Source organism: Peromyscus maniculatus, chromosome 5 (genome assembly GCF_049852395.1).
Source record: "Peromyscus maniculatus bairdii isolate BWxNUB_F1_BW_parent chromosome 5, HU_Pman_BW_mat_3.1, whole genome shotgun sequence".
NCBI lineage: Eukaryota > Metazoa > Chordata > Mammalia > Rodentia > Cricetidae > Peromyscus > Peromyscus maniculatus.
Window position 1 is genome coordinate 21,100,419 of NC_134856.1, and position 69,307 is coordinate 21,169,725.

General features: G+C 49.8%; 2 protein-coding genes, 1 long non-coding RNA gene and 1 pseudogene across 10 annotated transcripts; 1 reads left to right on the plus strand and 3 right to left on the minus strand.

Annotated features, from left to right (window-relative positions):
• The first annotated feature begins 2,202 nt into the window (after positions 1-2,202).
• Ddx39a (DExD-box helicase 39A) lies at positions 2,203-11,701 on the plus strand. Of its 4 annotated transcripts, none has more exons than XM_076571840.1 (11): positions 2,261-2,332; positions 7,923-8,134; positions 8,301-8,428; positions 9,093-9,185; positions 9,504-9,687; positions 10,055-10,115; positions 10,336-10,454; positions 10,786-10,917; positions 10,998-11,107; positions 11,182-11,326; positions 11,435-11,701. In XM_076571840.1, exons 5-11 carry the CDS (start codon positions 9,658-9,660, stop codon positions 11,597-11,599), a joined length of 762 nt encoding a protein of 253 aa, XP_076427955.1. In that variant the 5' UTR covers positions 2,261-2,332; positions 7,923-8,134; positions 8,301-8,428; positions 9,093-9,185; positions 9,504-9,657; the 3' UTR covers positions 11,600-11,701. The 4 variants fall into 4 exon arrangements, with proteins under 4 accessions (XP_006993135.1, XP_076427955.1, XP_006993136.1 ...); XM_076571839.1 differs by lacking the exon at positions 2,261-2,332 and adding an exon at positions 2,506-2,953; XM_006993073.4 differs by lacking the exon at positions 10,055-10,115 and having other exon boundaries at positions 2,203-2,332.
• An 85-nt stretch (positions 11,702-11,786) lies between these two features.
• On the minus strand, positions 11,787-31,856 carry Adgre5 (adhesion G protein-coupled receptor E5). 4 transcript variants are annotated; one of them, XM_006993072.4, is made up of 20 exons: positions 31,204-31,856; positions 23,693-23,749; positions 23,364-23,483; positions 22,799-22,951; positions 20,880-21,053; positions 19,043-19,189; positions 18,252-18,398; positions 18,124-18,170; positions 17,563-17,640; positions 16,657-16,834; positions 16,460-16,576; positions 16,076-16,299; positions 14,395-14,562; positions 13,652-13,843; positions 13,245-13,471; positions 13,089-13,158; positions 12,907-12,998; positions 12,628-12,796; positions 12,412-12,516; positions 11,787-12,336 (listed from the first exon to the last, which is right to left on the minus strand). In XM_006993072.4, exons 1-20 carry the CDS (start codon positions 31,259-31,261, stop codon positions 12,307-12,309), a joined length of 2,553 nt encoding a protein of 850 aa, XP_006993134.3. In that variant the 5' UTR covers positions 31,262-31,856; the 3' UTR covers positions 11,787-12,306. The 4 variants fall into 4 exon arrangements, with proteins under 4 accessions (XP_006993134.3, XP_006993132.3, XP_076427953.1 ...); XM_006993070.4 differs by lacking the exon at positions 20,880-21,053; XM_076571838.1 differs by lacking the exon at positions 19,043-19,189.
• Positions 24,145-24,572, minus strand: LOC102904079 (large ribosomal subunit protein eL34 pseudogene; annotated as a pseudogene).
• Positions 31,857-53,166: 21,310 nt separating the features above from the next.
• Positions 53,167-65,381, minus strand: LOC143273271 (uncharacterized). Of its 2 annotated transcripts, none has more exons than XR_013051201.1 (3): positions 65,223-65,381; positions 64,484-64,579; positions 53,167-55,529 (listed from the first exon to the last, which is right to left on the minus strand). It is a non-coding gene; the product is annotated as an uncharacterized LOC143273271 (long non-coding RNA). The 2 variants fall into 2 exon arrangements; XR_013051200.1 differs by lacking the exon at positions 53,167-55,529 and adding an exon at positions 59,896-63,761.
• Positions 65,382-69,307: the final 3,926 nt, after the last annotated feature.

The window sequence follows — 69,307 nt, forward strand, 5'->3', positions numbered from 1 at the left end:
TTTTTTTTTTTTTTTTTTTTAAAGATTTGTTTATTATGTATATAGTGTTCTGTGTCCATGTATGGCTGCAGTCCAGAAGAGGGCACCAGATCTCATTATAGATGGTTATGAGCCATCATGTGGTTGCTGGGAATTGAACTCAGGACCTCTGGAAGAGCAAGCAGTGCTCTTAACCACTGAGCCATCTCTCCAGCCCGAGACTAGAACTTTTGCTAGACCTCACAGCCAGAGTTAGTCCACCTGAAGGTCACTCAAGACTGCTCTTCTACTGTGTCCTGAGCCTGTCTGTCTAAACTGCCTTTATGAGAAAAACAGAAGTCCAGCCTCAGTTGGCTTATATTTCCATGTCAATTCTTACAACCTAAGCTAATGCATAACTGAAATCTCAAATTATGTACTGGTCTATGTCCCTGACCCACAAACAATGCATGCATGTTTATACATTGGTTATGATAGTCATTGGCTGGAAAGAACAAATATAGGAATATGCACCATGAATGTTGAAATCAATATATGGATATTGCTTGACAAACAATGATATTTGTAATATTTTTGTTACCTGGGCCAGCTGGATTTACTGACTTAATCCCTTGTAAACCTCTGTTAAAGATTTCTGTCAAGTGTCCCTCATCCCTTTCCTATGGGATGCTCTCTGTACTGTTCAATAAAAGAGAGAAAGCTCTTTGTTATGGACACACATACAGGGACAGATTCCCAGGACAATCTTCAGGTAGGAACAACAGACAGACAGGGAGAGCAATGTAAAGAATTCAAAGCAGGGCTTGCTCTTGATTTACTGACAAGGGGAAGTGCTTTGATTTCTTTCCTTATGTGACACAGATGCATTATTGGTGACTCCGAGTTAATTATTAATTCGTTCAAACCAACTGCACTTTAGGAGCAAGGATCTCACTATATAGCCCAGGCTAATCTGAATTTAAACTCCTCTTGTCTCAGCTTGCCAAGTGCTGGTACCACAGGCATGAGCCACAACACTGATGGCTCTCATGAATGTGTCCTTGAGAACAAAACATGTTTCATTGATCAATTTCATGGTCATTTCATGGATTAATTGATTTGGGGGTGTCTGTGCACACCTGTGGAAGTCAGACCATGACTATCAGGGATCCAGTCTCTCCTTTTTCTACCTTTATGTACTTTAAGAGAATTAAAGGTTTTCAGGCCATCCTGGACTACATGAAACCCTATCTCAAAAAAATCAAAGCCAGAGCCAGACATTGGTGGTACATGCCTTTAATCCCAGTGCTGGGGAGGCAGAGGCAGGCAGATATCCGAGTTCGAGGCCAGCCTGATCTACAGAGTTGAGTTCCAAGACAGCCAGGGATACATAGAGAAACCCTGTCTCCAAAAACCAAAACCAACCAAACAAAAAACAAATAATAATAATAACAACAACAATAAAATAAAATAGAAAAAAAAAATCAAAACCAGGCCTGGAGAGCTGGCTCAGTGGTTAAGGGCCATTGTGGCTCTTGCAGTGGACAGGGGCTTGGTTCCTAGCACCCATATGACCGCTCATAATCGCCTGTTCCAGAGCGACCTCTGGTGGCACCAGGCACACATGTGTATTATACACATAGGCAAAAGGCTCATACACAAAATATTAAAAAATTAATCTAAAAAACAAACCCCAAGACCAAACCAAAACAATGAAACTGGTTCTAGCTCAGCAGCAGAGGCTCGCTTAGCATAGTAAGCCCTGATTCCACCCTCAGCCCAGCGAATAAGAAAAAGAGAAAACTGAGAACCCGCCGATTAGAAAGCACCTACTCGAGCAGGGCAAGTGAGTTCCAGGACAGCCAGGGCTACACAGAGAAACCCTATCTGGAAAAAAACAAACAAACAAACAAACAAAAAACAAAAACCGACCAACCAAACAAGAGTCAGAAATTTTACGATAGCAAGGAAACTACACTTTCAAAAGGGTGGGGCACAAGCATGGGCAACTAACAGGCGGTTGCCAGCACTAAACATGGCAGCATCCACGCAGGCCTAAGCTCACCTCACGTGACGGGGCGGGACCAACGCTTAGCTCGCCCCCACCCACTCGGACACGCCTACTCTTTGATTGCCCAATGAACCTCAGTCTCCAGGCACGCCCCCTTTCGCCCCTTCCACCAATAGCCGCCCGACAGCGTCCTTATAAGCCAATCACCACTTCCTCCTCCGTTGAGTGATTAGCCAACGGCCCAGTGAGCAAGATCCAGAGTCGGGGTCCAGGCAGGAAGCGTTGCAGCTCGCGTCCAGGGGCGCGACGTACAACCAGACGGGCGGCTTTCCTCGCAGCTCGCGGCGGCGAACCGGGCGGCGGGTAAGTGGTGGTCCCCGAGCTCGGGGCTGCGGTGCGGGGCTGTGAGCTGGCTGAGGGGACGCCGCGGTGCAGCGGCAGGAGCGGGCGCGAGGCGGCGGGGCGGTTAGGCACCCACCTCGAGCTGGCCGTTGGGCTCCCGTGCGCATGCGCCAGGGGCGGGCCAGCCGTTAGTGCGTCGGCTTCCGGGAGCGATGTCATGGCGGCGCTCCGAGGCCGGCCCGTATGTCGGCAGAGGGCTGCTTCACGCTGGGGTTGGGGGCGCGGCAGGATGACCCAGGCTTCCTCCGGGCAGACTCGCCGAGTCTGCAGGCACCTGCTTCCCGTCCTGCTCTGCCGATCTCCCAGGAGAGTCTCCGAAGGCCGGTCATTCACCTGGTGCCGCTTTCCGGGCGTGAGCCGGCCCAGCCCGGTTGCCTCTCGTTTTCCCGGGGCCTGATTGGAGTTTTAGGTTTGGGACAGCCACTCCCCGGGTTCACTTGTTTAATTTTCCGTAACCCGATGGAACCGAGGCCTGACGCATTTAGGGGTATCCGCTCCGAGTAGTTCGTTCTGGAACGTTTGGTGTAGCCCATCTCGTGGTCTGAGACAGGATCCCTGACTGGAATTCGCTGTGAAGATCAGGTCAGCCCCGAACTCACTGCAATGCGCTTGCATCTGTCTGCGAGCGTTTGCCGGCTTCACATTTATCCCCTAACTAGCACAAACCTTTTAGCCATATTGCCTAAAAACAGTACACGTGTGAGGGGCCATAAGATAGATTCTTGTGAAGTCGAGGCCGTCCTTGAACTTTTAATTTGCGAGTATGTGTGTGAATGAATTATCTGTGTGCAGGTGCTCATGGAGGCCAGAAGAGGGAGTCAAACCTCCAGTACCTGGAGTGGAAGGTGGTTGGGAACTGAGGAACCTAATTCAGGTCGTCTGAAAGCATCAAGCGTTTTAACTGCTTTGCCATCTCCCCTGGCCAGTCTTGAATGTCTGAGGGTTTTTTGGTTGTTGTTGAGCCAGGATCTCACTATGTGGCCCTGGCAGGCCTGGAACCCGTAGAGATCTGCCTGCCCCAGCCTCAGGCAATTTTAAAGTTCATTTTAATATACACTCAGCATTTGGGAGGTTGAGATAGGAGGATCACCAATTCCATAGCAAGCCTGAGGGGCTGGCTGCATGAGATCTTTTCTCAAATAAAAATAGGTACAGCCGGGCGGTGGTGGCACACAACTTTAATCCCAGCACTCAGGAGGCAGAGGCAGGCAGATCTCTTGAGTTCGAAGCCAGCCTGGTCTACAAAGCGAGTTCCAGGACAGGCTCCAAAGCTACACAGAGAAACCCTGTCTTGAAAACAACAACAACAACAAAATACAGATACACCATCTTGGCCATTCATGTGTTTGAGCCCAGAGATGTCTGGTCTTTCTACACCCAAGGTGTTTGGTGTCTCATCTTCTTTCTCTCCCCTACTCAGTATCCCACCCCAGATGGTTCTCTTTCCCTGACTGGTTTTCCCTCCTATTGGTCTTATCCTCCACTCCATCTTGAGCAAATTCTTTTTGGTTTTTCAAGACAGGGTTTCTCTGTGTTCTGGAACTTGGTTCTGTAGACCAGGCTGACCTCAAACTCACAGAGATGTGCCTGCTTCTGCCTCCCGAGTGCTGGGATTAAAGGGATCACCATTACCTAGCCTTGAGAGAATTCTTATTGAGTCACTCAACCCCAAGCCTAGTTAGTAATTTTCCATTGTTTAGCATGTTATACATGCCCTGGGCATGCCTCGCTCTTCTCTCCTAGATGTCTCTGCTTTAGCCCCATGTAGACCTTTGCCAGGGTCTGCTGCTTTAGTAACGGATAACTTTTTTTTTTTTTTGTAACTGATAACTTTTTAAAAGCATTCTTATTTTGTGTATATTATGGGTTTGTGTATGTGTCAGAGGACAACCCATCAGTTCTCTCCACTATGTGGATTCTGGGTAGTAATCTTCCTTGAGGGGCAGATGAACCTGTCCCTTTGCTGCAGTGGAAACTGTCAGGCCTGGTGTCAGTGTGCAGCCGTAAGACCCCAGTTGTAGGTCCATTCATTACCACTGCTGCTGACCCAGGTCCTCTTCTAGACATAAGCAGGCTGGCAAGAAGAGTGCTTTTGTTTGTTTGTTGAGACAGGGTTTCTCTGTGTAGCCCAGGCTGTCCTGAAACTCACAGAGATTCACCTGCCTCTGCCTCCCGTGCTGGAATCAAAGGTGTGGGCCACCTCCACACTTAGCTGAGAAGAGTGCTTTTTAAGTTGATGCTAAAAGGAAGTACACTTCTGGAGAATAAGACCCAACTACATGGTGTGTTGGAGAGGGAGGTCATGACCCATGCGCAGTCAGCAACTGCGGTGATGGTAAGGCATGTGGGGGGGGGTTGTTGTTGTTACAATGGGGTCTCACGCTCTGGCCCTGGCTGTGTGGACCAGGCTGCTTCTGTCCTGAGTGCTAGGATTAAGGATGTGTGCCACCACCTGACATTTGAAAATATTTGATTTGATGGTGGTGGTGGTGGTGGTGGTGGCCCACAACTTTAATCCCAGCACTTGGGGGTTGGGGGAGGAGGACCTTTGTGAGTTTATAGAGTGAGTTAGTTCCAGGACAGGCAGGGCTACACAAAGAAATTCTGTCTCAAAAATAAGTAAATAAAACTTTATGAGTGACTGTTTTGCCTGCATGTATGTATGTATGTGTACCACATGGGTTGCCTGGTGCCCAAAGAGGCCAAAAGGCTTGGATCCCAGGAAATTGTTACACATAGTGTGATTCACCATGTATAGGTACTAGGTGACAACTGCTGAGCCATTTCTCCAGGCCTGAACCCAGCCTGTTTTAAACAGTACGGTGAGAAGCCAGATGTGATTTACTTAGCTGGAGTGGGCTCCTTCTGCTTGCGGTGGGGTTGTGTGCGGGATAGGAGTCCATGGACAGAAGGCTGTGGCATCATTCAGACCAAAAATGTTAGCCAAATGACACCATGTGACACGCTCACACGCAGGGACACTGTTCGGCCATAAAAAGTATAAAAAGGAGTGACCCACCTCTAAAACTAAAAAAAGAAAAAAGAAAAGGAATGAGTCATTGGTTCATGTTGTATTGTGGCTGAGTGTTAGAATGTAAAAGGCCACATGATGCTGTCTGAACCTATTTATAGAAAATGCCCAGAAAAGGCCAGTTCATCTGCAGAGATGAGAAGCAGATGAATGGTTCTGGGAGTTGGGTGGTGGCTAACGGGTACAGAGGTAGCCTTACTTTGTGGTTTAGGGGATGAAGTAAGTCCAGGGTTTCTCACATGCTAGGCATCTAACTCTGAGCCACACCCCCAGGCCCAGAGGCTTTTTTTTCCCCCTGTGTTTTTTGCCTGATTGCATTTATATTCACTGAGTGCATGCTTTATGCCTGTGGAGGTCAGAAGAGGACATTGGGTCTCCTGAACTGGAGTTGTGGTTGTGAAGCGTGTGGGTGCTGATAATTGAACCCCATTCCTCTCTCCCAAAGAGCATGTGCTCTTAACCACTGAGCCATCTCTCCAGCCTATCCAGAAGGTTTTCTCTTTTACAGGTAGTGAAGTATGTTAGAGTTGATTGTGCTGATGTTGGCATGTTTGTTGATTCCTGAATTGTGTACTTTGGTGAATTGTATAGCGTATAGCTGTTCCATAAAGCTGTTCCAATTTTAAAGAAACAAAAAAAGGCCACTTGGGGCCAGCACAGTAGCCTATGTGAGAAGTGGCTAGGTAGACCTGACTGGATTTGGTGAGTGAGATTTGCTGGTCAGTCAGGACTGTCTCTGAGAATGGAGATCGGGGATGCAGATGCAGGCCTTGAGCAGAAACAAAAAGCTTTGCTTTAGGCCTCTTGAATTAAACTTCTTTTTTTTTTTTTTTTTTTTTTTTTTTTTTTGGTTTTTTCGAGACAGGGTTTCTCTGTGTAGCTTTGCGCCTTTCCTGGAGCTCACTTGGTAGCCCAGGCTGGCCTCGAACTCACAAAGATCCGCCTGCCTCTGCCTCCCGAGTGCTGGGATTAAAGGCGTGCGCCACCACGCCCGGCCCTTGAATTAAACTTCTAAGGATATGGGAAGGCAGCTGGTAATTGGTCTGGAGTGGAAAAAGCAAATGTCTGGAGACAAAGTTGGGGGACCTTGGCATAGAAATGACTGAATTTGGATAAAGTCATAAGAGGGCCAGAAGTGAGTCCTAATATGTTAGCATCTGACCTCAGGAAATGTTTCAGCAGGCCAGGGAGTACAAAAGACAAGCCTTGTACTTGGTGTTTGAGGGATTAATGAAGTGAGGGGGAGCTTGTCCCCTGTGAATTCCATTTAGCATCTCAGCTGGCTGGCGTTCTTGCTTGCCTGGCCCAATGGGAACCCTCTTCATAAAAGCACTTAACGATTCCCCTGGGTAGACCACAAACAGCAGGGGAGGCTGGCCGGGGCAGGGCGGATGCTTCTCGCTCTCTTGCCCACTGTTCCTTTCTCAGCACCAAGGCAGCCACAACTGCAGGTTCTAGGTTTTGCTTCATGCAGGTGATGGGAGGTCCTTGGGGAGGGTGGTCTGAGGAGCCTTCTTAGTGCTCAAAAAAAACCTTGAATGTCAGGGAGGGCACATTAACCAGGCAAGATGGTGTCTGCCTGTAATCCAAACACTTGTGAGGCAAAGGTGGGGGCGGGGGATCACGGCGGTTCTGGACTGGCCTATGTATTAAGGTCTTTTTAAAAAAAAAAAAAAAAAAAAAGATTTTATTTATTATGTATACAGCGTTTGTCTGCATGTATGACTGCACACCAGAAGAGGGCATCAGATCTCATTATAGATTGCTGTGATCCACCGTGTGGTTGCCGGAAATTGAACTCAGAACCTCTGGAAAAGCAACCAGTGCCCTTAACCTATGAGCCATCTCTCCTGCCCTATTCAAGTCTTTTTAAAAACAAACAAAAACCCTCACAAAGATTGGGGATTTTCCTCAATTGATGGAATGCTTGTCAAGGATACACACACTCCAACACTGTATTAAAAACAAAGAAAATTTTAGGTGGTACACACCTGTAATCCCAACACTTGGGAGGCAGAGGCAGGCAGATCTCTGACTTTAAGGTCAGACTAGTTTACATAGCAAGTCTCAGGCAGACAGGGTGATAGAGATCCTGTTTCAAAAAACAAAACAAAACAAATGTGTGTGCAGAGACTTAGGAACAGGTCATCTTTGGGGTGGATCTGACCAGGGGAAGTAATGAGGCCAGGCCGGGAAGTGTGATTGCTGTCACTTACTTTTCTGTGGTGTTGGGGAGAGAACCTGCTAGGTAAGTGTTCTAGCCCCAGCTTCATCCCCAGCTACAAATGGGATTGGTTGGTGTTCACTGAAGACCTTAGGATGTTGAGGGGGGGATGGGATGGGAGAGTGTGGTGTGTGCGGAGGAGAAGTTGCTGAGAGGACAGTGATGAGGCACAGTAGGATGGAGTGGGAGGTGTTCTGCAGGTGCACCACTGAGCTCTGCCTGCTTACAGGGTTTGCCCCTGCCAGCCCCCTTCCTGACCTGCCTTCCTGACTTGCCTTCCTGTCTTCTGTTCTCAGTGCCATGGCAGAACAGGATGTGGAAAATGAGCTTTTGGATTATGATGAAGATGAAGAGCCCCAAGCACCCCAGGAGAGCACTCCAGCTCCCCAGAAGAAAGATGTCAAAGGATCTTATGTCTCCATTCACAGTTCTGGTTTCCGGGACTTTCTGCTGAAGCCGGAGCTCCTGAGAGCCATAGTTGACTGTGGTTTTGAGCATCCTTCAGAGGGTATGCTACCCTGGCGTCACCCCCATCCTTCCCGCCCCATGAGTCAGTTATATCAACAGCCCCTATGCAGGATGGCTGGAACCTGACCCTACTCGCCTCCTCTGGCAGAGGAGTGTGCAGGGAGGCAGCATCCAGTCTCTTACTCATATACTTTTTTCTTCCTCAGTCCAGCATGAGTGTATTCCCCAGGCCATTTTGGGTATGGATGTTCTATGCCAGGCCAAGTCTGGGATGGGCAAGACAGCTGTGTTTGTGCTGGCCACCCTGCAGCAGATCGAGCCCATCAATGGCCAGGTAGATGTGGGTTCCTTTCTGGGCTGGGGTCCCATGTGGCAGTACAGCCTTGGATATCATGAAACTGCTTCCATAGTCTCTTTGTGGGCTTTTGGCTTTATTTAAGCTGGGAATTGAAACTATACTTACTGCTGATTTGTTACACAGGTGTTCTAACACCACTGTTATAGATCAATTCTAGGGTCTTAAGAGTTATGCTTGAGTCCAACGAGGAAGCTGAGGCAGGATTGAGAGTTCCAGGCCATAGGAAGACCCTGTTTATAAAAAAAAAAAAAATCATATTGTGGTGGACTGGAGTGTGGCTCTGTGGTGGAGCTCTTGAGTGGCGTGTGTGAGGCTTTGGTTTGTCTTCTTGGGTGGGTGGGTACTTGTCTTTTTAGGGCATGGCCCAAGCGTGAGGGCTATGCTGTGAGTGGGAGAGAAGACATGGCAGCCTGGGGTAACCCTTTTGTTTAGGGTCTTTGCTGCCATTCTGTGTTCCTAGCCTCTGGAGACACCAGCTTTAGTAGCTAGCCGTGAGAGTTTGAGGAGAATAGGTTTAAGGAGAAGGTGGAGATGTTTGGACCTTCAAGTGGCTTGCGTGGAAGGAACTGTAGTATTAGGTACACTGTGTGTTGGGGTGTGTGGATTTGGGTAAAGAAGATGTTTCTTGCCTACTCTACAGGTATCAGTACTGGTCATGTGCCACACGAGGGAGCTGGCCTTCCAGATCAGCAAGGAGTATGAGCGCTTCTCTAAGTACATGCCCAGTGTCAAGGTAAGCCTCCTCAGGTGCTATGTTAGGCCATGCTGGCCTCAGCTCCAGCCCAAGCAGCATTTATCAAGCTTGAGGTTAGTGGTACTTAGTTTCTTAAAAAAGCCTGATGAATTATGCCCAGTCTCCACAGGCTTGTGCTGGTCCCAGGGCCTCTCTTCATCAGAGCTAGCCTCTCAGGCTTGCCCCTGCTCTCAAGGCTTGCCTGGGCTCTAAGGGAGTGGGGCTGGTGTTCCAGATGCCCCCAGGATGGGTAGAGCCTGTGCCAATAAGATCACTGCTCCCAGACAGATAGAAACAGCTTGCTTTCTGTCCCCATAGGTATCTGTGTTCTTTGGGGGCCTCTCCATCAAGAAGGATGAAGATGTGTTGAAGAAGAACTGTCCCCATGTTGTGGTGGGGACACCAGGCCGGATCCTGGCACTCGTACGGAGCAGGAGCCTCAACCTGAGGAATGTGAAGCACTTTGTGCTAGATGAATGTGACAAGATGCTGGAACAGCTGGGTGAGCATCCCACTGGCTTGCCTAGCCGTTTCCCACTCAGTCACAGCAGTTTTGTAGGGGCCTGATGTAGGGGGCAGGCAGTGGCTCTCATAGTGGGTCACATGGGTGGCCAGAACTCGGGGCTCCCGGGAGAAGTCTAAGGGAGAGTTCCAATGTTGACAGAGTATGTGCTGCTGCTGAGCCCAAGTTGAGTGGGACCATAGGCCCCATGAGCTGCCATCACTTAGGACATGTAGGCACACCCAGGGGATATCTAGAGGAGTAGGGTGGCTTCTGCCACCCACCTACCCGGGGCTGGGAGAGATGGGCATGTGTCCTGGGAAGGAAGCAGCTGCAGCTCTCACGCCAGCGGCTGTCTCTGCCTCAGGCTCCCTTTCCCGAAGCATGGCTCAAGGCGCACTGGCAGGGCTGCTCCATGCTGGCAGCGAGTAAGTGGACCGCGGCTCCTCCCATGCCTGCGCTCCTGCACGCCCGCCCGCCCATCCGAGCCCAGCCCATCAGGCAGCGGGGACATCCCTGGGCCCACTCCACTGTGGCCATGGTGCCAGTGTTCTCTGTCCCAGGTTGGGGAGGGCTGGCTCCTCTCTGGTATGGGTCTGCTTAGTTAGACAAGACACTCAGGCTTGCTGTGTGTTGGATCCCATCCAGACATGCGCCGGGACGTGCAAGAAATCTTTCGCCTGACACCCCATGAGAAGCAATGCATGATGTTCAGTGCCACTCTGAGCAAGGAGATCCGGCCCGTCTGCAGGAAGTTCATGCAGGATGTGAGTAGGGTGATGCCCCAGTTGGCCGCCTGCCCACCGTGGCCAGCACCTCAGCACAGCAGCTTTGGTCCATGGCCTGGAGGATACTGGGAGGCCGGCGCAGTCTCCTTACTTCCCCTGGCTTGTCAAACTGGGAGCTGAGTGTGGTCCACACCTGAGCCAGAGCAGAGCTTACGTCCGGCTATTGGGAGAGAATGATTTACTGAGGTTGGGTGCACCAGGCCCTCTGGGAATCATCACTGCAGAGGAGCCGCTCCATGGAAGGTTCCGGGCACATGAGACACCCAGAAGTGAGCCCTGCTCGCCCCTTCCTGCTTCCCTTCCCACACAGCCCATGGAGGTGTTTGTGGACGACGAGACGAAGCTCACTCTCCACGGGCTGCAGCAGTACTACGTCAAGCTCAAGGACAGTGAGAAGAACCGGAAGCTCTTCGACCTCCTTGATGTCCTAGAGTTTAACCAGGTGACACTTGCACTTGCCCACACCAAGATCTGGGCCTGTGGGTGATTCTCAATGGCCTAACTAGCATTCTCCTCCTTCAGGTGGTGATCTTTGTCAAGTCTGTGCAGCGGTGCATGGCCCTGGCCCAGCTCCTAGTGGAACAGAACTTCCCAGCCATTGCTATTCACCGAGGCATGCCCCAGGAGGAGCGGTGAGTGCATGATGTCCACCGTGGCCAAGGCTGCCCTGGGACCTGTGTTTGATGCCTGTGTTTGTCTCCCTCAGCCTGTCCCGCTACCAGCAGTTCAAGGACTTCCAGCGGCGCATCCTGGTGGCTACCAACCTGTTTGGCAGAGGGATGGACATTGAGCGAGTCAACATCGTCTTCAACTATGACATGCCAGAGGACTCAGATACCTACCTTCACCGAGTGAGTACCCTCCCAGGGTGGGTGGATCAGAACCACACCCTTCCTCAGATCCTGAGAGGTTCCTGTCTCCTGACACCACCCCCCCACCCCACCCCCGTCTTCCTGCAGGTTGCTCGTGCTGGTCGCTTTGGTACCAAAGGCCTGGCAGTCACTTTTGTATCTGATGAGAACGATGCCAAAGTCCTCAATGATGTCCAGGACCGGTTTGAGGTGAATGTGGCCGAGCTTCCCGAAGAAATCGACATCTCCACATACATTGAACAGAGCCGATAACCATCATGTGTGTGTAGCCAATCCTCTTCCTATGTGACACATGGGTGTATCTTTTTATTGTTTCAAAGCTGTAGCTGTGTAAGAATAAACTTTTATTGTGGATGCCTGGCTCCAGACCCTTCTTTCTTCTCTTGGTCATTATTTCATGGACTCAGGTCAAGCACCAATAAGCATGCCACCTTTTTTTCATCAGTATATTTAATGTTATGTGTCAACATCAAGAGGTTTTAAAAAGATTACAAAACATATAACCTAACTGTGAGACCCTTCTGCCCTGAAGTGGGGCAGCTGCGCCTCTGTACCGTGAGCCTCAGCAGCAGGCAGAATCAATGGCTGACATATCATCAGTCTTAGCTTAAGGAAATTGAACCCAGTACCCTGGCCTCTTATGTGCTAAAGATAGTTGCGAAGAGCCCAGGTTAAGGGGCCTGCACTGTCCCTAGGACTGCCTGCTTCATGTACCAGGGCAGTGGCTGCAGGTCTGCTAGCTGGCTTCCGTTTCTGTGGTAGGCATTAGCTGTGATGGGGCAAAGAGGTAACCAGAAGCAGGTCCAATGGCCCTTTTACCCTGCTGCGGAACTCATTGCCAGGTGTCCATCCATCCCTTCTCTATCAGAAATGGGGCCAAAGCTGGGAAGTTGGCAGGAACAGAAGGCAGAAGCGTGACAGCCTTGAGTGTGTGCTGCTGACCTGGCTGGAACTGGCCTTCACATTCCAGATTCTGAGGGCCTGAGAGCCTGCAGAGGAAGGAGCCCTGGTTGAGGCTGAGCTCCCAGGCCTGTCCTCCCCGCCTGCCCCAGGCCGGCCCTTACCCGTGTCTGACTCTGGCTGGAGCCGGTGCCTGCTGTCGAGGAGCTGAACTCCGAGTACTTGTTGCCAGCAACCATGCAGGCCCACTTTCGGTACTCTTCCCTCACCTGTGAGCCCAAGGTACCAACTTAGAGGGGAGAAAGGAGCTGGCCTTGGGAGTCGGGCCTGGCCTCGGCTCCCTCCACCCTGGCTCTTCCCCCAGCCGCCTGTCTGCCTACCTTCTTGTTGAGCAGGCAGAGCATCACGAAGAGGAAGAGGCCCTGCAGGCAGTTGAGCAGGGTGAAGATGTAGGATAGCCATGTGCTGTCGGGGTCAAAGAGGAGCAGGCCGAAGACCCAGGTACAGCCCAGCACCATGAGCTGGGCAATGGCTGTGATGGTCAGCACCCTGTGGAGCGGGCAGTTGCAGTCTGTCTCCAGCTCTCCCAAGCCCCCTGCTCAGACCCTAGCCCCCCTCAGTCTGGCTGTGCCAGCCTTCCCCGCTGCCCCCCCTCTCACCTGGCCTTCCTTAGTTTCTTCATGTTTGGGTTGATTTCAGAAAACTTGGTTGTGAGCTTCCAGACAGTGATCACGAAAATGGCCGAATTACACTGGGTGGGGATTATGGATCATGGGTTAGAAGGAGGACTGCAGTAGTTAGTAGTCTCGCTGCTCCGGCCTCCAGTACCCAGAGTACTTACAAAAATGATGAAGGCCAGGGGTCCCACAAAGCTCCAGAGAAAGCCACCTATCCTATAGTTCAACCAGCAGCTGGGGAGAAGAAAGAACCTTCTCAGTGACCCTGCACCAGGTCCCAACACTCCACTCCAGCCTTCAACTCGACATCATAGACTCACTATGTTTCGTGCCCATATCCGTCCATTCTGGAAGCTGCTGAGATGGCCACAATGAGGAGGGGCACCCCATAGCCGATCAGGCAGCGCCACAGTGTACTCAGGCCTTGGCCTTGGAACACACGCACCACAAGGAAGTAGAGCTCTACGCCTTCCAGAGCCATCCAGCAGAAGGCAGCCAGGAATAAGTAATGTAGCAGCATTGCTACCATTTGGCAGCGTGTGCTTACCTGTGGGTGGAGGGTGGGGCTGTCAGTGCAGGGTAGGACCAATGGCTACAAAGCCGAACACCCCACCAGCTGGGCTCAAGCAGAACCTGATGGGGCACCTTCCAACACTGAGCCCCGGGACAGACCAGGCTAGCCTACTCGTAGGTCTTGACTCCAAGTGAGGTCAGGACAGGAACATACCAGGCCCCCTTCGTTCTCGACGCCCACCAGAAATATGACGGAGCCCAGGAAAAGGCAGATGCACAGGTGCAGGTGCACCATGGTTCGAGGGCTCTGGATGGACTTCACCAGGAGGAAGGTCACGATACACAGCAGCAGGCAGACCAGGGAAAGCGACAGCCCCACCTTGGTGACCAACTCCAGTCTCGGGTCCTAGGGGAGGAGCTCAGGATGAGTGGTGTTCCCTTACACCTCTCCTGGGGGCAGGGGGCTCTCTTCCCATACACCCAAAACGCCTACCTTAGCTCCTACGAGAAGCCAGATTCCACAAGCCTGTCTTGGACCACAGGGCCAACTCTGCCTGGCTAATGATTTCAGCTGACCATGAGGCCCAGGTTTTGGCCATGTTGAGAAAGCTATACTTTCTGGGATATTCTACACAGGGCTTTTTAAAAATCACATTTATGTATTTGTGTGTATGGCGTGAAGCATCTGCCTGCCACTGTATGTTTTCTCTGGAGACGAAACTCAGGTCATTAGCGCTGGCTGCCTGTAGGCACGTTTACTCACTGACGCGAGCTGGTGCATTTTCCAGTACTTCACATTTGTGCAGGGGCTCGGGCAGAGGCCTGCATCCATCAGCTACTGGGTCGCAAAGGACTCCAGCGGAGGAACCGAGAAGCGGGGCATGGGACTATCCAAAGGGACCTACGGTCCTGCCCAGGCAGGCCTGGCTACCTATGGTTTCAGGGCTTACCATTTACCTTCACATGGTACTGGGCCATCAGGATGGCAAAGCTGCTCAGGTGGTTACAGTGGCAGAGGCCGGTGGTGAAATCCATCGAACAGCCGTCGGTGGCCCAGTGCCCTCTCCCATCGTCACCAGTGTCCCAGAAGGCACATGTCGGCTCTTTACGTGGCTCCCTTGACACCTACGGGCAGATAGGTGATTAGGGTGTGTCTGGGGTAAGCAGAGGACCTTGCTTTAACGTCTACTCTGCGCAGAGAGCCTGGGGGGCCAGCAATGGCAGGAGGACAGGACCCCGGAAATCACAAGCAGTTAACAGGAAATAAATGCCAAAGAAATTAAAAGAATCGGTGGGGAATGGTTGCTTACAGGTTGTAGTTAAAAAAAAAAAAAAAACAAACAAAAAACCCAGATTTATTGAATGTACTTGCTATATATCTGTCTATTTATAATTTGAAGACAGTCTCATACATTCCAGGTTGCCCTCAAACTCACTGTGGCTGAGGATAATGCTGACTTTTATCTTCCTGCTTCTACCTCCTGAGTGTTTGAATTACATTTTATGTGGTACTTTAATCTTTGAACCCAGGGCTTCATGTATGCTAGACAAATACTCTACCAGCTGAGCTAGATCACCAGCCTAGACTAATTTTTTTTTAATATTTATTTATTTATTATGCATACAATGTTCTGTTTGCATGTATCCCTGCAGGCCAGAAGAGGGAGCCAGATCTCATTACAGATGGTTGTGAGCCACCATGTGGGTGCTGGGAATTGAACTCAGGACCTTTGGAAGAACAGCCAGTGTTCTTAACCTCTGAACCATCTCTCCAGCCCTAGACTAATTTTTTTTTAACTTTTACAGTTAATATATATATAGCCAGATGTGACCCTTTTTGTTTTGTTTTTCGAAACAGGGTTTCTCTGTGTAGCCCTGGCTGTCCTGGATCTCGCTCTGTAGACCAGGCTGGCTTCAAACTCACAGAGATCCACCTGCTTCTGCCTCCTGAGCACTGGGAGTGTGCCACCACAGCCCGGCCTGTGACACACACCTTTAATTCACTCACAGCAGACATGGGTGGATCATAACAGCACTGGTTGTTCTTCCAGAGGATCCAGGTTCAATTCCCAGGACCCACATGGTGGCTCACAACTGTCTAACTCCAGTTCCAGGGCATCTGCTGCCCTCTCCTGGCCTCCATGGGACCAGGTATACATGTGGTGCATTGACATGCATTCAGGCAAGACATCGTACACGTAAAATCCTTTCTGAGACTACATTGATGGGGTTGCACTTGGGCTATAGCCTTCATATGGAAGGCAGAGGGGAAATCATGAACTGGGTTGTTTTCTCCTACAGTGTAGGGCTTGGAGACCCGACTCAGGCCAGGAATTAAACTGAGGCCTGGTGGGAAAAGCACCTTTGCCTGCTTCATGAACCATCTTGTAGGCTCAGAATTAAAGTGCTAGAATTAAAGGCGTGTGTCACCACATCCAGCTGTCATTTTTAAATGTTTAGGTGTTTTTAGTGTTTTTTATTATATTTATTTGTTTTGTGTGTGTGTTGGAGGGAAGGAGTCAGGACATTTTGGGGGTTGGTTCTCTCCTACGTGGGGGTCCAGAAGGGCCCCTTTGACTGTGGTTAGGGAGTGAGCAGCAGCGCTTCCCTCCCCGACTCCCCCCATTCAAGGACTCACAGGACGGAAGGAGAAGTTGAATGTGACGTTCGAGGCGAGCTTCCCAGTGTCCGTGTTGGTCAGAAAAATGGAAGTGACGTTTGAGAGGAGCGTGAGTGAAACACCTAGAACTTGTTTTTCGAAGCGTTCCTTCAACGTATCCTGACTCTGGCTCAGGTTCATGGAGGCATGAGCCAGCAGCTTCTGCAGGTTTGGAATGGACAGGATGCCAGCCAAGGAGTAGCCTGGGGGCAGACATGCAGGCTTGTCTGCTGTCCTTCCTCCGTACGCCATCCTCCCAGAGGACAAGTCTGTCAAGGCTCTCCCAGTGGGCTGGTGTCTGCCTGTCCCACATCCCAGACCTCACTCTGGCTTCCCTGGGGGGTGCCCTCCCTGGACCCCTACCATTTTCTGAGCTTTTGGATCCAGCTGTCACAGCCCAGTCCAGTTTCATCCAACCTTGGCTGTAGTGCACTGTGGTAACATCTTTGTTGTCTTGCTCCTTGATCATCAGGGACAGTTCTGAAGAGACAGGGAGAGTGGGTGACTGGGGAGACCAAGGGCCGGGTGGTACCTGGGGGTGGGGCAGGAGAGACCCTTACCAGTGTTGGAAGGGGATGTGTAGGTGAAGGGGCCTTTGGGTAAGAACTGGGCCAGGATCCGAAGGCTTTGCTCCATGTTCTTGAGCAACTGAGTGGCCACTTGGTGCCGTTCAGTGGTGGTTAGATTCTCTTTATCCATGGGGCCTTCCAGCAGCTTGTCCACGGCCTCAATGAGTTTCTGGAGGTGATGAGTGACAGAGCTGTTGAGGTTTTGAATCACAGAAACTGAAGGACCCGGACCACCCTTCCCATGAGCAGACGCTGGAAAGCCACATGGGCTGCCTGGGGAACCTGCTGGAGGGATGCATTAAGACTTACACAGTAGCCAGGAAACAAGGAGATGAGGTTTACGACCTGCATGTCACAACAGCACACGTACACCAGCAGGAAGTGACCGCCAAGGCTCTGCGGAGTCACGCCCCCAGCCCCTCACTGGGGTACTCTAGCCTGGTGCTCTACCACTGAGCCACACCCCCAGCCCTATAATCTGTAAATTACTTGTTTGTGACCATGAGCTTTTGATCTTCCTGCCTCTACCTTCTGGGGTGACAGGCATGTCATATACCACCACATCTTGTTTATTTGCTCTGGGGGTTTTAAGCTCAGGGTGTTTTGATGTTGCGTTGTTTGCTGTTTTTGATGGGGTCTTGCTGTGTAGCTCAGGAACTTGAGATCCTTGTTGAGGCTCCGTACGGCATAGGCCAGCACACTCTGCTTAACTTCAGTCTTAACTGCCTTGGTCACTGCCATTTTAAGCCTGTGTCATAGCCACACACATGGCTGCACGTGTCAGACCCCTGTGCCTCACACCAGAAGTACTGCTTGAATGGATGGAACACTGTCAGTCCGCACCGAGGCCTGTGGCTTGTGCCCTACTGCACTGGGGTCCCCAGAGTTCCCCCTCACCTGGATGGTGTAGTTGGCTGTGGCTGGACTGAAGTCTCTGAGCAGATTCTGGACTTCAACAGAGAATAGAGAGAGACTCTGGGAAGGGAAAAAGGGAGTTGTAGCTGTAAGTTTTCTCAGGTCCCACCCGGCCCCACGGTCCCTCAGCCACTAATAAAATAATCATTCAGAGGCTTAATATTAATTATCAATCGTATGGCCTATGGCAGGCTTCTTGCTAGCTAGCTCTTTATAACTTGACGCATTTCTATTAATCTATGAGTTGCCACATGGCTGTGGTATTACCAGTCTGCTGGCATGGTGCTCCTTGGGCGGCAGCTGGTGTCTCCCCAGACTCTCCTATCTCCTCCTCGTATATCTGCTTGGATTTCCTGCCTGCCTGCTTCTAAGCTGCCTTGCCATAGGCCAATGCAGCTTTGTTTATCAGCCAATCAGAGCAACACATATTCACAGCACACAGAAAGACATCCCCCAGCAGTGAGTCACGGGTGGACAGCAGCACAGCTGAAGGGACAGACAGACTGAAGGGGTCTGACCTCTCGGTCCCCACGGGCTACTCACCTGGCTCTCGGCTGTGAGCGGCAGTGTCCAGATAGGGAAGGGCCGTCCTGTGGGGACAGAACTGTGGTTCAGTAATCTCAGAGTGCATTTGCAGGGCATGGAGGTGCTGGGTGACTAGGGCCAGGTACCTTGGCAGGTGGTGTTCTTTGGACCATTGAGGGACCCAGAGGTTGGCTTCCAACCTGGGCGGCAGCGGCACTTGTAGGAACCCCAGGTGTTGATGCAGATGGTGGAGCTGTGACACTCATGTTGCCCAGAGCTGCACTCATTCACATCTGGAGACACAAAAAAAGGAGGTTAGGTGCTTTCCTGTCTGGTCCCAGTCCCTTCCTTGGTACTGCTACAGTCCCTGGCCTGAGGTACTGATCCCTGGTGGCCTCAGTGAGTGGTACATGATGGGTTAGGGAATATGCAGAGGCCTAAGGCAAATGTATATACGAAAATTGAACTATGGGCTTTTTAGTAATTGAAGGCCATCTGGATTCTCCCCGGGATTCCCCTTGGTATTCCAGCTCTTTTCCTGGGCCCCACAGTTTTTCAAATTCAACCTCAGGAGATCAAAGCCTGGCCTAACAGAGCCTCCTTTCATTCTCTTGAGTAAACGTGGGGACTGAAGAGATGGCTCAGAGTTAACCTTTGGGTTCAGTATCCACACCAGGTGGCTCACAACGACCTATAACTCCAGTTCCAGGGGATCTGACAGCCTCCTCTGACTTCCTTGGGCACCTGCACCCAAGTGGTACATATATATACACCTAAGACACATACATTTTAAGGGTCTTTATGCGTGGCCCTGGAACTCAGAGATTTGCCTGCTTCTGCCTGCCCTCCAAGTGCTGGGATTAAAGGTGTGTCACCACACCTGGCTAAAATAAATCTTAAACAAGACTGCGGGTCCTTAGGAAGGTGGCACCCGGACCTTCACACACTGTGTTGATTGGGCCATTGGGGGATCCAAGAACAGGTTTCCAGCCTTGGCGACAGATGCAAGAATAGCTGCCCAACTTGTTGATGCAATGGGTGGATGGGTGGCAGTGGTTTAGCCCGGAGGTGCATTCATCCACATCTGGGAACAAAACCAAACAGTCATCCCTGCCCCGACTCACACCTTCATGCATTGTACCCACTTTCCCAACTTCTCACTGTCTCAAATTCAGTTGCTACCTGGTGACCTTCAACTTTACCTGCAGAGCACATCATGGTGGCCTCTGCGGGACAGGCCCAGCAAGGATCGGGGGACCCAGTTTACCGGAGGTAAAACCAGGAAGCAGACTGAGTCAGGGGGTTGGACTTCTTGACCAAGGCCTCTTGTTGCTTTCTAGCCCTTCTCAGAACAGGACTGATACTGTTCTCACAGATGAGGAGGAGCCAAACTCTGGGAGCCCCACAGAGCTGTGGGCTCAGAACACCCTGGGGCCAACAGAAACACTGCTGGGAGCTAAATCCTCAGGAGAGTCGCCATAGTCCTGGAGCTCCCGGGGCCCTGAAGAGCTTCCCCCTCTTCAGGCCACAGCCCCGCCTGCCTCCTCCCAGCGACTGTCTGGTCTTGCAGTTGCTCCTGGGGGGTCTACCTGGCATACCTTTGGGGCCTCAGCCTGGGCTGAAGGCCAGACACCTGCACACACAGCTACCTTGGGTGTTGGGGCAAATGACGCTGGGGTTCCTACAGACTCTGGGGTTCCGGCCCTCATCTACCTCATGAGTGGAAGCAGAGGACTGTGTGCTTGAAGCTGAAGCCTCAGGCTCAGGGTTGTCTAGGTTCGTGACACAGAAGCATCTGGAACTTTCCAGATGCTTGTGGGCAGACCGCCTTCTAATTCATATGAAGGCATCATATAAGGTCTGTGGTGGCTCTGACTCTGTTGTCCAGATGTGAAAGGAAGTAGTAGAGGGTTCCCCAGCTGCCAGCAACAGGGGTGTGGCAGCTATCAGTATCCTGGCCTGAAGATTTGGGGCAAAGGCCACATATGAGCCTTAGGAGCTGGTGCAGGGGTGATTCTGTATTCCCATGGCAGCCTCTGTCTCCATTCTTACAAGGTACTGTTCCCTTCAGAGAGTTTTATGTGGAATTCCAGGGACATTCAGGACCACGCAGCCTCACTCACTCCCCAGCCCTCTGTTCGATGGAGGATTGAGACTTGCTCTCGAGCCACACCCCCTCTAGAAAGGCGCTTAATAAAGGGGCAGGACAAGAAGGGATAACACCTGATAGGTCAGGGTGCCACACAGTGAGAGCCAGCCTGTGTGGTGACAAGCTGACGTGCAGCCAGGCATCCCTTGGCTAAAGTTATGGAGGGTAAGAACATGCATTCTATTGAAGCCAGCCCTTCAATATCACAGTGCCCAGAGAGGGAGCTGTGTCCACGAGAGTAATAGGTATTTCTGCCCTCTCTCCTGTTGTGGTCACAGCCCTGGGGATGCACTGAGCGTAGCCTTGTCTCCTTGCCCTGAATTGCCTGGCCTGGCAGCTGCGGTAGACGCATCAGGAGAGAGCAGTCCTGGGGTACTGTCCTCCATGACACCTTCCTTGGACAGTGCTCGCCTTCCATTCTCTGAGGTGTGTGTGTGTGTGGGGGGGGGTGATGTCACCCTGCCCAATCTGGCCACACCATTCTATGCTGTCTTCAAGGAACCAGAATTGCTGAGGATAGTCAGAATGGTGATTGGGTGGAGCAATGGCCAAGGCTGAGCAAAAAGGGGGTCCAGGTACCAAGTGTGGTCTTCCAGCAGGAGCAGTGGCAGAGAACGCAGCCTACCCTTGGGTGTCTTTTCTCCTGGGTCTCCAGGCTGTGTCCGTGGGCGTACTGTAGCAGGCTGCTTAGGGAGGTTTCTAGGCGCAGCAGTAATTGTATGGCTCCTGGAGGGGGCAGGTGTCACCCCAGTGTCCACTGATGCTGGGAAGAGGGCAGACACTGCAGCAGAACGTGCTCCTGGTAGAGGCAGAGTATTCGGGATGGCATCCTTTTGGCTTATGCAAATGAGATGCAGACGGGCAGAGGGATGTTGGCTTATGCAAATGAGATGCAGATGGGCAGATGGATGTTGGCTTATACAAATGAAATGTAGATGGGCAGAGGATGGTGGCTTATGAAAATGAGATGCAGATGAGCAGAAAGAACTTCTGAACTTCCAGAACCAAGTAGTAGAGAAGGAGCAGAAGATGTGGCCCAAGGGCTCCTGTGATCCAGGTGGGCCTGTCCTCTAAGCGGTGCAGGCAGCAGTCTGGGGTGCGGGGTGATGGCTCAGCCAGGGCCTTAAGCATCGTCTGGGTTCCACTCTCAGCGGGATGCTTTCGGTCACCCTCCTTGGGGTCCATGGAGACACCTGTGTCACTTCATAGAGTGACGCATTTTTCTGAAAATCCATTTCTCTCTCTCTCTCTCTCTCTCTCTCTCTCTCTCTCTCTCTCTCTCTCTCTCTCTCTCTCTCTTCCTTCTCTTTGAAACAGGGTCTCATTATGTAGCTCTGCTGTCCTGGAACTCACTCTGTATACCAGGCTGGCCTTAAACTCACAAAGATCTGCCTGCCTCTGCCTCCCGAGTGCTGGGATTAAAGGCGAGTACCACACACTTGGCTTTGAAAATATCTCTTGCATTCAAAGAGAATGAACTTTTTCCAGATCTTGCCATCAAGTTAATAATCTGCCTTGAGATCACTTAAGAGCATGTACTCAACCTACTGTCATCCTGTTTAACCTGCGTTTAAGAGAACGTTACCAACCTTATGTGCCTTGGATTGCCCATGTAATCAGCTTTACAGCGTAAGCTAAAGCATAGCTTTAATCTTATGTATTCTCCCATACTCCTGACCCCAGAATAATGTATGTGTGTCTTTGTGTGTGTGAATATGTGTTGTGGTAATCATTTACTAAAAACAACCAATAGGTTGGAAACAACTTTATACAACACATATCCATCATAAATGCTGTAAACAACATGTGGATACAGGCCGGCAATGTCTGCTTGCCATGATATTTGCTGTTCTGGGTAAATAAAATTATTTTTCCCTTGTAAAATTCTGTCAAAGATTTCTGTAGAGAATCAATCCCTCACTCCTTTCCCATGCTGTGTTTTCTGTGCTGTTTAATAAATACAGAGCAAAGCCCTTTGTTAGGACAGACAGAAGACACAGGGAAAGAAGCATGAAGAATTCTTTTTGTTTGTTTGTTTTTCGATACAGAGTTTCTCTGTGTACCCCTGGCTGTCCTGAAACTCCCTCTGAAGACCAGGCTGGCCTTGAACTCACAGACATCTGCTTGCCTCAGCCTCCCAGAGTGCTAGGAATAAAGGCCTGGCTACTTTTTTTTTTTTTGCAGACAGTGTCTTTCTACATAGTTCTGGCTGTCCTGGAACTCACTACATATTCATTCCTTGACTCATATTCTAGCCTTAAACTCCAGAGTGTTGGATCATATATATCAAGCACCACAATACTCAATTAAACAGGGCTTTCTGAGTCACACACAGGTATCATCAGGATGAGGCGGCCGGGGGGTGGGGGGGTTACCAAATGTCCCCTCCTCCCTACATCTCTAAGCTTGTGGCTGTGACCCATGACCAGAGCAAACCACAGGGGCAGAACCAACATCAGGACCCTGCCTTGTGGCTGCTGTAACAATTATGCTGGTGACCTTGAAGCTGATGTGAATGAGGCAAATGCATTGGCAAGCTTTTACCTCGACATGTGTTCTCGCTCTTGTTAGCAAAATATTTTTTCCCAGAAAGGAGCCGATATCCCAGGTTGCATGAGCAGTTGTAGCTTCCCGGTGAGTTATTGCACGTGGCGAACGGTCCACAGAGCACACTGTTCTGAAGGCACTCGTTGATGTCTACAACACAACAGGCATGAGGGTTAGCCCCCGAAATCCAAGAGTCCTCTTGCGGGACTCCCACATCGACCTGACTACAGCCAGGGACTGCGGGGTCAGCATCGGAGGGAAATTACGGGCTGTGTGCACGAGGCTGTGCTATAGCTTGAGCTACTCCTGAAGGCTGCAAGCAGGCCAGCTCTGCTCCTCTCCGTCCTCTGGGGTGGAATGGAAAACCAGCCTCCCCATCTCCAGTCCCAAAGCCAAGTTCAGGCACAGAGCCTGGCACTCAGGCCCTGCTCTGGGACGTCCTACTTGTTCACTTCTTGCCTCCCCGTCTTGGTTTCTTTTTCTGTCTTTGATGAAGCTGAGACCCCTGGCCCCAGACCACACCTTGTCATCTCTCAACATGCCCGTCCCCAAGCCTCTGTACCTTCACAGCTCTCGGTGGCTTCAGTGATGAGCTCTTTGACACTTGAGAAGCCTGCCATGCATCGACAGCTACTGGAATTGACACATTCTGAGTCCGGAGGGCACCCCCAGGCGGGGCAGTCTGTGGGGGACAGATACTTTGGTAAGAAAGTAAAGGAGGCCCAGTAGGGGGGAAGTGCCACCCAGAACAGAATCTTAGAAAGGTGTGAGGAGGCCCTTATCGTCCCCAGCAGCTGCCCATCTGCTCCTGAGGCTTGTGGTTGGCAGTGGGACACCCCCCCCCACCTCCCCTCCAGCCTTGGCCGTGGAGCCCGTGTCCGATGGACTTACTCGGATCCCTCTGGGTTTGAGCTCCTGACAGGCTCAGCAGGATGCACACCACTGCCCCTGAAACAAAGCAGAGGATGGTCAGCTGGATCCCAGAGCAGAGACAGCAGGCCAAAGCTGTGCATCCGTGGGTAGTGGGTGCTGACCCTGCCCAGGCTGAGATTCTGTAGTTAATACTCAAGACATCAAGCTCCAGTTCCCAGGGCTAATGGCACTTACTTATAATTCAATTACTCTGAATGTTGAGGCAGGAGAATTAGGAGCTCAAGGCCAATCCTGGGCTACAATGCATACTGAGACCTGTCTCAAAAAAAAAAAAAAAAAAAAAATCAACCAGGGCTGGGGAGATGGTTCAGCAGTTAAGAGCACCAGCTGCTCTTCCAGGTCATGAGTTCAATTCCCAGCACCCATGTGGCAGTTCACAAAAATCTGTAATAGAATTTTTTTTCTCCACAGACCAAGCCTTGACCTTTATTATTTAAAAAGCTGCATATTTATTTCGCTTTCTGACTCTGTGCTTGTGCCCTCAACACCTTCACAACAATGTTCTGCTCCTCAATAAGGAAAGCCCGCTTGATCCCGTCGCGGACACACTTGGCACACAGGGACCCACCGTAGGCCCTGCTGACATGCTTCTTGGTCTTAGACAACCTCATAAGGACTTTCGGTCTCACAGCACGAACCCCTCGAAGCCTGCCTGGGCACACACCACATGCCGATTTAGGTGCTTTCCCAATCTTCTTGGTATAAAGGTAAACAATCCTGTTGCCAGGGGTCCGAGACAGCCTAGTTTTGTTAGAGGCTGTGTTGTAGGAAAGCCTACGACGGTATGTCAAACACTGGACCATTCTGAGTGCCTCTTGGTTTTTCGAAATAGGGTTTCTCTGTGTAGCTTTGCGCCTTTCCTGGAACTCGCTTTGGAGACCAGGCTGGCCTCGAACTCACAGAGATCCGCCCGGCTCTGCCTCCCGAGTGCTGGGATTAAAGGCGTGCGCCACCACTGCCGAGCCTTAACATTGTCTTTTATACTTAAATCTTTGTCTTAGTTTGGTCGTTATGCTGTGATAAAACAGCACGATCAAAAGCAAGCTGTGTAGGAAAGGGTTTATTTGCTTACAGGTTACAGTCTCTTTTCAGGGTGAGTCAAGGCAGGAGACTGGAGTCAGGGACTGAAGCAGAGACCATGTGAATATATGCCACTGTGATTGGGTTAATAAAGAAGCTGACTAGCCAATAGCCGAACAGATAGAGGTTAGGCAGGACTTGCAGAAAAAAAGAGAAGGACTCTTGGGAGTCAAGAGAGCCAGACACAGAGGAAGCAGGACAGGTAGAAAATGAGATAACAAGTCATGAGTCACATCTTAGAACTTAGATAAGAAATGAGTTAATTTAAGTCATAAGAGCTAGTTAGTAACAAGCCTAAGCTATCGGCCATTCATTTATAATTAATATTAAGTCTCTGTGTGGTTATTTGAGGAGTGAGCTGGTGGGACAGAACTGACTGGCAGGACAGAAGAGTACATCTACAGAGGAACACTACTCACTGGCTTGCTCTTCACAGCTTGCTCGGCCTGCTCTTTTATATAACCCAGAATCACCTGCCCAGGGGTTGTTGTATCACAACCAAACTAAGATTAAGAGTAAGTGTAAATGACAATGTCAAGATGGGGGCTGTGGTGCACACCTTTAATCCCAGCACTTGGGAGGCAGAGGCAGGCAGACTTCTTGAGTACAAGGCCAGCCTGGTCTATGTAGTCCAGTATATAGTCCAGAGCTATATAGAATGACTATGTCTCACAAATAAAAAAATGTTAATTCCTTAGCTACGTAGGCTTTGTCCCCACAAAGGGAGGCTGTCATCACTTTCATCACCACAGAAAAGGAAACTGCATGAGACAGTAGTGAAGCTGTGAGTTGGAGGCCAGCCTGGTTTACAGAGTAAGTTCCAGGACAGCCAGGGCTATAGAGAGAGACTATGTCTCAATAAAAAGGTGGGGGGGCAGGCTGGCCTTTTCCACAACAATCATTAATCAAGAAAATACTCCACAGATTTGCCTACAGGCCAACTTGTGAGATTTTCTCAACTGAGGTTCCCTCTTCCCAAATGACTCTGTAGCTTGAGTCAAGTTGACAAAAAACTAACCAGCACATTTACATTTAGTTGTGTGTATGTGTGTGTGTGTGTGTGTGTGTGTGTGTGTTTGCCACCACACCTATGCGGAAGTTGTTTCTCTTTTCATTCCAAGGAGTCCCCTGGACTAAATTGAGGTCACCAGGCTTATATACAGCAGCCTCCTTTACTTGGCTGAGTCATCTTGCCCACCTCAGGTTTGTTTGAGCAGGATCTCATGTAGCCCAGGCTGACCTGAAACTGGCTGTGTAGCTAAGGATGACCTTGAACTCCTGACCCTCTAGCCTCCACCTTATTGGAGCTATCATGTTTTATATTGTTTTCTCTCACAATACTGGGATAGAACCCAAGGCCTCTGCATGCTAGGCAAGGGCTGGCCCACTGGACCTCATTCCCAATCCCTCTTTATACTTTATTCCTAAGTTGTTCAGGCTGGGCTTGTACTTGAAATCCTCCTGCCTCAGTGACCTGAGGAGCTGGGTCAGGCCTGTGCCACCAGGCCAGACCCTTGTCATTCTATAGGAAAGAATGGCGGCTTGGACTCTGTCTTCCGGGTCCCATCTAAGCTCTGACACTCTGCCACCACACACAGCTACCCACTGTCAACCACACAAGCTGGTGGCAGCAAGTCAGGAAGTGGCTGTGGTGGAGGGTGGGTGACTGCTGAACACAGCCCTGGTACCTGCTGCTGTTGACAGGCATCGCTCCGAGGCAGGACTGCAAGCCTGAAGTAACAGCATTCGCTACAGACAGACATCCAAGAAAGCAGGGGCGGAAGGAAAAGAAATGATGAGGAGGAAGTGGGAAGCAGGGAACGAGGAGGGAATCAGGGCTGGAAGGCAAGGAGTGTGTAATCCAGTGACTGGAGGCTGAGGAGGAGGCTCTTAAGTTAAAACCAACACAAATTCAAGGGCAGCCTGGGTAACTTGGTGGAACCTGACTGAAATGAGGCCCTGGGTTCCATCCCCAGGACCAAAAAAAGAAAAGGGGGTGGGGACTGGACGAGGAAGAGGAGGAGAAGGAGGAGGAGAGCTTGGATAAAGGCACTCGCTGCCATGTCTCACAAACTGACTTCTGAGTTAAGAGCTGGGACCCGTGTGGTGGGAGGAGAGAACAGACCTCTATATGTGTGTCGTGGTATGTGAGCACACACACATGCCCACATGCACATATCCACCCACACAAAAAATAAAACAAAAAAAAATTTAAAGATTAATTTATTGTAAGTCTCTGTGAGGGTGTCAGATCCCTTGGAACTGGAGTTACAGACAGTTGTGAGCTGCCATGTGGGTGCTGGGAATATAACCCCGGGTCCTTTAGAAGAGCAGCCAGTGCTCTCAACCACTGATCCAGCTCTTCAGCTCCATAAAAAGAAAATTAAAAAAACAAACAAACAAATAAAACAAAACAATTGGGCAGGGCAATGGTGGCGCACGCCTGTAATCCCAGCAGTCAGGAGGCGGATCTCTGTGAGCTCAAGGCCAGCCTGGTCTACAAAGCGAGTTCCTGGACAGCTAGAGCTACACAGAGAAACCCTGTCACAGAAAAAAAAAAAAAAAAAAAAAAAAAGAAAGAAAAAAGAATTGGCAGCTGGAGAGATGGCTCAGCAGTTAAGAGCACTGGCTGCTCTTCCAGTGGACCCGGGTTCAGTTCCCAGTACCCACATGGCAGCTCACAACTGTAATTCCAGTTCCAGGGATGTCAGTGCCCTCTTTTGGTCTCCAAGGCTACTAGGCATTCACATAGTGCACACACATACAGGCAAGCCAAACAATCATGTACACAAACTAAATAAATCTCAAAAGAAAAAGAGGAAGTCTGGAAGCCGAGTGCCCTGTAACGCCAACTGCTTGGCATGCTAAGGCAAGAGGACTAAAGTCCCTAGCCTGGGCACAAACCACAGCACAAGAGCCTGTCTCAAAATAAAAACCAAGAGAAAGATCGGGGTGTAGCATGTGTGAAGGTGGGAGCCTAGCAGGTGTGAAGTCCTGTTTTCCCTCTCAGAAGAGGGGAGTGGGTGTGCAGACGGAAAGCAGGGTGGGCGATGTCTGAGAAGCAGGGGCCCTGGGGAGAGCCTGGGGGACACAGTTGCTCCCAATGTGGGGAATACAGCAGCAAGAAGAGGATCTTAACAGGAGTCCTAGAGAGAGCCCTAGGGTGAAGGGCTGGTGGGGGGGGGGTGGATTGAGTCACTTCCTGGATGATTCACCCACCACTGGGCTGGCTGCATGCCAGGTTCTTAGGGGGATCCTGGGTCAGCCACTATGAGCAGAGTTGTGGGGGAGACAGTGTCTCTAAGAGGGTCTCAGTCTTTGTCTGACTGGGTTCCCTGAGGCCAATGAAGAACCAGAGGCTCCGGGTGAAACTCACCCACTCAAAGCTGGGGTGACCCCCTCAAATTAGAATTCCTCTTTTTTCCTCCTCTTGAGCCATAGGGTTGGACCCCCCCAACTCCCACCCCATCAGAACCCAGTTCCTCTTTGTGGGACAGACCACAAAATGATCTTCTCTCCAGGATCGGCCCTGGGGCAATTCAGTTCCTAAAGTATAATACCAGTATGTGTCTCTCTGTGTGACTGGCCTGGGTGCCTTCCACCTAGATTTTTGAGACAGGGTCTCAAAGAGCCTGTGCTCATCAAGCAGGCTAGGCAGCCAGCAAGACTCAGGGATCTACCCGTCTCCCTGCTGCAACATGGAGATTACAAGTGTGTGTCACTACACCCAGCTTCCTCGACACGGGACATTTACTGACAGAGTCCTCTTCCCAGTCCTCAAGTAACTTTTTGAAAAAGAATATTAATTTTTATGTGTATGGATGTTTGGTCTGTTGCCTGGTGCCTAGGGAGGTCAGAAGAGGGCATTGGGTCTCCTAGAACTGGAGTTAGAGATGGTTGTGAGCCACCGCGTGGTTGCAGGGAACGGAACCCCCACCTTCTGGAAGAACAGCAAGTACTCTTAACCACGGAGCCATTTTCCATCCCCACAAGTAACTCTCTGAGACTCAGAACCATGGCAGGCGGGCGTGGTGATGCACACTTCCAGACCCCAGTAACTCTTTAAGACTCAGAACCATGGCAGGCGGGCGTGGTGATGCACACTTCCAGGCCCCAGCACTAGTGAGGCAGGTGGAACTCTGCTCGAGGCCAGCCTGCTGTACTTAGGGAGCTCCAGGCCAGCCAAGGCTACATAGCAAGACCCTGTCACAACCACCACAAAAACAAATCAGAAGTAGGGGATTATCACAAATTTGAAACCAGTTTGGGCCACATAGCTACTGTGCCAAACCCTGCCTCTAAAACAAAACAAAAAGCTCAAAATGAAGTCAGGCCTAGTTGCACAAGTCTGTAATCTCCACCCTCAGAAGAGGAAGCAGAAGGATCAGAAGTTCAAGGTCATCCTTAACTACCATGAAATCTTGTCTCCAAAGAAACCTGAAAAGATTCAACAGCATCAAGAGGCTGGGGTCATGTCCAATCTCCACCAAGACAAAATGAGACTCGGAGCTTGGAAAAAGATTAGTGATTAGGCCAGGGTGGGCAAGGGAAGGCAGACCCGAGCAGTGGTCACCTAGGCAGGGGGGGCTCCTTGTTCCCTCACTGTGGGCTGGGCTCTACCCCACCACCCTGGAGACACTGCCCAGGCTGCCTACATCTGGAGACTTGGAAGTTACCCAAACAGGAGCACAGCTGCTCCCTTCTGCTCCCAGACACATCTGGTTCAAATTCCCAGGCTCAGACTGGAGCCACCAGGCTCGGCTTAGGGATCCAGGAGTGGGGGTAGGGCAGCATTTGTACTTCCTGCCAAAGACCCCCCAGCATCTCACCCAGAAAAATAATAATCACAATGATAGAAGTGTCCACTTAATTCTCTGCATGCATTCTCTCTGTCTCTGTCTCTGTCTCTGTCTCTGTCTCTGTCTCTCTCTCTGTCTCTCTCTCTCTCTCTCTCTCTCTCTCTCTGGGGAGGTAGGGGTGTTTTGACAGTATAGTCCTGGCTGGCCTGAAACTTGCCATGTAGACCAGGCTGACCTCCGACTCACAGGATCTTTCTGCCTCCTTTCTAGGGCTGAGATTAAAGACACCAGCCTTGGTTGGTTGCTTTCCGAGACAAGGTCTCAAGTGGCCTCAAACCCCATATGCAGCTGAGAATGACCCTGAACTTCCGATCCTCCTGCCTCTACTACCAGGGTACCACTTGCAGACATGGACACCACACGATGTGTTCGCTTCATTCAAACTGTGAACCAGAAAGCTTATGTACAAACTCTTGGCCTTTGGAAGAGCACGGTAAAATGCAGCTGGTCTTGCTCCATTTTACAGAGGAGGAAAGTGCAGCCCAAGGTCACTGTGGCCCAGCCCAGTGACAGCCAGGCCGGCCTCTGCAGCTGTCTGCCACCAACTGTGCCCCCCTGGGACTCAAGTTCCTAGCTCCAGAGCCCACAGGCCACGGAGCTGCCTGCCACTTGCCACCTGTTGCTGGCACGCAGGCCAGTCATTGTGGTTGGGGTAACCCCAGCTTGCACCCCAAGTTCCATTTCTTCATTGTTTGTTATCAAGTTACTTAGGTAACTTAGCAGTCAGATAGCGGTTGGAGGCACCCAGGGTGGGGCGGGAAAGTCACCACAAAGGCCAAGTTCAAACTCACAGCCTGGCAAGATCCCTTCAGCCAGCGGCTCGGTCCCAGGCAGGTCCCGAGGAGGGCCTCTGCAGTGTTCCTGGCACTCACAACACGGGACGTACTGGGGGTTGCCACCCTCCTTGAAAGGGTTGTTCTCGCACTGGCTTGTGCTCCACATTAAGAACGCCTGTATGGGCGACCAGCCAGCGGAGCTCACTTTATCCTGCATTTGTTTTTATTTATTTTTATTTTACTGCTGTATGTGTGTTTTGCCTGCATGTATGTTTGTGCACTACATGTATGCCTGGTGCCTGTGGAAGCCAGCAAAGGGTGTTGGATCCCCTGGAGTTACAGCCCCTTGTGAGCCACCATGTGGGTGCTGGGAACCAACCAGGTCCTCTCTTAATGCTCTTAACCTCTGCACCATCTCTCCAGCCCGCAGCCTGCATTTTTTTTTTCTTTTGTCCTTTTGAGACAGAGACAGGGTCTTCCTGTGTAGCCTAGGCTGACTTGGAAATGGTGACCCTCCTGCCTCAGCCTCCCTATAGCCGTGAGTCACCAAGCCGGCTTTGCCACTCCCTTCACGTGCCCCCACGCCTCAGTTTCCCTCTCTTAGCCTCCAAGTGGGCAGCAGTCAAGCCCATTAGGGCCCAGCACCCCTGAGAGCATTCTGGGGCGCACAGGTGCGCGGGCTTTGCCTGTCCCTGCCCCGGCAGACCACGTCCCGCGAGCTTCCTCCCGGCCCCGCGCAACCCCGAGGTCTCACCGATCAGGAGGCCGCGGTGGGAGCTCATGGTGGCGCGGAACGGACGGACGGACGGCATCTGGGCTGGCGGCGGGCGGTGGCGGCCGACTGGGCTGGGCCTTTATGCACCGGGCGTGGGCAGGGCCCTCCCCGGAACTGTCCTCCCCGCTGGAAAGTAACAGGAAAGTGCCGGGGAAACAGCCCCAGGGCGCGGCGCGCGCCCGCGCCTGGAACAAACGCGACCCATCGCGCGCGCGTCCCAGCCACCCCCCCTCCTCCCCGCGGACAGGCGGCCCGCAGCCGAGCTGGGCGGCGCCGGCGGCGAGGTGTCGGGGACAGGGACCCAGTCACGTCGAACAGTGCTGGGTGGAGTTCCCACCCGAGCGGCGCCCTGGGCTCCGGAGCGACCCCCATTCCCACTAGCAGGATTTTCCCGCTTCTTTTCCAGGGAAACCCAGGCTCAGAGAAGCCCGAGGCCAAATAAGAATCCGGGAAGCGCCTGCCGAGGGCCCTTCTGGGATGCCAGGCCGGGAAGGAGCAATGTCAGGGTTTGGAGATGTGGCTCAGTGTGTGTGGGGCTGGCTTAGCATGCTCGAGGCCCTGGCTAGCTTCAGTGCCACATAGACGGGCGAAGGAGCACTGATCAGGAGTTCAAAGTCACCCCTCGTTTTGTCGCATTTGAAGCCTGCCAGGACTACATGACACCTTGTCTCACAAAGAAAAAAGGGGTGTGGCATGGTCCTGCACTCCTGTAATAATCCCCGCACTCTGGGAAGCAGAGGCTAACCCTGAGGCCGTCCTTGGCCACATAAGAGTTCCAGGTCAGCCAGGGCTACGCACTGAGAACCTATCTCAAAAATTAAAAAAACAAGAAATAAAAAATGGAGTACTACCAAGAGGGCTCGGTGGGTAAGGGCACGTGCCCCCAAACCTACCGACCTGACTTCCATACCCAGGACGTACATGGTGGGAGGAGAGAACCAACTCCTGAAAATTGTCTTCTGACCGGCACAAGCACAAGCACTAAATAAATAAATCAACAAGTTAAACGTAATAAAAACTTAGAATAAATAGAGGAAGAGGGATTTGACCACTGGACATCTCTAACCACTTCAGGGCTTTTTGGTTACACACGCTGACCTTGCCACAATCTTTAGAGAATCATATAACGTACACCGGCTTCCTGTTTGGATAACTCATGTAACTATCATTTCTTTTTATGTGGTGGTGGGGGGGGGTTGTCAAACCCAGGGTTTTGTGCATGCAGGGCAAACCCTCTACCACGTGAACTACATTCCCAGACACATCTAGTGATTTTTCAAAACATCATTGATTTTTTTTTTCTCCTTTTTTCTCTGAAACAGGATTTCAGGTAGCCCAGGCTGGATTTGAACTCTATGTAGCCTAGGATGGCCTTGAACCCCTGATTTTTCTTGCCTCAAGGCTGGAGTCTGCTGGAGCCATGGGCATAAACTACCAGGAGCTCCAGGCCTTCTTCTTACCTTAATAAATTCCAGGAGCACAGGGAGGCGTGCCGCTGACTGGGAAGAAGGCGCAAGCCTCCAATGGCAGCACCGGGGAGGGCAAGGCGAGAGGGCTTCTGGGAGTTTGTGGCTATCCTGGTTGACGTCGCGGGAGAAAAAAATAAAATACAGGAAGCTGTAGAAAATGTGTGCTGTTAGGGCCAGAGACATGACTCACTGGTTAAGAACACGGGTGAATGAGCACTGGCCGCTCTCCCCGAGGTCAGGGTTCAATTCCCAGCATTCCCAGAGCAGCTAACAACTGTCTGCAACTCCAGTCCCCGGGGATCTGAGGCCCTCTTCTAGTCCCCCCAGGCATGGCATACACTAGTGCACTGTCACACAGTCACACAGTCACACACACACACACACACACACACACACACACACACACACACACCTAACACACTAAACATACAGAAGAAGAAATATTTTGTAAAAATAAAATAAATTTTATTTGGAAAAAGCCAGCTTCTTACACAGGTTTTAAATTTAAAAATTAAACTTAAATCTTTAGTTTCACCTTATTAATTATAATGGTGTTTTTAAACACATTGGGTAGGATGCACTGATTGCATACGCCGGTACCTTTCTACCTGTGTTTAGAAGGGGTCAAGAAGTATTTACAGTTCCGTTCTGGTCTGTCCTTCCCCTAGACCTGTTTTTCCATATTTCAGTTAGTGAAAAGACCATTCAACTTGAGGTCTGTGGAAAGAAGGCTACAACCAAGAATTCTAAGCATGATAGAAGTTTCTCTTTAAGCCTTGGTGTGTGAATTTAAAAAAGAAAAGAAAGAAAGAAAAGAAAATGTGTGGAGCAAAGTAATTCACAGTGGCCGGTGGCCGCATTAGGAAAGCTGCTGTGAGAAATGTCCAGTTTTAGTTCAGTTCAGTCCCTTGGGGTTTGAGCAAGAGACAGTAGAGAGGAGGGGAGGGACAGAGAGGGCCAGTCCAAATCTCCAGTGGAATTTGGGCTTTTTCCTCCCAAATGGTGGGACCTCAGGGTCCACTGTCCCCACAGGCTGGCAGGCAGAGTCTCCCTAGGACTTGGTTTTCCAGTCTGTTGAATGGGGTTAAAACAAGCATGGAGGCTCACACCTATTATCCCAGCACTAGGAAAGGAGAGACAGGAGGATCAGGAATTCAAGACAAACACATTTAAACTAAAAACCCTAGACCATTGGCACACCCGAGAAAGTTTTTGTTTGTTTGTTTGTTTGTTTGTTTGTTTTAGTCGATTAGATCATTTGAGAGAGGAAGGCCCACCTTAAATCCAGATCATCTGATGTGGGAAGATCCACCTTAAATCTGGCCTCACCTTCTGATAGCAGCCTACACAAAGGACTTGGGAGAAGAAGGACGCTCTTGCTCTTTGCCTGCTTGTCCTCACAGCCATTGATGGACAAGTGTGTTCCTTCACTGACATTAGAGCCCACTTCTTCGGGATTCTGACATATGCTGAAGACCAGCTGAGACATCCAGCCTCATGGACTGAACAGCTACTGGATTCTTGGGCTGTCGGGAGACAGCCATTGTTGGACTAGCTGGACTGCAGCCACTCTAACAAATCCCATATAAATATTCATTCTGTCAGTTCTGTTACTTCAGAGAACCCCAATTAAAGCACGTAGCAAATTCAAGGTTAGCCAGGGCTACACGAGATACAGGCTCAAAACAAAACAAAACTAGACTAAGAGAAAGCCATGTGTGGTGGCCCACGGAAGTCATCCAGCACTCAGGAGGCAAAGGCAAGAGGATTACTGTGAATCCCGGGCCAACCAGGGCTACAGATGGACTGGGCCTCAAAACAAGAGGAAGGGGCTGGACAGATGCTTGGCAGTGAAGAGCACTTGCTGCTCTTCCAGAGGGCTGGGTGTGCTTCCCAGCAGCCTCACGGCGGCTCACAGCCATCTTAAACTCCAGTTCCAGGGGATCTATGACCTCTTCTGACCTCCCTAGGCACTAGGGTGCTGCACAGACATACATGCAGGTGAACATGCATATACACGAAATAAAAATAACCCTTTAAAAACAAAACAAAAAACCTGATTCCAGTATTTTGAGGTACAGGGTGGGGAAAAGCTTCAGGCTGATGGCTCTATGATGTCTCCTCCTCTGCCACCCCAAATCTGACCTGTCTGCAGGTCCATGGCTCCGCCTCTCATGCCCCATGCTGGTTCATTGCCTTGTTCCCAATCCCCCAGTCTCTCCCCATTGCACACCCAAGTCAAGACACAACCTGGATGTTCTGGAACTAACTATGTAGACCAGACTGGCCTCAAACTCAGAGAGTTGCCTGCCTCTTTCTCCTGGGTGAAATTAAAGCTGCACATCACCCTGCCTGGTGAGGTTTTAATCACATGGTTGTTGGTACGGGTCTTACAGGCTTTATTGAGCACTTTACTGTGCACTTGGCTTGTGTTGGTTTGTTTTTGGCATTTTTCTCAGTACCAGGGAAAAATCCCAGGGTCTGGAGTATGCCAGGCAAATGCTCACCACTGACCCAAGTCCCTCGTCCCTGGCAGGGTCTGGTCTCAGGGGTCTTTACACCGGGGGATGATTCTGACTGAAATGCTCACTGAAGGTAACCTCTGAAGGCCCTCCCTGCTCTTTGGTTTGGGCTTGAACATCACTGGTACCCCCACATCCTCATCTAAACCACAAGTCCACCCCAGGCCCCCACACCCTCATCTAAACCACAAGTCCACCCCAGGACTCCCTTGTAGACCAGAAGTTCTTCCTGGCTACTCTCTTTTTTCTTTTCTCTTCCCTTTTGTTTTATTTTCTCTTTATTTTTCTTTTGGTGTGTGTATGGGTACATGGGTGCCTGTATATGTGTGTGCACATGGGTGTGTATGTATGTGTACACGGGTGCATGTGTATGTGTGTGCTGGTGTCTTGCAGAAGCTGGTGTCTCGTGTCTTTCTTGATCCCTGTCCGTGTTATTTTCTGGGACAGGGTCTCACTGAACCCGGAACTTACCCACCATACTAGACTGGTTGCCGAGCACAGCCTGAGAGCTGCCTGGCTCTGCTCACTCCCAGACTCCGGTGTTTTCTCTGTTCTCCACAACATCACCATCTAGCCACCAGAAAGTCTGTCTGTCTGCTTATATTGTTCTTATGTCTGACCCTCTGCCCTCTCAGCTGTTAGACCTCAGGCAGGACTTTTGACCTTTTCTTTTTTTAGTTGAGATCTGGCCTTGTAGCCCAAGCTTGCCTCCAACCCATAAGCCTCCTGTGTCAGCCCCCAGAGTGCTGGGACTAGGCTCATCCTTTTTTTTTTTTTTAATTAATGTTTATGTGTATGGGTGTTTTGCCTACATGTATATATGCACCACTGTGAAGCTGATGCCCACAGAAGCCAGAAGAGGGCGTCAGATCCCCTGAAACTGGAGTTACATTGTGAGCCACCATGAAGGTGCTGGGAATTGAACCCACGTTCTCTGGAAGAGCAGCTGAGCCATCTCTCCGGCTCCTATCTTTTTTTGTTTTGTTTTGTTTTAAGGTTTTTGTTTGTTTCATTTTTGTTTTGTTTTGTTGTTGTTGCTTAGACAGGGTTTCTTTGGGTAACAGCTCTGGCTGTCCTGGAACTCACTTAGTGGACCAGGCTGGCCTTAAACTCACAGAGATCCACTTGCCCCTGTCTCTCAAGTGCTGGGATTAAAAATGTGCATCACCACCATCCAGCACTCCTACCTTTTTTTGTTCTTAGTAAAATGTTGTTTTAATTTGGAATTTTTTAATTTATGTGTATGTCTGTGTGTATGTGCATGCGCATGCAGGTGCTTAAGGAGGCCAGAAGAGAGCGCTAGATTCTTGGAGCTGATGGATGCTGAGATCTGAACTCATGTCTTCTGTTTCAGGAGCAGCCAACACCAGTTTTTTGTTTTGTTTTGTTTTCCAGATGGGGTTTCTTTGTGTAGCCTTGGTTGTCCTGGAACTCACTCTGTAGACCAGGCTCCTCAAACTCACAGAGCCCTGCCTGCCTCTGCCTCCCGAGTGCTGGGATTAAAGGCGTGCGCCACCACTCTCAACTGCTGAGCCATCTAGCCTCCCTCTCATATCATAATTATTCTTATTACAGCTGCAACAGATACTGTCACCCCATTTTTTTCTACAGTCTTGGAGATAGAACCCAGAATTCAGTGTTCTTGCTGAATCTAGAGAGCAGCCATTGCTGTTTCTTCGTAGCCTTCCCCAGGGACTCAACCCTAGCACTCACTCACCCTCCCAATAACTCCAGGCAGCATGGCTTCCACTTGACAGAGGGGGAACGGAAGCACACAGAGTATAATGAATTGTTTGGCAGCACAAAGCACTCCAGTCTACCCGGTATGTGAGGGTCTAGGCAAAGCTCTGCCCTTTTGGGGAGTGATGTGCTTTCTTTGAGCCTCAATTTCCCTGTCTGTGAGTGGAGCTTCTCCAGGCGCTCATGGGGATCCTGAGGGAGTGACCCTGCAGCGTGGGCAAACAATGCAAAGACTAGCAGCTGCCTTTGGGGTGTGGTAAGCAGACTGGGACCTCGATGTCCCATCCGCGTAGGCCCAACAGCGCGTGTATGAGCCCAGGCAGGGCAGGGGTCGGCTGGGATCCCGGTTGGAGGGGACATAACAGGATGCCACTGGCTGGAGACAATGGCAGAGGAAGAGGCCGGGCAGCCCCTTGCGGATGAGTGGGCATTGGGCTCCAGCAGGGCGGCCGCGCAATTGTGAGCCAGGACAGCTGTCGCCGAGCCAGGAAGCCCCACGGGAGAGGGAAGAGGGCGGGAAGCCTGCTCTTCCTCCTACAGTCCGCAGCACCCGGGTTCCCCCAGTCTGGCGCCCCACAGCTGCAGACTCCTGGCCTCAGCGATCTACTCCTCACCCTGTGCTAATGAATCCCAGTCGGTCTGTGTGTCAGCAGTCAGCGCAGCGACCGTATTTATAGTCCCTGACAGGGCTGCGGCAGCGCCTAAATATAGAAGTTAGGCTATTTGGGGCCCGGGCCTGAAGTAGGGTGAAGGGAAGAGTACCTGCCACCCGACTTGTCACTGCCCCTAAGGTCACCCGGCCTGAGCTCACAGTGCCCTGAGACTGGAGCCGCGGGGGTTCCCACCCCGGGGGACAGATGTTGGTGCTGAGATGTGCAGCGGCAGAGACAAAAACTGGAGAGTGTGTGTGTAGGGGGGAGGGCGGGGAGGCCTGTTAATCCTACTCAGAACTTGCAAGGCTGAGGCAGGAAGATCCTGAGTTCAAGGCTGGCCAGGCTAAAGCAGTGAGAGCTTACAAGAGAGGTGATAGAGAGGCCAGTGAACAAGGAAGCGGAGAGGAGGGGAGAGGAGGGAAGTGTCACGGGAGGGGCAGCAGCAGTCAAAGTGAATTTCACAGATAAGGAGAGGAGCTTGGGTGATGGTCCCATTAGTGTTCTGGGCCCACACCCACCACCTCCTCTCCCCGCTGTGGGCCAGCTTGAGAAAAGGGGCAGAGCTGTGACTTGAGTGTTCCTAGCTTCTAAGAAATGAAGGCTTCAGGAAGCTCAGGGGCACCCCCAAACCCCAAACAAGCCCAGCACCTAGCAACACACTTCCCCTTTCCCATGGGCCTTAGCTCACTGGTGACAGCAGCCGGGGCTGGGCAGGAGTGGGGGTTGGAGCTATAAATAGACGAAATATAAGCAGCAGCTGCCACTCGGTCCCACAGGAACCCTGCAGAGGAGGTTCCTCACGGCCAGCTGCACCCCATCCAGAGGACCTTCGATCACCAAGATCTGGGGCAGGGTGGGAGAATTCAGTACTGAGGTGCTTAATGGGGAAATAAGGAATTTCTCCTCCTCCTCCTCCTCCTCCTCCTCCTCCTCCTCCTCCTCCTCCTCCTCCTCCTCCTCCTCCTCCTTGTGTGCTGGGCGTGGAGCCCAGAGCCTCACTTGGGCTAAGCATGGGTAGTACCCCAGAGCCACCGTCAGGCCCCGAGAGTGACTGTTAAAGGCAGTGTGTTATCATGAGCACCACTGAGATTTTAATGTGACCCTCCCTCAGAAGTACTGTGGAAAGCCAAACTGGAATGCTATACAGCTGTGAAAAAGGGCAGCATGATATCTGGGTCTCTATTATATATTCCATTTATTTACTATAGAAGCTGAGGGGCTGGGGATGTAGCTCAGTGGAAAGTGCTTTCTGAGCATGTGAAAGGCTATGGGCTGTATACACAGGATCACAAAACATAGAAACAAGAGCCAGGTATAATGGAGCATGTCTAAAATCCTGGTTCTGGGTTTTTTTTGTTTGTTTGTTTGTTTTTTTAAGACAGGATTCTCTGTGTACCCTTGGCTGTCCTGGAACTCACTCTGTAGACCAGGCTGGCCTCGAACTCACAGAGATCTGCCTGCCTCTACCTCCCAAGTGCTGTGATTTCTGGGAATTTTAAGGCAGAAGGGCTTTATGGGGCTACATGGTGAGAACTTACCTCAAAATTACACACACACACAAAAAAAAAACAGTAAAATAAATTAATAAGCCAGCCATAGTGGCACATGCCTTTAATCCTAGCACTCAGGAGGCAGAAGCAGGTGGATCTCTGTGAGTTTGGGGCCAGCCTGGTCTACAGAGCGAGATCCAGGACAGCCAGGGCTACACAGAGAAATCTTGTCTTGGAAAACTAAAAACTAAAAACAAAACCAAACTAAAACAAAAACCAAAACCACAAACCCTATTTTGTCAGGTGCCGGCAGACCTCTGAGGTCAAGGCTAACCTCGTTTATAAAGTGAGTCTTGAAAAAACAATTATTTTGTGTGGGTGTGTGTGTTTGTGGGTGCACATATGCCTTGGCACGTGTGTGGAAGTTAGGAGAGACTTGCTCTCTCCTTTCAGTATGTCCCAGTTCAGGCCTTTAGCTTTCATTGCTGGACCTGGCAGCCAGCGCCTTTACCCCCATCCACCTCACTTGCCCCATTTTTTTTAAAGAAGAAGCAAGAGCTGAGGGGGGTCGGATGGGTACACCCCCTTTGACCACAGCACTGGAGAGGCTCAGTAGGAGGCAGGAGGACCACTTTGAGTTCAAAGCTAGCCTGAGCTACACAATGAGTTCAAGGCCATGCTGGGTTAGAGTGGCATCCTGTTTTGAAATTAAAAGAAAGAGGAGGAGCCCACAAGGCTGCCAAGGGAGAACTGGCGAGAGGGAGGGTCTGGGCCAGCGGCTGCAACGGCGGCCAGGGATGGGAGAGGGCCTGGCACAGGGGACTTGAAGCTCTGCCGCCTTGCTGGGGTGCCAGGTGGCACTTGGCGGTGTTTCTGCAACTTACAGACCCCTGCCCCTCCTGTTCTACAGGAGCTTCTGGGCACCTGTGCAAAGTCAGGGTGAGAATCAAGCCTCTTTAGGGGTGTCCTAGGGCTGGGAACGAAGGGGTTTAATATGGTGGACTCCAAGGTCATCTCTCTTCAGCTGCCTCCCTGGGACTCCTCTGTGTGGTGTTTTCTGGGCACTGGGAAAGGGGAAAAGGTAAGCATTGCAGCTCAGATGGAAAGGTAGGCATCCTGGCAGTCGGGAGCCCAGGAACACCCACAGTCACTGTAAGGTAGCAGCTTACAGCTCTGCTCCAGGGAAAGGTCCGGAACGCAACTGTAACAACTCCGCTCCGGCAGGCAGGCGAGGGTTTCCCCAGCGAAGTTGTTACAGCTCCAGAGAAGTGTTACGGCTCTGCTCAGATCTTGTGATATGTAACAACTCTGTTCCACTAGGGGAAAGCTTCCGCAGCAAAAGTGTTACAGTTCTGCCCCGCTCCCCTCCGCTCCTGTGAAAATTGTTATTATAGCTGGGCTCATTTCCATGAAAGTGTCACACTTCACAACAAACCTCACTGAAAAGCTTTATTGGGAGGGAAAATCAAGAGCACAGCTGCCTCTTGTAAGAAATAGCAGCAAACTGAACAGGATACATACAAAGTTTATATTGGGGTGGGGGTGGGGGGCAGAGTTTTCCAGGGTGGTTTGTGGTTGGTGGATTTTTGTAGTCTGATTCTGGGGCAAGCTCAGGGATTGGTGGGATTTCAAGCCCTGGTCCTGGATCAAGTCAGGGTCAGGGGGTGTTTTTCCTTGGCCCTTTTCACCCTACAGAAAGTACTGGCAGTCACAACCATTCCAGAAAGAGGCAGGTGCCAGTGAAAATACAATCATCTCCCCATCTGCTCATCCAGTTGGGGTGTCTGCATGCAGCCTTGAGGACCGTGTGTCAGATCCTAAAGAGGGAGGTGTCAACCATCTGCAGCACACACCAGCAAACCCAGCAACCAGGAGGCTGAGGCAGGAAGATCATAACTTTGAGGTCACAATGACCGATACACAGTAAGACCTTGCCACTAACACCCTCATGTACCAGGCTTTTTCTTTTGGGCCACCCACCAGCTCCCAATCAAGACACAGAGACATATTATTCTTTGTTACAAAAGCTCTTTTAATGTAAATTAACCTGATCTACCTTTTGCCTTGGAGCTTCTTTCTCTCTCTCTCTCTCTCTCTCTCTCTCTCTCTCTCTCTCTCTCTCTCCCTCCCTCCCTCCCTCCCTCCCTCCCTTCCTCCCTTCCTTCCTTCCTTTCTTTTTCTTTTTTTTTTTTCTGTTTAGTTTTGGTGCCTGTCCTGGATCTTGCTCTGTAGACCAGGCTGGCTTCAAACTCACAGATCTTCCTGGCTCTGCCTCCCAAGTGCTGGGATTAAAGGCATGCACCACCACCACCCGGATATGCAACATATCTTTACATAATTAACACACATCCTTACATCATTAAACAAATGCAGCACAAACAAAAGTAACACAGCCTAACACAGCTAAAGTAAAATTCCACAGCATAAACAAATGTAACGACACATCTTTGCCCAGTTAAAATAATATCTACAACATACACGCACGCACGCACGCACGCACGCACGCACGCACGCAGGCACACCAGATGCCCAGTGAGATCACCATTTCACTCAGTGGCATACACTAGACACACCTGAAAGCAGAGAGGGGTAGGGGCACAGTATAGAACACCTGCCTAGAATACTCCAGTGAGGGGCTGGGGATGAAACATAATTTTAAAATAATCGGGCTGGTGAGATGACCCAGTAGGTTGCCACTAAGTCTGGGGACCTCAGATCCCCAGGGGCCACATGGTGGAAGGGGGGACCTGACTCCTAGAAGCTCTCCCTGGACCTCCTTGGACATCAGCACCATGGCCTATGCATCTGCAAACCCACAAATGATAAATAAATGTAAAAGTTTTTTTCTAAATCAAATAACTGACAGCAGGGACTCCGGATCTGTGTACTCAGAGGCGCACAGTTCACAGATGCCCACGGTGGAGACAACCCAAGTGTCAATCAGCACAAGGTCCGTTCTGTAGCTGAATATTATTCAGTCATTAAAGAAGTAAAGATCCAGGCCTCCTGCAGAATACCGATTATGCCAGCTCTCAAGATGTGGAGGTGAAGGGGTCAGGGGAGACCATCTCCTGTCCCCAACTGGGTTCTTGTCCCACCCTTCTCCACGAATGGAGGGGCCGACAGGAAAGAGTGCAAACAAAGGGTATTGTATTGTCAGTTCAGGATTAGCAACTTTAAAATGGGATGAAAACCTCCTAGAGCAGACTGCCGTGCAGGTTTGAAATGAAGACAGTTTGAAGTCTTGGTGGTGGTGCTCCTGAGCACCCTAAGCTTCCTGAATGTGTTGTGGGTCTTCACATCCAGAGGCTGGCAGCTGCTTTGGGTGAGCTCCCATCCTTAGCTGAAGCATGGTGTCTCTAAGGCTAAGGACTGGTTCTGCTGAGTCCTAAAGGCTGGCTTGAAGGAGCTCCCTGCCAGGGGTTAAGTCTTCAGCTCAGGGACTTCCACCTTCAGCTAGTGCATTCTCAGCCAGTTTAAAGTCGATCTTCTTTTTCTCCTCTGTGAGCTTCACAGCATCCTAGGTCTATGGAGTGCCAGCTAGTTAATGTGGACGAGCCAATAAGGGGAAGAATAGGACCAACCAGGAAAGAGTAGTCAGACTTGGAGGAGGAGGACAAGAACCCCAGACCCACTAAAAGTTCACAGTCTGGCATGGAGAGAGGGCTCAGCAGTTAAGAATGCTCAGTGCTGCTCAGAGGACTCAAGTTCAGTCCCCAGCACCATCAGGCTCTCACCCACCTCTAACTCCTTGATGTTGTTGTTTGGCTGGTTTTGGTTTTTTGAGACAGGGTTTCTCTGTGTAGCTCTGGCTGTTCTGGAATTAACCTTGTAGACCAGGCTGGCCTCAAACTCAGAGATCTGTGTTGCAGAATATTTGTTTAACTGTGTAAAGATGGTTTGCCACCTAAGGCACCTGATTAGTCTAATAAAAAGCTGAGCAGTCGCCGGGCGGTGGTGGCGCACGCCTTTAATCCCAGCACTCGGGAGGCAGAGCCAGGCGGATCTCTGCGAGTTCGAGGCCAGCCTGGGCTACCAAGAGAGTCCCAGGAAAGGCGCAAAGCTACACAGAGAAACCCTGTCTCGAAAAACCAAAAAAAAAAAAAAAAAAAAAAGCTGAGCAGTCAATAGCGAGGGAGGAGGTATAGGCAGGACTTCTGGGCAGGGAGAGTAAGTAGGAGAATTTAGGCTCAAGGAGGAAAGAAAAAAGAAACGACTGGGAGACACCAGGGACCAGACAGACAGACACAGAGGAAGCAGGAAAGTAGGACAAACAGAATGAAAGAAAGGTAAAAAGTCCCGAGGCAAAACATAGATGAATAGAAATAGGTTAAATTAAGTTAAAAGAGCTAGTGGGACAAGCCTAAGCTAAGGTCTAGCATTCATAATTAATGATAAATCTCTGTGTCTTTATTTAGGAGATGGTTGGTAGCCCAAAGAAAAACTACGACTACAGATCTGCCTGCCTCTGCCTCCAGATTGCTGGAATCAAATCCTGCACAGGACCCTTAGCTTGCTGCTACACTAACAGTTGCCAGCTGTCCCCTGGTCCACTCTTAAAGCTTAGCCTGCAGGCTGTGAGAAGGCTGCCATAAAGCTACCTCAGGCCTTACTTAGAGGCAGGAGAATTAAGAGGTCAGTCTACCTCAACTACGTAATGAGTTCAAGGCAAGCTAGGACTACCTGGGACCCTGTTTCAACAACAGCAACAAAAAGACTAAGCAAGGTGCCATTTGCCTTTAACTCCAGCACTCTGGAGGGAAAAGAACACAGATATTTGTGAGTTCAGGCCAGCTAGTGCTACACAGTGAAACTCTCTTGTTGTTTTCTTACTCTTTGTCTCTTTGGGGGCCTGACACCCAGCTCCCAAATAAATCACACACAGAGGCTTATTCTTAATTATAAATGGCTGGCCTTAGGTTGGCTTGTTGCTGGCCAGATTTTCTTAACTTTAAATCAACCCATCTATCTTTTTCCTCTGGGCTTTTCCTTTTGTATTCCTATATTGTTTTTTACTCTGTGGCTTGTTGTGTAGCTGGGTGGCTGGACCCACAAAAAGACAAAGAGTTAAAACAAACAACATTTTGGCACCCAACACGGGGCTCAATTTCCATAGTGCTGGAAAAAGCTTTTAAAAAATATGGCTACTTTAAGAGTTTCTGCCCGACACTTTCTGCCAGATAGTGAGCCCTTGAGCAGCTAGTATGTTAGGGACAATAAACTAAGTAAAAAACACTTGCCACAGCACAAGTATCAGCATTCTAGAACTCTAGGAAGGTTGAATGCAGTTCTTGGCTACCTACCTCTGACCAAGCTGTGGGTTTTAGGCCTGGCTTTCATGACCAAGAAGCAGGCAGAGCCAGCCAAGAGCCACTGGCAGAGGATCCAGGTGTAGGTTAGCAGTTTTAAGTTTGCTTGTGTGGTCAAAAAACTAGAGATTTGCAGTAAAAGAGGTCCAGATGGAAAAAATTTCAAACAGGTTACAGTGTGTTTAACAATGTGCGTAGGCTAAAGAAAAGAAAAAGGGTCTAGTCATAGAAAGAAATGAGTAGTTTATAGAATAAAGTCCTTAAAGAGAGAGTAAAAGGAAAAAGCCACATAAGAGGGAAATTCACAGGGAGTCTGGATCCTGTGTGTTATCGTGTTGATTTTGAAATTATTTTTAATGCTGAAGGGCAAAAGACAGCTGCTAGGACATATGGGATTGTGAACTGGACTGCTAAACCAACCTAGATATGTTAGGGCTATCTTTTTTTTTTTTTTTTTTGGTTTTTCGAGACAGGGTTTCTCTGCGTAGCTTTGCGCCTTTCCTGGGACTCACTTGGTAGCCCAGGCTGGCCTCGAACTCACAGAGATCCTCCTGGCTCTGCCTCCTGAGTGCTGGGATTAAAGGCGTGCGCCACCACCGCCCGGCTGGGGCTATCTTAACTCTAAAAAATGAAGTTAAAAAAAAGTATTTTTCAAATAGAAATAAAAAATGCTTTAGAATTTTGTTCCCACAGGAGATGAGAGGCTGTGGATTCCTTCAAGGTTAACATGGATCAGGTTTGATCTGGTGAGACCTCCTGAAACTTGACAGGTGATATCTATCAGCAAAGGCTACTGCTGGTCTTCCCAGGACTTGGTCATTATCTCAAAAATTTCTCAGTATCTAAAGATACTTTGTCCACAGGCAGCGCAGGAAGTAGTATGGAGAAAACCTCACCCACATTCCCAAGAGTTGGGGGTGTGGATGGTCTTTGGTTATTTGTTGGGCTATGGATGTTTGTTATAATTTAAGGAAATATAGGATAAAAAGACAACTGTTAATCTCAGATATTTTGTATTGGCATGAATTTTGGTATATTGATGCAAATTTAAATTTAATTTTGTTACAGTGTATGCATGTTTCTACTCTTGTTTGGAGTATTGTGCTTATGCAGCTCATTTAAAAATGCAAGGTATAAGAAATGAGGTTGGCAGTTAATATATTATAATTAAACCTGTAGTCACATTAGATATGTTTTCTAGGTTAAATAGGTATATTCTAGATATATAAATGGTCTTCAAACCTTTCAAAGACCTACAGAATATGGCATTTAAAATGTTTTGTTAACTTAGGGCTTTTCATGACAAGGAGACACATCTGCTCCTGGCAGCACCAATTTGCTTCAGAGATGATGGGCATCAAAGAAACTCCTTATAGAGTTTGCTTTCAATGTGGCAAAGCTAGCCAAGAGCAAGAAGCTGCTCTTGCCTTGACTGATTGACAGTATGTTGTATAAACTGGACATGCAGGACTCACAGGAAAGTGACTGCTGAACTTTGCCAAAACAATGTGGGATGGTCCTTCAGAGTTCCTGCTTCACAGAAGAAACTGCCAGATATTCTGCAGGACACAGAGGAAAGTGACTGATGAACTTTGCCAATATAGGGCAGGACAGTCCTTCAAATTTCCTGCTTCACTGAAAAGTTTGCCACATAGTTTTGGCCTGTAGGCTGAAGATGAATGCCTAGCATTGCAGAGGAACTTTGGGTGACTGTCCTGGTAGCCAAATATCTCTGTTGTTAGAAAATATTACATCTTTCTGGGTCTTTGATGGAGTTGATAAGTTGCAGTTTTCTTTAGTTATGATAGAAGGTAAATTAGGTGTAAAATTTTGGATTCACTAAGATAAGATAGATAATACATTATTTTCTCTGAATATGCTAACTACAAATGGACAGAATATTGTAAATGTAATTCTTACTTGATAACTGTTTTTGTTGTATGTAGGTTTTTTGTTTGTTTGGTTGGTTGGTTTTTGGTTTTTTGAAACAGGGTTTCTCTGTGTAGCTTTGTGCCTTTCCTGGATCTCACTCTGTAAACCAGGCTGGCCTCAAACTCACAAATATCCACCTGCCTCTGCCTCCCGAGTGCTGGGATTAAAGGCTGTATGTAGTTTTATTTTGTGAAAGTTAAAACCTTTCATTTTTATTTACACAAAAGGGGGAAATGTAGTAGAATGTTATTTTAATGTGTGTTACTTTTGTTTATGTTGCATTTGTTTAACTCTGTGATGATACTTTGCCTGTCTAAAACACCTGATGGTCTAATAAAGAACTGAAAGGCCAATAGCAAGACAGGAGAAAGGATAGGTGGGGCTGGCAGGCAGAGAGAATATATAGAAGAAGAAATCTGGGAGGAAAGAAGAAGTAGTTAGAGAAGGAGAATGATATCAGGGGCAGCCACCCAACTACACAGCAAGCCACAGAGTAAAAAACAAAGAAAGGCACACAGGAATAGAAAAGGAAAAGCCCAGAGGCAAAAGACAGATGGGATAATTTAAAGTTAAGAAACATTGGCAAGAAACAAGCCAAGCTAAGGCCAGGCATTCATAATTAAAAATAAGCCTCCGTGTAATTTATTTGGGAGCTGGATGGCAGGCCCCCAAAGAGACAAAGAATAAGAAAACAACAACATTCTCTCTCAAAGAAAGTGTGGGTTGGGGAAGAAGAGAAAGAAAGAGAAGAACACCCCAGAAAATGCTTATCAGGTCAAGGCCTGCTTGCTCATCCTACTGGCCAGGGTGGCCACACATCACCTCTCAGCTCTTCCCACGATGCTGAGACACGTACCCATTTCTCTCCTTCTTTACACACTTGGCCGCTGAGCAGCCAGTGAGTCAGTCACCACTGTGTACATGCTGGTGCTCTATGTAAGGACAGTGTGTGGGCCACCCCACCCCACCAGAACCCTGTAGGGCAGACACTGCAGAGGCAGCAAGCAGAGAGATGGGGTAAGAGTGCTGGGGTGAGTGTGTGGGACGGAGGACCAGGGACAGTGGAGGGGACCTGGGCCTGAAATAAGGATGCAGGGTGTCGGGAGGATGGTGTTTGAGGAAAAGTGTGGGGGGGGGGGCTGGAGAGGTGACTCAGGGGTCAAGAGGGCGAGCAGGGGGTACATGAGAGATGTGTGCGTTAATCAGAGTGCCCTGTGCTGGGGTGTCACCCCATAGTAGAGCCCTTGCCTATCAAGCACCAATCAGTAACAGGGATCCCCTGTACATCAACAAACAAACAAGACTCACAGCCAGGAGGGAAGCTGATCAGCAGCCATGGCCTGCAGCTGCCGAGGCCTGGAGGACTGCTGTCATGCCGTGGGCACAGCGGGGTGCAGGGGTGCAGGAAGGACCCACATCACAAGACTGTCTGCACGCCGGTCTCCTAGCCCCTCCAAGCTGAGCAGAGTCAGGGTCCCCTTGACTGTCCTGTGTCTTCAGAAGTTCCTGCCCAAGACCAGTGTGGCTTCTCTCTTGTCTCCTTAACCCCCAGGGACCCTGTCTGACCACACCTGCGCTGGTGCCAGAGCTCTAACGCTTAAAATTGTGAAGGAGGAAGGTCTGTGTGCAACTTTACACAGTGGGGAAATTGAGGCTGGAGTAGAAAGAAATTGCTCAGGGTCACAGATGGGGCAGAACCGGGGACAATGATTTCTCTCTCTCTCTCTCTCTCTCTCTCTCTCTCTCTCTCTCTCTCTCTCTCTCTCTCTCTCTCTCTCTGTCTTTCTTTCCTTTTCTTTTTCTAGACAGGGTTTTGCTGTGTGGCTTTGGAGCCTTTCCTGGAACTCGCTCTGTAGCCCAGGCTGGCCTTGAACTCACAGAGATCCACCTGCCTCTGCCTCCCGAGTGCTGGGATTAAAGGCGTGCGCCACCATCGCCTGGCATGATGTTTTCTTTTACCATGAGGTAGGAGTATGACTTCTGGGTAAATTCAAGAATCCAGATGATCTGGGCCTGAAAAATGTCTCAGCAGATAAAGGCGTTTGCCACTAACCCTGACGACCTGGGTTGAATCCTGGGTTGGATCCATAGAGTGGAAGGAGAGGACCACCTCTCCAGAGCTGACACCTGCGCTCCATGCACTGTGGTACTTGTGCACACAGAGACACACACTAATAAAATGTAATAAACTGGACATGGTGTTGCACAACTTTAATTCCAGCACTAGGGAAGCAGAGGCAGGCAGATCTCTGTGAGTTCTAAGCCAGTCTGACCTACATAGTGAGTTCTAGGCCAGCCAGGGATGCATAATGAGACCCTGTCTCAAAAGTGAAAAAGAAAACCCACACACAGACACCCTCCTTGATCATGTGATACCGCTGAACTCAAAGCCCTCTGTAATTCACACCTCTCTCAGAGCAAAATCCCAAATCCTCCATGTGGCCCATCAATCCCTAGACTGCACCTCTCCCTCCTGGCCTTACACACTCTCCACAGTACCAGGGAAGCTAAGCACCCTTGCTGGTTCATTAGTCTCATTAATAAAGGGATTTAGAAATGGACTCAGAAGGAAGCCTGGGGACAATTTAATTAGAGTTTAAGAGAAAAACAGCAGAGTAGGACAGCTCTAAATCCAGGCAGCTGCCTGGAAGAGGGGGCAGAGGAGGGAAGCTGAGCTAGGGTCCAGCATAGTCATCAAGCAGCCACGTGGCATAAGGTGGTAGTCTTCAGAGGAAAAAAGGAAGCCCAGAGTGTCAGGGCAAGCATGCCTGGATTTGGGGAAAAGAGGCAGAAGGAAGAAAAAGTTAAGTTTTCCTGTGTAAGAAAAGTGGGCACATTTAGCAGAACTACGTGGTGGTGGCTCTGTGAGGGATGGCTGAGGGCAGGGTTTCTGGGAAGGAAAAGCACATTATCTCATTAAAGGGATAATTGTTTCTCCAATCTCTTTAGCCTGACTTAAAACAGCGAATCCTCCTTCCTGAGGTGACTGACAGACCCAACTGGATTAACTTTTTTTTTTTTTTTTTTTTTTCCCCATACAAGGTTTCTCTGTGTTGCTTTGCGACTTTCCTGGAACTTGCTTTGGAGACCAGGCTGGCCTTGAACTCACAGAGATCCGCCTGCCTCTGCCTCCAGAGTGCTGGGATTAAAGGCATGCACCACCACCACCACCACCACCACCACCACCACCCAGCTGGATTAACTCTTTTTATAGATTTTAATATTTTATCTTTGTGTCTGTGCATGTGTGTGCAGGTGCCCTCAGAGGCCAGAAGAGGGCACCAGACTTGGGAGAGCCACAAGTGCTTTTCCCACTTTTGGATTAAATGTTTTGGCTTTTTCTTTTTTTCTTTTTAGATTATTTTATGTGTGTGGGTGTTTTGCCTATGTATGACTGTGTATTATGCATGCAGTACTCATGGAGGCCAGAAGAGGCCATCATCCCATGGAACTGGAGTTACAGATTGTTGTGAACTGCTATGTGGGTGCAGGGAATTTAACTCAAGCCCCTTTGAAGTAAATTTTGTTTGTTTGTTTTTGTTTTTGTGTGTTTTGTTTGTTTGTTTGTTTTTTTGCTGTGTAGCTTTGCGCCTTTCCTGGATCTTGCTCTGTAGACCAGGCTGGCCTTGAACTCACAAAGATCTGCCTGCCTCTGCCTCTCGAGTGCTGGGATTAAAGGCGTGCGCCACCACTGCCCGGCCTTGTTTTTGTTTTTTTAGATAGGGTTTCTCTGTGTAGCCCTGGTTGTCCCAGAACTCACTCTGTAGACCAGGCTGGCCTCCAACTCAGAGATCCACCTGCTTCTGTGTCCCAAGTGCTGAGATTTAAGGCATGCGCCAATACCACCTGGCATTTGAATTAAATCTTAAGTGATACTGGAAATAAGAGAGCACACAAACAAAGTCAAAATAGCTTGGCAAAGCAATTCTTTCTGGAAAAAAGTGTTTGACAGAAACCAGACCAGGCTTGCAAGAACACTTAGTCAAGATGGCTTCTGTCTTCTGCTCCTGACATGGGTGGTGACTGCATCTCATCCTATTGGTAGGAGCAGGACTTTACAATCTGATGTGATTAATCTGTGAAAAGAGGAGGAGGAAGACTCGGGAAATCTGAGTCCTTGGGGATAACTACCTTTGATAGAACACACACACACACACACACACAAACACACACACACACACACACATTCACAGGGAGGAGATATTAGTATATGCTAGGTCTCAGGCTGTCCAAATACGCAGAAATGAACTCAAGCTGGACTATAGGAGGGTTTCTGGTAGTTGGGGAAAAGCCAGAGTTCCTCAGGAACTTGTGAAACCGGTTCCTATCTACCAAAAGGAGTCCTTTCCCTTACCTCTGGCAAAATGGGACGTATGACCAGCTACCTATGGCACCTATCAGCATATCAAAGCACATGCTGGCCTCCAGGCTTCTTCAGTATCACAAGTGCCAGTTACACATTTCAAGTCCATGACCATCCTAGACCTTCTCGCCTTCTCCCCTACTTAACTTCCTCCAGCTCAGGGGGACCCCTCAACCCCTCCTTCTATAATCTAGCTACGCTCACTGTTCTCTCTCCCACTCTCTCTTGCTATACTTTATATCTTCCTCTCACTGCCTTAGTCAGGGTTCCCTAGAGGAACAGAACTTAGAGAATGAATCTCTCTCTCTCTCTCTCACACACACACACATACATATATGTGATACACAGCATTCGGTAGTTATTCAGTCCATGAGGCTGGATGCCTCACTGGTCTTCAGGACACACTGGAATCCTGAAGATGTGGGCTCTAAGGTCAGTGAAGGAATGGACTTGCCAGCCAGGTGAGAGCATGCAGGCAAAGAGCAAAAGCTTCCTTCTTCCATGTCCTTATACAGGCTTCCAGAAGGTGGGGACCAGACTAGAGGTTTTTCCACCTCAACAGATTCAGGTTAGAAGTGGATCTTCCCACTTCGAATTGAGCAAAAATCCCTCACAAGTGTACCACTCCATTCTGAGGGTTTAGTTCATTGCAGATGTCAAGTTGAGAACCAAGAATAGCCCTCACAATCACCATCTCTACTGTTCTCCCCTTCTCTAGTCCTGGCCAGGTTCAATCTACTTTCTCTTTCTGCTCTGGACTCTTCCAGATGCCTCAGGCTGTTCTCTCTCTCTCTCTCTCTCTCTCTCTCTCTCTCTCTCTCTCTCTCTCTCTCTCTGTCTGTCTGTCTGTGTCTCTCTCTCTCTCAATAAAAACCTTAACCATATCATGGAGCAGACATGTACACAGTTTCTTTACCACACCCCTGCCCTCATTACCAGGTCACCCCACCCCCACCCCCCAAGACCGAAATGCCCGTGGTCTGTTAAGGGTGCTGATACAAACTACTCCAGATATGGTTTCAGGGGTTGGTGTCTGCTTTACTGCACTGAGCAACCACCTACACAGTGGAAGCCTGTCAACTGTGATTGGTTAGCACATCATCACTGATTGGCCAGTTCACACCACCAGGGTCTCTATTCGGAAGCACATTACAGGAGACATGGAGAGTGCAGACTCATCCGTGGACTACTTCAGAATTCAGTGTTCTGACTTCAGGAGCACGTGCTCCTTATTTAGAAGTGCAGTGTGCCAAGTAGGCCGGAAACCAGGTCATGCCTGCATTTCCTCCTACATCCCCCCCTCACATACAGTATATGTTCTAGGCTTTCTTTTTTTTAAAGAATTATCTATCTATCTATCTATCTATCTATCTATCTATCTATCTATCTATCTATCTATCTATCTATTGTTGCTTGGTTTTCAAGACAGGGTTTCTCTGTGTTAACAGCTCTGGCTGTCCTGGAACTCACTCTGTAGACCAGGCTGGCCTTGAACTCAGAGATCCGCCCGCCTCTGCCTCCCAAGTGCTAGGACTAAAAGCGTGCATCACCTCTCCTCCCCACTTATTTTCAATTACATGTGCAAGTGTTTGTGGGAGGTGGGGTATGTGCATGTGGGTGCAGGTTCCTGCAGAGACCAGAGATGTTGGTTCTCTGAGAGCTGGGGTACAGGCCTGATGTGGCTGCTAGGGCTTGAACTCAGGTCCTCCATAAGAGCTGTTTAACCACTGAGCCATTCCCCAGCCCCTTTGTATTTGAGACAGAGTCTTACTCTGAAGACTTGGCTAGCCTGGAACTCCTTATGTAGACCAGGCTGGCCTCAAACACAGTGTTCCTTCTACTTCTGCTCAGGAGTCCTGGGATTAAATGCGGCACTGCCAAGGCTGGCTGCCTAAATTCTAATCTTTGCTGATCACAGTGTCAGTACCCACCCAGGCCGGAGATGTTCTAGTCTTCTGCCCAGGCCTTAAGGATGACAAAGCCGATGTTAGTGGGAACCCCGGCTTGGAGCTGACCCCCCAAGCTGCACTGAGGTGTTCCTCCCCCATGGCCCCAGGGCACTTTCAGTGTCCTTCCTCTTGCCTGTATGGATTTTTTGTTTACATGTATGTCTGTGAACCACACATGTGCTTGGTATTATTATTCCTAGTCACCGCCCAGCTACATGACCTCAAATTCGCTGTCCAGCAGTCAGGCAAAATGCTTTGTCACACCAGGGCCTTACATCCTATGCAATCCATGCGCAGAATGGTCATGTAATATGCATGCAGCGTGGTCATGTAATCTATGCACATGCGTGGCATAGCTACATACACCCATATACGCATGCCTCTCCTCTCTCTCACCCTACTCACCCTAACACCCCCCCACACACCCCTGCACCTTTCTTTTCCCTTTCTTTTCGGTAGGCCTACCCACCTCCGCTGTTTCTCTTCCCTAATAAAAACCCTTATAGTGGGTTCTGTTGTACCTCGTGTTTTCTTGAGCCCGGTAAACAATGCTTACAAATAAATAACACCCACCCTTACGTCAGACAGACAGAGAGACCAAGCTCGGAGCTTGAAAATAAAGGCTCTTTATTTTTACATCCAAGTTCGATCTCTGTGGTGGTCTTTTGGGGGTCCTCCCAATCTGGGCATAACAGTGTGTGGGGGGGGTTATATAAAGATTTGAATTCCTTTTCCTAAACACAAGTCTTATAGTATTTGATAGAAAAGACTCATATTTGATCTTTCTTACAAATCCCTCCTCTCCTTCCTATCATGGGGTGAGGGGGGATATATGTTTAGTAATAGTGGAGTCAATAAGCCTGAGTTAGGCCTAGTACAAGACATGAATTACTCCATCTACTCTTGGCGTGGTTTAAGGGGAGCCTGCCTCCCAAGGCCTGGTTCCTTGGCAGCAGATTGAACTGGCCCCAATGGACTGTTAAGTCTGACCCAGGCCAGAGATTCTATTCTCATGACCCAGGCCAGAGATTCTTAGCCAGTTTCTCCTTAACAGGCGCCCATTGCGACTTTAACATTCTATTTCCCTAAAGAGCTAACCTTAGAGTCATTTAGGGCCAGATCAGAGCTCAGAGCTCCCCACACACTTTGGCGTCTTTGGCCTCTGGCAAGGATGAAGCTGCCAAGAGTCCCAAGGGCGTTTCTGGCTTTCAGTCAATAAGGAAATTGCTTTCTCTTCACTGCCAGGCCGGCTTCTACCTCCTGTTCTTACCCCCCTCACTCCCCTGAAGAGGTGACCCTAAATGGTATTATGGGATTGGGGTGATGGATGATCTGGCTTCTTCCAGCTGCATTTGGGGTGTGGGGTGTGGCGGTTTGGGGACTTATCTAAAAGGCCCCAATTTGTTAACAGCTTAGATGCAAGACTGTAAACATCAGTAGCGAACTTCTGCCCTCCGGGGTTCTCCCATTGTGCTGTAAGCCTGTATTTAAGACCTCCTCCCTCCTTCAATAAACAGCATTCGGCATTCAAAAATAAAATAAAATAAAAGGACCCAATTATCAGATGTAGGGAGGAAATGAAGTGCTAGCCTGTTGTCTAGAAATATAGACAACAGTTATTAGCATTACAAACCCTAGGTGGAGAATCAGAAGGCAGGACATACAATTTTAAAATGTCCTAATCAGCCTGGCAGTGGTGGTGCATGCCTTTAATCCCAGTACTTAGGAGGCAGAGGCAAGAGCTCTGTGAGTTCAAGGCCAGCCTGGTCTACAGAGTGAGTTCCAGGACAGCCAGAGCTACACAGAGAAACCCTGCCTCAAAAAACCACCACCACCACCAACAACAACAACAACAACAACAACCACAACAACAACAACAACCAAAAAGAAAATAACAGGAAAAGAAAAAAGAAAATCCCAGTCGAAGTCCATTAGCATCTTCTGACGGCTGAGAAGAGGCTCTGTCCTTTGGGTCCCTTGTTTGTCTTTGGACTCCAGGGTTGGTCTCCACAACCTCAGTCTGCTCTCATGCCCTTTGATAGCTGTTGTATCAGGTAAAAGTCAGCACAATGCCCTTCCCAAAGAGCTTCTAGACAGGGAAGAAGAGATGTTTAACCATCATTTAATTTTTACATTAGAACAATATTGGACCTATTTCCAGGTCCATTCTTCACAGTGAACCAAGTCTGAAGTCTTGTATCTGGGCAGCCTTTTTTTTTCAAGAAGCAAACAAAACTGGGTGATGGTGGCACACACCTTCAATTCCAGCACTCAGGAGGCAGAGGCAGGCAGATCTCTGTGAGTTCGAGGCCAGCCTGGTCTACAGAGTGAGATCCAGGACAGGCACCAAAACTACACAGAGAAACCTTGTCTCAAAAAAAAAAAAAAAGAGGAAGAAGAAGAAGAAGAAGAAGAAGAAGAAGAAGAAGAAGAAGAAGAAGAAGAAGAAGAAGAAGAAGAAGAAGACTACATTTAGCAAGATAGAGGACTACATTTAGCAAGACAGAGTTGTCTAAATGACATCTCCTATAGAGTCCTGTCTAATCTGGGAGTTTGAGCCTTCAACTCTGGCCAATCCTTAGTCTCTGGTTGCACTTTCCTGTTTAATGTCTAAGACCATACAGTTGGCCAGAATTATCACATTCTTTTGTGCTGTCAGGCCACTTGAGATCTAGTCCTCAGGGGTCACTTGATCATGGGAGGAACCTCTGGCTCCTCTGGCCTGGTCTTTACCACTTCTCCCATTTCTGTGGGGTTCAGTCAGAGCCTTGCTTGACTGTGGCTTCTGCGGAAGCACTGAGAACATCTGTCCTCTGTGTTCCTCTTCTCTGTAGGCCCGACATTGGTTAGAGTCACTGGGTGTGTCTCCATGGCCTCCCTGAAAAAGAGAACAGAGGACTTTCCACAGTTATAGAACGTTGAGAGCTGTGGCCCACAGTGTCCTGGGACCTCGCTGATCATGGATGGCAAGGGGGAAAATATTCTCCCTTCCGGTCCCTCTGACCACATTAGTTTAGCCTCGAAGTATGGTCCCAATGACAAACCAAAGTTCAGTTTCATCAGCGTTCACCCTGGGCAACCAATGACTTTCTGGGCTTTCATACTAAGCAAGAGTGAGGGGTTCCTGGCAGGAATGTGGGTACGCAGAAGCAGCCACACAGGAAAAGTCTCCACTCAACATAACGAGGACATTCCTCACAGCTGCGTGAGTGGGGCCCTGCCTTGCTGCAAGCCACGGGAAAATGTATGGAATCCAGCTGCTATCACAACAGGAAAGGTCAAGGACTTCTCTGAAGGTCAAGCCATGGCTTAAGAAGCCTTGGTGATACTTTAGCTTTTGTATAAATATTAGCCAATTTCTGCAATGATTTTCTTGTATGCTATGTATGCTTCCAAGAACTCATAATGGTATATATTATCTGAAAAACCTATCAAACATCCAAGGCCAAATGATCTCCTGAATTAAGGTAAATTAAGCTCAGACCCTTCTTTCTTATACAGCCTTAGTGGTATTTATACTAATATTATAGACTCCTAACATTTACCTAACCACCTCTAGGAATGTAGTTTGAGCACATAAATTCCCTTTTCTGATATATTAACCGATTTCAGCTCTCAGTTGACCTCCTCCTTTACCACCCCGCTTTTGGGTTGTAAAAGAAAGCCTGATGGTCACTGCAGGGACAGAACAGCCAAGTCCCTGGGGCTCCCTGGCCTGTCCAGCTGCCAAATTTCAGGCCCCTTCTCAAAGAACAAGGTAGATCTGGAGAGTGCTCAGTGGTCAAGAGCACAGGCTGCTCTTCCAGAGGACCTGGACTCCGTTCCCAGCACCTACCTGGCAGCTCACAGCTGCCTGTAACTCCAGTTTCAGGGATCCAACACCCTCTTCTGGCCTTCACAGATACCAGGCATACAAGCAGTCACAGACATACATGCAGGTACTCACACATACAAATAGCATAAAAATAAAATCTTTTTTTGGAGACAGTCTCTGACTGTGTAGGCCTGGCTGACCCACAGCTCACAGAGCTCTACCTGCCATTGTTTTACAGGTGCTGGGATTAAAGATGTGGGCTATCAAGCCCAATAAATAAATCCTTAAGGAAAAAAAAAAGAAAGAAAGAAAGAAAGAAAGAAAGAAAGAAAGAAAGAAAGAAAGGAAGGAAGGAAGGAAGGAAGGAAGGAAGGAAGGAAGGAAGAAAGAAGGGAAGGAGGAAGGGAGGAGGGAGGGAGGGAGGGAGGAAGAAGGAAAGAAGGTAAGAAAGAAGGAAAAGAGAAAAACAAAACTAAAAAACCCCAAGGTGGACAGTATCTGAGGAACAGCACCCCAAGTTGCCTGCTGATCTCCACAACTGATGACCACACACAGAGAAGCAGAGGCAATTCTGAAGATCGCTGTGTTAATGGCATTTAAAACGCTTACATTTTATTCATCATTGGGGGGAGGGCATGGCTGAGAGAGGCAACCCAGGAGTGGCTCTCCCTCCAGCATACAGGTCCAGGGATTGAACTCAGGTCACTGGCTTATTTGGAAACACCTTTACTGGATGAGCCATATTTCATAAAACTCAAACAAACAAACAAACCCAAGGTAATTAAACTTTCACTGTTTGAAATAAAGTCAGGCTCAACAATGGGGCTGTGTGGAGTCACATGAGAGCCTGAGACCAATGGCAAGATTAGGTCTTTATAATGTTGCTTTCTTCTGGTCTCTCCCCAACACAAGGCTTATGTATTCCACTTAGGAGGCTGCTAACCAGAGCTGGCAGGAGCTACCAGGCCTGAGAATCAGGTGTAGCGTCCCACAACAATCCCAGCAGTGGAGAGGCTGCTATGGAGCATTAGTCCATTTAGTGACAAAGAGCCAGCCCCTCGCCTCAGGATGAAGGCCTCTGTGTCCTCTGGGAAGCTACTTCAGTCATCCCAGAGGCCCACAGCAGCTGCTCTGCCATCGAGTGTTTTCTGTGCTGATAACACAACACCACAGACTTCGTGAGTTCTAAAGAAAGTTTTCATTAGGTCATGGTTAGAGTCCAAGGTCAGGGGAGCCACCATTGGGTGGCAGAGTCCTGAGACAGGGTAGCTCATCACCTGAGAGATAGGAGCCTGCAGGAGACCTAACCAGAGTCACAGGATCTCACAAAGATCTGCTTTACCTGCACAACTAGACTGTAGGACCCGCCTGGTCCTGTTCTTACTAGTAATCATGATTAGATTTCAATTGGAGGGTGGGGTGTGGCTCAGGGGTAGAGCCTCTGCCTAAAACCCCCCAGTGAGGGGCTGAGGTGGTTCAGTGATGATCACCTTGTAGCATATTCAGGCTTTGGCAAAATAAAGAAAAAGTCAGTATGGAGGGGGCATCACCAAACCACAGGATAGCACTCCAGATAATGACTTTTTTTTTTTTTTTTTTGTCTTTCAAGACAGGATTCTCGGTGCCGGGCGGTGGTGGCGCACGCCTTTAATCCTAGCACTGGGGGGGGGGGGGGCAGAGGCAGGCAGATCTCTGTGAGTTTGAGGCCAGCCTGGGCTACCAAGTGAGTTCCAGGAAAGGTGCAAAGCTACACAGAGAAACCCTGTCTCGAAAAACCAAAAAAAAAAAAAAAAAAAAAAAAAGACAGGATTCTCTGGGTAGCCCTGGCTGACCTGGAACTCACTCTGTAGACCAGGCTGCCCTCGAACTCAAAGAGATCCATCTGCCTCTGCCTCCTGAGTGCTGGGATTAAAGGCGTGCGCCACTGCCATTTGGCCTCCAAACCCATCTTTTTAATTTTTTTTTTTTAAGCCACAGGATCTTATGTGTGGTGACCCTGTCCTCCCAATCCTGCCTCCACCTCCTGAGTGGTTAGGTTACATGCGGATACCACCGTAGCTATGGTGATGGAACCCATAGTCTAGTTCACACTGGGCAGGAACTCCAGCAGCTGAGCCGCATCCCCAGACCCTCTCTTTTTCTTTCAAGATATATTTTTCTTTTTAAGTGTGTGTGTGTGTCTGTGTGTGCAAGTGTGTGTGTGTGTGTCTGTGTGCAGGTACGTGTGTGTGTGTGTGTGTGTGTGTGTGTGTGTAGGGGTATGTGTGTGTAGGTGTGTGTGAGTGTAGGTGTGTGTGTGTAGGTGTGTGTGAGTGTAGGTGTATGTGTGTGTGTGTGTGTAGGGGTATGTGTATGTCTGTGTGTGTAGGTGTGTGTGTGTGTAGGTGTGTGTAGGTGTGTGTGTAGGTGTGTGTGTAGGTGTGTGTAGGTGTGTGTGTAGGTGTGTGTGTGTAGGTGTGTGTGAGTGTAGGTGTGTGTGTAGGTGTGTGTGAGTGTAGATGTGTGTGTGTGTGTAGGGGTATGTGTGTGTCTGTGTGTGTAGGTGTGTGTGTGTGTAGGTGTGTGTAGGTGTGTGTGTGTGTAGGTGTGTGTGAGTGTAGGTGTGTGTGTGTGTGTAGGTGTGTGTGAGTGTAGGTGCCCTTGGAGACCAGAAGAGAGCATCGGATCTCTGGATGTGGAATTAACAGGTGGTTTGAGTCACCTGATGTGGGTGTTAGGTACCCAGCTCAGCTCTTTGTAACAGCCGCAGACATTCTTCACTGCCAAGCCATCTCTCCAGGCCCAGCAGCTCCTTTTCTTAGCTTAAAAAATGCTTTTGTTTATTTTCTTATTTATTTTTTGTTTTTATTATTTTTATTTTTAATTATTTTTCTAATTTTAATTTTTAGGCTGTGTGTGTGTGTGTGTGTGTGTGTGTGTGTGTGTGTGTGTGTGTTGGATGTGTGTGCACATGTCCCTACAGGTGTGCATACACATACACAATTCCTTATTTTTTATTTGTTTGTTTTTACAGAGTGCGTTTTGGTGGAGGAGCTAGGGATTGAGCCCCGGGCCTCCCAAATGCCCGGCAAACACTCTCCCGCTGCTCTACTTCCTACCCTATAAAAAAAATAGAAAACCCAAAAGAAAACGGGAAGAAATGTCAACCTTTTACAGCCAGTCTCAGAAGGAGCATTCCATCAGGGTCACATTTTGTTGACAGAGTCGAATCGCAGCCTGCGGAGATGGCTCAGCTGCTAACCAGCTTGTGGTTCACGTACAAGGACCTGTGTTCCGGCCCAGAACCCGTAAAAAGGGCAGGTGCGGTGGGGTACACTTGTAACCCCGGTGCCAGGGCAGGTGCGGTGGGGTACACTTGTAACCCTGGTGCCAGGGCAGGTGCGGTGGGGTACACTTGTAACCCCGGTGCCAGGGCAGGTGCGGTGGGGTACACTTGTAACCCCGGTGCCAGGGCAGGTGCGGTGGGGTACACTTGTAACCCCGGTGCCGTGGCATGGAGGGAAGCAGGTTCCTGATGCTCCCAGGTGAGTCAGCCTAACCTGCCTAGCCAGCTCCAGGTTCAGTGATAAATTCTGTCTCAGAAAACAAGGTGGATGGCCCCCAAGGAACACTTCAGGCTGCCCTCTGGCCTTCACACACACATATACACATGTGGAACTCCCACACAAGCATGCATGCATAAGTAGGTGCATGAGTGTACATACACACACACACACACACACACACACACACACACACGCACGCACATGCACACGCACACACACAAACAAGTCACCAAGTTCAGTCTAACCCCAGGAGAGGGAATCACAGTGGTACATGCTAGGATGTGGGAGTCGGAGGGAATTATAATCATCCATGCTTTTTATGATCACTAAATGTCTGACACTTAGAGTTTTTATAAAGAAGAGGGTATTTGCTGGGCAGTGGTGGCACACACCTTTAGTTCCAGAGGGAGGCAGAGGGAGGTGGATCTCTGAGTTCAAGGCCAGCCTGGTCTGCAGAGTGAGTTCCAGGACAGCCAGAGCCGTAACACACAGCTGAGGGTTCAAGGCCGAGGCCTGGTGCTAGACCTGGGTCAGATCTGACGAGTACCCTGTGTGCTGAAACAGGACAAGATGCCAGAGGGAGACTGCGACCCGCAGCCCCTGCCAGGGGTTAGATGACCGAAGTACCTGCCAACAAATCACCTCCCTCCCTCTCTCTCCATGTGTGTCTGTATGTACTGATGTGGATGTGGCTGTGAGTGCGCATGAGTGTCTGCACATCCGTGCGTGAGAGGTCAGTCTTAGCTGTCATTCCTCAGGAGCGGTCCACCTTGTTGCTTGAGACAGACCTCTCATTGTCCTGAAGCTCACCGAGTCGGCGACCCTGGCTGCCAGGGAGCCCCAGGGGTCCCGCTGTGTCCGCAGGTCCAGAGCTAGGCTTGCAAGCACGAACCCCCATGCCCAGCTCTTTAGTTTATATTTTAAAGATTTTTAAAAATCATTTTACATTGCGTGGATGTGCGTGTGCCTGTACATGGTATGTGCAAACGAGTACAGGTCCCCACGAGGCCAGAGGACCTGGGCTCCCCTGCAGCTGGAGTGACAGACAGATGTGTGCCAGCTGACATGGGTGCTGGGCACTGCTGGAAGCAGAGGAAACCCTGAGTCAATGTGGAAGCGGCAGATAAAATCCTGAGCGAATATGGGTTGTTGACATGGGTGTGGACACGTTTAGGGCCCCAGTGCCTCAGACTCATGGGAGAGGCAAAGCCTTCCTCTGGTCCAAGTGCAGTGTTTAGGAATGATTCCCACAGTGTATAAACACTGTCAACCACAGCTTCCTCCGGAGGACCGCCGCCAGGCACTGCTCCTCCACGGAGACCTCCTGCTGAGACAGCTAGCCCACCTCTTCCCGCTGTAGAGGTCAACCCTGCCTCCCCAATTCAGATATACAGAACAAACATGGTGAGCTTCTGGATTGTGTTCCTGAGTGGTTAGCGTCCTCCTTCAGCACAAACACAGACTGCCAATCGCAGCTTTTCTGGGCACAGGTCTGTGTGTGTCTATCCTTCGTTTGTTCCCTTGTTGCCCCGTAAGGTCAGTCCCCGAAGCCATGCAGAGCGTGGTCGTCTGTCACAGCACACAGCTCTTCCCTGAGCCATCTCCCCAGGTGCCCAACCTTCCTTTTAAAGATTTATTTGTGTGTGGATGTTGTGCCTGCATGTATGTATATACACTATGTGTGTGCCTGGTGCCCTCAGAGGTCAGGATAGGGCAGTGGACCCCAGGGAACCAGAGTCAGGCATGGTCGGGAGCTGCCATGTAGGTGCCGGGAACAGAACGTGGGTCCTCTGCCACCGCGGGCGTGCCTTCTGGACACTTCTGTCACCTGATCCCGAAGGCCTCTGATGTGGCTTTAGATATCTGGCCTCCCCTTACCCTGGCGGGTTCCCTTGGCCTTGCTTTTCTCTGGGATGCTCAGTCGTACCTCAAGGCCTTTGCACTTGTTATCTGTTCCCAGATAGACACCTCAGGGTCTCACGCTAGTCTGCAATGTGTTGTTAGTGGAGGGCAAAGCCGCATCTGAAGTCCCATTAGACAGACACCAAATTCTTTCCTGTTCAGCTTCAACATACATGGTAGGATGGGTATAGCACCTTGTCTGACTTCTGTGGCTGTGTGTGTGTGTGTGTGTGTGTGTGTATTCCTCCATCACTACCCACATTTTATTTATTTATTTTGAGACAGAGTCTTTCCATGTACTATGTTACAATGCACCTCCCAAGTGCCAGGACTAAAGGCGTGTGCCGCTGTACGTGGCCTGTATGCTTTAACCAGCTAAACGTCGAGGCACGGAGGATCTCAGACAAGTGCTCATAGATGGGCACTGGAGGAACAAGAATGACAAACGCGTTTGTCTCTTCAAAGGGAGGGACGTGATTAATAGCCTAGTGATCTCTGCACTATCTGTGTGGCTACACTGGATGCTTCCCCAGCCCCTTATCATGAGTTTGTCTATCTATAAGAACCTATCTCTAAGGAAGGTGTCACATGTAGTCAATCTATAGACCCCATCTTTATGGAAAATGTCAGTCACATGTACCTTGCAAAGAGTTTGGTTTTTTGATTTTAGTTTTTCGAGATGGGGTTTCTCTGTGTAGCCCTGGCTGTCCTGGAACTCATTCTGTAGACCAGGCTGGCCTCGAACTCACAGAAATCCACCTGCCTCTGTCTCCCAAGTGCTATGATTAAAGTTGAACATCACCACCTCCTGGCTACAAAGAGTTTCCATGTAGTCATGTCTTAAGCTTTATTGTGCACATGGGGTTGAGTTAATTATCACAAGGAAATCTTCACCAAATTGTGCTGTGCTGTGCTTACGTATGCCTAAAACAAACTGCTAGGGGTCAGACTCCCAAAGTTTGAACCAACGTCTATAACTTAGGCGTGTTGAACTGAACTGCCTTCTTGTTCCCTTCAGGCCTTTACTCTGCTGACTGTGGAGGTCACAGAGATCCCCTGAACTGATTAGTGTTTGAAGCAGTCTCACCTATATAGACCGGCCTTGAACTCACAGAGATCCACCCGCCTTTGCCTTCCGAGTGCTGGGGTTAAAGTCGTGTGGCACCGTGCCTGCCCACATTATCTCACAGAACCTGGAGCTTGAGATTTGCCAGGCGGGCTGGCTTGAGGGCTCCGGGGTTCTCCTGGCCGCACCTCCCCAGCGGTGCTGTTACAGGGGTGCGCTGCTGCACATGGCTTTGTACACGTGTTCTGGAGACTGAACTCGGTGCTCGGGTGGCAGATGCTCCACGTGCTGGGCCCCTCCGCGCCGTGCAGCGGCGGTTCTCGGGGCTGACGCTGCTGCCTGTGCGCATGGCTGCTGAGTCCGTCCTCCTCCTTTCCCCTTTCCTTCCTTTAACAAAACTATTGTCTTGTTCTATTTTGTGTGTCTGTGTGTCTGTCTGTGTACCACATTCAGCCAAGCACCTTTGAAGGCGGGAAGAAGGCATTAAGACCCCTGGAACTGGAGTTACAGATGGTTGTGAGCCACCATGTGGTTGCTGCGAATTGAACCCAGGGCCTCTGGAAGAGCAGCCAGTGCTTTTAACAACTAAACCATCTCTCCAGCCCCTTCCTGGGCCTTTTTAGTCACTTCCTATTTCCTGTCTCTCCTGCTGGGGGCTCTGGAGGCCTCAGCTGTCTTTCCTTTGAGGTGGTGGAGCAGTGTGGCTGGGGGTTGGTCCTCTTCTACTGGTTTGTAGCTGTGTGGCCTTGGTGAGCAACACACTCTGTGACTCAGTCTTCCAATCTGTAAAATGGGAACACTTGCCTTTCCAGGTTTGAGGGGCAATCACAGCTGGTTTTATCTTTACCTGGTAAGGTCTTTACAAAATTTATCTTCCAGGTTTTTTGTTTTGTTTTGTTTTTTAAACTTTCCGCGCCGCTCCCCCCCCCCCCCTCCCCGTACTAGCCTTAGGGTTGTGCTCAGGAAAAAAAAAATGAGACAATGGACGAACCTTTTCTGGAGAGAGGAGGGATGGAGGATGTTTAGATGGAAAAGAAGAGGAAGCCTAAAGGCATGAGGATGTGAGAGCCTGGGAGGGCATAACACCTCGTGGGGTGCAGAGCCATGCACAGTCATACCAAGCTGTGTAGGGCTGTGAGAACCGTGCCTGTGTGGTCAGAGGGAGGAGCAGAGGAGCGGTGGGGTGGCCGAGATGGAGAGGAGCCCGAACTCTATAAATCTAGGCTGGAGAGGAAGTGTGAGGGGGAGCTGAGCTGCCGAGGCGGCAGTTCACACGGCCCAGGAAATGCCCCGCCTCCTTCCTTCCTTGGCATCCAAACATTTCCACATAAGGCTTGGCTGGCCCTGGCTGTGTGGGTGAGGGGGAGCTTGTGCCCTCTGAGTTCAGGACAAAAGGATTAGAAGCTCCTGGACTGGATCCCAGGGGAGCTGCTGTGACAGAGGCTGGGTGAACAGGGAGAGGTGGAAAAGATGACCATCTAAGCAGCCTCTCTGGGGCCACATACCTGTTGCCAACTGCGACACTGGGACACCGTCTCTCTCTCCGAGCCTCATTCGGTTCAGAACCTCACATTCAAGTGCTTGGAGATCTCTGGGTCCCTCTGCAGCACACCAGGACAGCTGCAGGTCTCAATTTCAAAGTCTGCGCACAACCTACCTGCTCTCCATCCCTCCACCTGGTCCAGCCCCATTCCGTGCCCTGAGACCTCTGCAGGCAGCAGGCTCCTCCCTTCAGCTCTGCCTAATGGTTCTCTCTGGCCAGATCCCTCTCCAGCTCCAGAACCCTCCATGGCTCCTACTCAGTGCCAAGTCAGAGTCTGTCCCATCACCCCTGAGTTCCCTCTTCCCTCCAACCCCTCTGGCGTCTTTCTGCCCCCTGCACACTTCTGTATCGCCACCTTTGCCCCTGCACATCCCTTTGCCTGGCATTCCCCTCCAGAGACCCTGCTCTAAAGAGGCCTGGGGATGCCCTGGGGACAAGACAGATAGAATCCCACTCTCTATGTGGCCAGATGACATCTATACTTGTCACCCCAGCACCTGATAGGTAGAGGCAGGATGAGTCAGTTGGAGGCCAGCCTGGGCTACATGGCCAAACCCTATCTCAAAACAACATAAAGGGAGGCTGGGGGATGGCCCAGTTGCTAAAAGGCTTGCTGTGCAAGCGTGAGTTCCTGAGTTTGGTCCCAGAACCGCGTAAAACGGGGGTGGGGGTGGGGTGGGGGTGAGGGTGGGGGTGCTCACCTGTGATCTCAGCGCTGGGGTGTGTGTCAGGGTCGGGGCTGGGGTGGAGACGTGAGGGTCCTGGAGGCTCACTGGCCCGCCCCACATGCCCCTGCTTAAAACTCCTCCGAAGTCCTGGCGAGCCAGCACTCAAGAGGCGGAGGGAGGAGTGTGAGTTCAGTCAAGGCCAGCCTCAGCTACACATCTGGTTTGAGGCCAGCCTGGGACACCGGAGACCCTATCTCAAAAGGAAAAACAAACACAGAACTCCACCCTTCCCTGTTTCCTTTTTCTTAACACAACTGTCAGTATCTCCATTCTTAATCTTGTTTCCTGTCGCCTGTGGAAGGGGGTTTCTTTCTTCTCTTTTTCTTTTTCTTTTTTTTTTTTTGAGGTGCGTTCTTACTCTGCAGTCATTAGAGGCAAGAACAAACACTCCCAGATTCCTGTATGTGCATGTGTGTAATGTGTGTGCGTGTGTGTAATGTGTGTGTATGTGTGTGCATGTGTGTAATGTGTGTGCATGTGTGTAATGTGTGTGCATGTGTGTAATGTGTGTGCATGTGTGTAATGTGTGTGCGTGTGTGTAATGTGTGTGTATGTGTGTGCATGTGTGTGCGTGTGTGTAATGTGTGTGTATGTGTGTGCATGTGTGTAATGTGTGTGCATGTGTGTAATGTGTGTGTAATGTGTGTGCATGTGTGTAATGTGTGTGCATGTGTGTAATGTGTGTGTATTGTGTGTAATGTGTGTGCATGTGTGTAATGTGTGTGCATGTGTATGCATGTGTGTAATGTGTGTGCATGTGTGTAATGTGTGTGCATGTGTGTGCATGTGTGTAATGTGTGTGCATGTGTGTGCATGTGTGTGCATGTGTGTAATGTGTGTGCATGTGTGTGTAATGTGTGTGCATGTGTGTAATGTGTGTGCATGTGTGTGTAATGTGTGTGCATGTGTGTAATGTGTGTGCATGTGTGTAATGTGTGTGCATGTGTATGCATGTGTGTAATGTGTGTGCATGTGTGTAATGTGTGTGCATGTGTGTGCATGTGTGTGCATGTGTGTAATGTGTGACACACACCCCAGCGCTGAGATCACAGGTAACACCACCCCCCCACCCCCCCACCCCCACCCCCGTTTTACGCAGTTCTGGGACCAAACTCAGGAACTCACGCTTGCACAGCAAGCCTTTTAGCAACTGGGCCATCCCCCAGCCTCCCTTTATGTTGTTTTGAGATAGGGTTTGGCCATGTAGCCCAGGCTGGCCTCCAACTGACTCATCCTGCCTCTACCTATCAGGTGCTGGGGTGACAAGTATAGATGTCATCTGGCCACATAGAGAGTGGGATTTTATCTGTCTTGTCCCCAGGGCATCCCCAGGCCTCTTTAGAGCAGGGTCTCTGGGTATTTGTTAGCTCAGTGAGCTGAAAGGCCAGCCCTGAGGTTTTTCTTGGGTGACACTTTAATTGCTTTGTTGAGGCACAATTAATGCACCATGTAATCTGCCCGGTAGAAGCCTACAGTTTAGGGCTGAGGGTGCACTCTGGAGCACTGGCTTAGCGTGCACACGAGGAACAGGGCTCCGTCAGTGGTGAAGAAAACAAACTGAAGCCGGGCGGTGGTGCACACTCGGGAGGCAGAGGCAGGAGGATCTCTGAATTGGAGGACAGCCTGGTCTACAGAGCGAGTCAGGACATCCAGGGCTACACAGATAAACCTTCTCTCTCTCAAAAAAAAAAAGGAGGAGGAGGAAGAGAAAGGAAGGAAGGAAGGAAGGAAGGGAGGGAGGGAGGGAGGGAGGGAGGGAGGAAGGAAGGAAGGAAGGAAGGAAGGGAGGAAGGAAGGGAGGAAGGGAGGAAGGAAAGGAAGACAATCTGGGCATGGTAACCTATGCCTGGAACCCCATGTTAGGAAAAAAACAATTCAGGTGTCACACGAAGGAACACATGATCAATTTACATTCAATTTGGCAGGCTATCTTTTTACAAAAAGTTGCACCACAACCTGGAACTAGGTTGGGCCACACACTCAGGAAAATGGCGCCTGCCTTCCTAATGAAGGTGGTGACTGCATCTCATCCCATTAGTGGGAGCTGAACTGGACCATCTGGCCGGATTGACTCCTCAGCACAAAGGAGAGGGGAGACTCAGGAGAACCTAGGCTGACTGCCCTAATTTCCTCCTAGGGTTTTGTATCCTCTCCGGCTTTCTGAAGAGACAGCTGCAAGATGAAGAAGAGGCAAACACCGATCTGGCCTCCTCCGGCTGAATGGGGTCATTAGGCACAGCAGTCAGGGCTCCCCTCTGGCAGGTCTATAAAAAAGACCCCCCAAAAGCACGGGTAGTTTCGTTTGTGTAACTGGCAGGTGTCGGGAGGAAAGGGGGCCCTTGACTGCAGAAGTGAAGACAAGCTGATCAGCAGGGCGAGGCACCCGGAGTCAGAGCAGAGGCCATTTGAGATGTCAAAATCCAAGTCCGTTAAGTCTCCTGATGGGCTCCCAAGGCCTCCACCCACTGCCGCTCCTTGTCTGTCTTTGGCTCTAAAGCTGCTCTCCAGAGTGATGAACCCAGGCTCTGCCTTCAGGCCTTTTGACAGCAGTTCGAGTGGCTAGAATCAATATGGGGTCCCTCCCATACAGCTCCTGGATAGAGAGAAGAGATGTTTAGCTATCATTTGTGTTTTAGGTTAAAATAAGAGTGGCTCTGTTTCTCTTGGCTGCAGACAGGTTCTGAAGTGAGCCAAGGTCTGGGCAGCATTTTTCTCACCACGAAGAAAATCATTAGTGAGAAATAGTTGTCTAAACCACACCCTATGTGGAGTTAAGCCTAACGTATGGCGAGCACACCCCCTGGGATGGTTGAGGAAACACCAGTCATGGTCTTTGGCTATATTTTCCTGCGGGGGAGTTAAGACTGCATAGTGAGCAAAATGAACCTTTTCTCTTTTAACTGTCAGGGCCACTTGAGTCTCCGACCCTCAGGGGTCACCTGGGCTTGAGAGGAGCCCCTGGCCCTTTATCCTTCCTTTTCAGGTGTTTCGTCTGTGTGAGGGTATGTCAAAGGCCTTGCTCGGCTCTGGCTTTACTTGGAGGCACGGAGGAAATTTTCCCGCCGTACAGACTCTCTTCTTTCTAGACTGGACAGGGGTTAGAGTCTGCTGGGTAAGTCTCCGAGGCTTCCCTGAACAAGAGAACAGCAGACTCCCAACAGTTACAGGACATTTTGGGATGCCCCATAATTCCCTGGGGTCTAGTTAAACATATTCTCCCCTTCAATCTGACCACATTAATATAGCCTCCAAGCATGGGACTCTGGACACCCGGAGTCAGCCACGCAGTGGTCCTCCTAACTACTGTGTAATATTTAGGTAAAACTTGAGTGAAAACCTGAAGCCTTTTGAGCTCCATCGATGTAAACAGAGGTTTAACATCGACACATTGAGCTTTGCCTTAAGAAATTTTGATATCATCAACTCTAAGCCTCACCTTTGACCTGCCTTCACTGACTCAGACCTTCACAGCTACAGAAGCTTTTTAGTTTGGGGCGGTTTGTTTTGTTTTGTTTTTTTAGCATCGTGAGGCATAATAACAAACTTACCGGGTGTTGTGAGACTGTTTTCCCCTCCCCCCGGAGGAACGGACTAACAACATCTACCCTCTCATCAAGTCCCAGTGACAAACAAAAGTTTGATTTCACGGAAGTCCGCCCTGGAGAACCAGAGAGTTTACTAACAAAGCATGGCTGAGGGGTTACTGAGAGGACCGTGGTGTCTCCAGAGCAGCCACACTGGAAAGTCTGCACCCAGAGTGGATGACGGCTTCCCAATAGCGGATTAGCTGGGGCCACTTGCCCTAAGATTCCCCCACTTTCATACTCCAGCTCCCCCATAAGACCTCAAGGCCAAGTTCCATGAGGGCAGAACCGCACACAGCCGGCTGGGAGGAGGGGCCGGGTGCTCAGTGAGGGTCCCGTGACCCCGTCCACACGCTCCTGCTATGAAGGAACATCAATAACCAACAAGTCCAGCTGTGAAGACCTCGTGTCAGGAGGCAAAGAAGTCGTGCCAATGCCGGCTGTTGGCTCACTGCGGTGTTGTGCAGCACCGCT

Coding starts and splice junctions, on each gene's coding strand:
- Ddx39a (XM_006993073.4), top strand. CDS start 7,927: ATGGCAGAACAGGATGTGGAAAATGAGCTTTTGGATTATGATGAAGAT. Junction 9,688..10,335: donor CAAGATGCTGGAACAGCTGG/GTGAGCATCCCA, acceptor GATCCCATCCAG/ACATGCGCCGGGACGTGCAA. Junction 10,918..10,997: donor ATGTCCTAGAGTTTAACCAG/GTGACACTTGCA, acceptor CTCCTCCTTCAG/GTGGTGATCTTTGTCAAGTC.
- Adgre5 (XM_006993072.4), bottom strand. CDS start 31,261: ATGCCGTCCGTCCGTCCGTTCCGCGCCACCATGAGCTCCCACCGCGGC. Junction 19,190..20,879: donor AGGAGAAAAGACACCCAAGG/GTAGGCTGCGTT, acceptor TTTTGTTCCCAG/ATGTGGATGAATGCACCTCC. Junction 16,835..17,562: donor CAGCCAACTACACCATCCAG/GTGAGGGGGAAC, acceptor CATCACCTCCAG/AAACTCATTGAGGCCGTGGA.